This window comes from Mytilus trossulus, chromosome 6 (assembly GCF_036588685.1).
Source record: "Mytilus trossulus isolate FHL-02 chromosome 6, PNRI_Mtr1.1.1.hap1, whole genome shotgun sequence".
Lineage (NCBI taxonomy): Eukaryota > Metazoa > Mollusca > Bivalvia > Mytilida > Mytilidae > Mytilus > Mytilus trossulus.
In genome coordinates this window covers 9,665,558-9,728,252 of record NC_086378.1, presented here as the reverse complement: position 1 = coordinate 9,728,252, position 62,695 = coordinate 9,665,558, and the positions used below count along the sequence as shown (strand labels likewise).

Genomic DNA, 62,695 nt, shown 5'->3' with positions numbered 1-62,695 from the left:
TGAAATTTTGTTGTGATTTCTGAGGAGTTGTGAAGACAAGAACAGGACTGACGGGCCAAAAACCTTTACCCTGTGGGATATAACAAGTTAAAAGTTTGCAATGCAGAGATGCTTCAAGAACCCATTCAAAGAATTGGCAAAAAATGGCATGTACATTTTACTTAAAGATTGCAATTGAGATATGTTTTAGTCTACAAAGAAATATTGATGGGTTCCATCTTGCTCACACTTTAGTTTTCTATGTTGTGTTATGTTAACTGTTGGTTGTCTTGTGTTTTGTTTACTGTTGTTTGTCATGTTGTGTTTTGTATACTGGGTACTATTGTTTCTTTTTTAAGGCTGAGGCTATGTCAGTTTGTTTTTCAAAATAAAGAGTTCTGATGTATAGTATTTGTCGTTTGTTTATGTAATTTATACATGTTTCTTGTTTCTCGTTTTTTTTATATAGATTATACCGTTGATTTTCCCGTCTGAATGTTTTTAGACTAGTAATTTTGGGGCCCTTTATAGCTTGTTGTTCGGTGTGAGCCAAGGCTCTGTGTTGAAGGTTGTACATTAACCTATAATGGTTTACTTATTTTAAATTGTTATTTGGATGGAGAGTTGTCTCATTGGCACTCACACCACATCTTCCTATATCTATTTGGTTATTCTTTAGTATCTTTTGTCTAATTCCTTATCTTCATTCACTTTTTATGCCACCACAGCCACAAGAGTAAACTCAAGCCAAACAAGTATATCTTAGCATAAAAAACAACTGTACAATGTTTTCCTTTAAGGGCATACGATACAGTTTTGATCCTGTATTTACAAGTTCATGAAAATTTGCATATAGGCTATTTTTTACCTAATTAAATCAAATATGTAATAAAAAATATACCTTCATGTGGTACTTTTTGAGTAAAATGAGGTCGAAATTTTGTATATTTGCTCGAAATTCAGATTTGTGGCCGTAATTTCTTTTTCGAAAGAAAGACATAACTTTTTAGTAATAATAGATAAAAGCATATTGTTTTTTTGTTAAATAATCGGTAATTTCTATATTTTATAAATATCTTTAAAAAATATCAAATTTTTTTCAGAAATAACTCATATTTATCAAATGTTCATGAATTGAGGAACAAACGTATTTTTTTACTGCATGTTTATCACAATTAAAAAAAAAAACTCTATTTACAGTTTTATAAAATTTGGGTCACATAATCTCCCTGCAAAATGAAACCAAATGCCGTTTTGAAAAATAGGGGTCCATGAACTCGTTTTCGAATTAAATCAGTTTGAATGATAAAAATCAGTCGAAAAATGTATCTTTTCCCGATATGTCACAGTTTGACGTCGCGAAAATAACAAATTACGTTAGCAACGTCATTACCTTCCCTGTAACTGTATCATATGCCCTTAAGATACCGTAATACATTGTATATTTGTGTACTAGTATCAGAGTGTTTTGGTAAATAATAACAATATTTATTTCAATGCCCATTTTTAATGAAAACAATCCTGTAAAGAAGATATAGTATAAATATAATAATACATACATATTAATATAAACCAGAGTTTCAACACAAAAAAAAAAAATACTCAGAAAAGACAATAAGCACAAGGTATCAATCCAAAGTTGTGTACATTCATTTCTTTTTCACAAAACTGACAAAGTACTGTACTGTGAATATACAAGTAGAGATGACCCTCTTGCAAGAGAAGTTTAGCTTTGAAAAACTAAAGGCCCTAAATAGACTGTGTCGCTCACATTCATCTTCAACAATGGCCACTTTTACTTTTAGTAAAAATCATTAATAAAGGGAAATAACTCTATTAATAATTAAGTGACAACTTCAATCACGTTAGAACTAATCCTGCTGATAATTTATCTATTTATCAAGATAAAAGGCAAAAAATATATAAAAAATGAGTACATTTTCTTATTTCTATATTTCAGAAGAAATCTGGATGTCTAACATATCTAATTATGATACACTGGATTTCCCAAATCTGTATTTTCATATCATGCATATTTTTAAAAGGGTAAATGATTGATTTTTTTATGACTGGTAAAAAAATATTGACTAGTGGCCTCAAGTGGCGTGAGGAGACAAAATCTCTCACTTCCTGCAACTATTGCTTATGTACATATAGTAATGTATGTTCATTTTTGTTTGAAACTACATTGTAAATGGTGTACACATACATGTACATGTACTTTTAGCTTTATATCACATAAAAATGAACAATAATAATGTATACATGCATACACACTTAATAATATAATCATCATATTCATTTACCATACAGTTGAATACTACTGTCATGATTGTAGTAACTAAAAATGGTTTGTAAAAAACACCAAATAAAAAAGGATTTTGTTGGTGTTGTATTTTAATTTAAAAACTATGACACATAAACAATGTAAAACACAGTCTCTCAAAATCATTTATATAAATCTAGAAAAAAATAAGTAGAATATCAAACATGTTATCAATGGTAGATCAAACATGCCTGTTATAAAAATAAAAACATCTCAAACAGAAAATGTAAATCTTCAATAGAAAATATAATAACAACATAAAATGGTTTGGCACTAGCTACATGTATAGGTAATAAGGTAAAAACAAAAACAACTTAATCAGGGGATTTACAAAATTTGACTTCTATCAATGTCTATTGCAATTATTTCAATCGAAAACTGAATAAACAGTAACATAAGAAAAATAACAAACTGTACCATATTAGATCATATTATGCTTAATTATTCATTTTTCTTCAGATTATTAACCATGTTAACCGAAAAAGTATTTTATCTTACGATAATCATAAGGATATTTAAGATTTGCCAAATTTACATTTGTAAACATGGTATACATGTATAAGGGCTCTAGATTCACATCATTGTACTAATCTTTTCATGTAGAATTTCTCATAAAGTTGGGTTAAATAATAAAGCATAATATGGTTCTTTCAAACTTTATCAAACAAGTTTTGTAAATTTCAGCACACTGTCACCAGATTTCTTTATCACATCAAAGCTGCTGGGTACTAAGATTCTGTAGCTGATAAACCAACATCCAACTGCTATAAAAGCTGCTGTTACTTTCTGTGAAAGTGTATGAAATCTATATACAGTTGTTATCAATAACATAAATTCAAAAATCACAGTGCAAATGGCCAAGGATGTAAATATTGCCTTGACATATGGTGATAGTAAATTGTATGCTTCTAATGAATTCTCAACATCAGATTTCTTCAAGTTTCTTTTATCAACTATGTTATCTTCTGTTAAAATTTGTCCTAATTTCTTCCAATCTTTGAAGCATCGCACTTCCTCCGATATTGTTAGCAAACAATGAATTAATAGGAAAGTGTGCCCTGATATATCAAATCCTAACCATAACTTTCCAGATTTAATACAAGACATCTTGCTTCCTTTAGTTGGTTCTGAACATACACCTACAATTTCTTCAACTCTGCGGAATGCAGATGTGATGAAATACCACCAAAATGTTGCAACTGCCAAACGACACAAATGTTTAAGTACATTCTTCAAGTTTCCTAGTGTGTAAACATAGCTGGTCATAAATATGAACATTGAAAGTAGGATAAAAGTCCAACCCCATCCCATTCTGACGAAAAATCTGTTCAATATGTTGTGTTTCTCTGCTAAATAGAACTTTGGTAAAACTGAAAAGTCAGCAATAACCGATCCTATCAGAACTATTAACAAATACGTTCCAATTTTTACAGCTGTATCTATCAGCAAAACTTTTTTACACAGTGTAAGTATCAGAATTACTATGAATGAACTGATATTTGTTGGTGGAGGCAGAGATTTCTTCGAAGATTCCTTCTCATATTTCTTCGCTTGCGGTTTCTTGTTGTTGGCCATTTTGAACACGGTGTCATGTGACATTAATTACTGGCGTACTGAAGAAAAGAAAGATTGCATTATCATAAGGAATTAAAATTTTACTATGCGTACAGACAAACTGATATATCTAGGAAAGTTTTAAGGCATGGCAAGAACTAGATAGATAAAAGTTACATGCAATATACGTTTCAGAAAATTAAAAACTAAATACCTGGATTTTGATGTGCCCTTTTTTTCCAGTCAGCAGAAGATAGCAAAATAAATAAACACCTGAGTTTCCTTTGATACGGTCCACTCAGTTACACAGTTTTAATAACCTTTTGTTTGCTGATGTTTTTTGTCCATCTATAGTCCATTTAAATCAATACTACTCGCAACATGCATTACATGAGGGGAGATTATCAAATCTCTTTCCCAAGTTTGTTTACTGATTTTGACACCTTCTGCAGGAACGAAAAAAACTGAATAGCAAAATCTAGTAAAGTTTATAATTTTCTGAAACATAAAAAAATACATTTAAAATTTATATATCTAGTTCCGGCAATCCCTTAAAACTTACAGGTACATAGACTTGTCTGTACTTAGACCCTGTAAAATTTGTGGTGTAAATACGACCATATTAGCCAAAAGGTTATATAGTTCAGCATAGACCCTTATTAAAAGTATTTAGATAAAGAAGAATATGGACAGAAAAGAGCAACACGGCAACAAATTCAGGTTTTCAAAATCTAACTACCCTGAAAGACTATAAAGAAAGTAAAATTTCCAACACTGTCATATATCAAAGCATTGAGTTGGAACAAACACATTAACAACATCGCAAAGAAAGCTAACTTTACCAGAGTTTTGTTGTAAAGGAACATCATAAATTGTTCTAGTTATTTTGTCATATTTAATTTTTTTGTCCTTGTCTAACCACTTTTATTCTTTGGCCAAAACAAACAAGATATGAAAAATTCAAGACATGATAAATTGTATATTGTGAGTTTATCTCTACAAATAGTAAAGATCTATGAGTTATAAAAGCAAGAATACATAGCGTACAAGTAGGCTGCATGAAAGCAATCAGAACAATAGTCTAATAGACGTACACTTTTTTATATTTTCATATCCCAACTGTTCTACCAGATATGATTTCAGATATTCTAATCTTTTACAGACACCAAAAGTGAGAACAACATGGCATGGTAGACAATCTTTTATTGTTATTAGAGTCGAGATCTATGGAACTCTACCATCCTCCCATCCCCCGCAGAATCCGACAGTGCTCAAATTTTAAATCATTTTTTTTTAGTTTGCGGATATAAGTGCATTTATAGTTTTGTTTGCAAATTTTAAATAATGTGCTTGCTTTACTAAGTTATACTTCTTACGATAGGCTAATTCTTTTGATGTGGCAATTGTGTACGGTAAATTCAGTAGTAACCATTGTGTGCACTTAATGTTGCGATTTTTCAAGAATTGACAAAAATGCGATGATGCGAGTTTATGAATATTTCTGAATCTGCCACTGGTGTTTGACTGACAAGTATGCTTCAGATGATCGCAAACTTTTGACAAAATACGTTATCTAATTCAATCATAAAATTAAAAAAATTTAATAACACAATGTATTATATGTCTCTGATAACATCAATGAAGTAGTGCATGGTAAAAACGACCATGACATGACCAAGGAGCCGGTTTGATTTTGATCCTTTTGGAACTCTTTTTTAGGTTTGAATATTACAATTGGAACGGATAATTTTGTAAGGTCACTCGAAAGTGTGAATATGTTCTAAATTGGTTAGGCAATACTTCAGTGATCATGTTTTATGAAGATTTAAGCCCTCGGCTTCGCCTTGGGCTTACGTCTTCATAAAACATGACCAAGCATTGTCTGACCTATAAATATACCATAGAAATATCTGAATAAGTTTATTCAACTTCAATGCCCTGAAAATTATTATTTTTATACTGAGTAGGGCGAACGGACTCTGTGCGAACGAACTCAGAGCGAACGAACCTAGGGCGAACATGTCTTTAGGGCGAACATTCCCGATACCACTGTTAGATCTTAGATCCGGACATCCTGGCATTTAAATTTTGCAAGGGGTGATGCTAATAGGAGTCCTCTAGATTTTTCTTCTATTTGAAGGTGATTGATTACTGATTATTTATATTGCTGACTATTTTTTAACCAGAGGATATAGTATGAAGAAAATCAAAATGGAGATATTATATAGTGTCTTCAACAATAATAAAAGAGTAAAATTACTATATTCAACTGGTGTCGATATATTTCAATAAAATTAATTTCAGCATTGAAGTCTATGGAAAATCTAGAGAATTCCTATCCGCATCACCTCTCAGCATTGTTTACATATCACAAATGCTAATCATTGATTGGTAAGTTTCATGTTGTGATGTCACTGCAGATCTGAGAAGTTGAGTGGAAAACTAAAACAGGATAGAAACAATCTATTCCTCATTTTAAAGTCTTTCTTTTAATCAAACAAGTTATGTAGCCGCCATTTGCCAGCCGCTAACCTTGTCACCTAGCAGGAAAAAATTATGTTTAGGCCACAGATAAGACAAGACACGCTGAATATGTGAAAATCAATATTTATACAACAATAAAAACAGGTTATACACTTTGAATAAATATAATGGATTCGCCAACAAAATAGCTAGCTCAGTTAACCTCTTGTCAAAAACTCCGAAAGCATGTTTTCGGATCCTGTGGATGTAAACAAGCAGACGAATCATTATGTGTATTCTAAATCTAAAATTGAATGACTTTTCGTCGCTGATTTGTTTGAGGAAGAGTATGAGTAATTGTATCTTAGTCGTCCATAAAGCCGACATCGACAATACAACCACAGGCACTTGTTTCTATCCATTGGAAGAACCACTATCAACGTAAATATACGTTGATAGTGGTTCTTCCAATATATAGAAACAAGTGCCTGTGAATACAACCAGTTACCTCCTCAGTACTGAGTAGGGAGGTTAAATTCCCCCTTTTAATATTTAATTGTTTTAAAATATTTATTGCCAATATTGGTGATAATTGATATCTGAACAGAAGTTCTTTTGTACTCTGTGATTATCGAATCCATGACAAATCGCCCCACATTTTCACAAACTCACCCCACTTTATATAAAAAATGCCCCACTCTTGTTTGCCAACTCGCCCCACTTAAAAAAAAAGTGCAAAAAGGTCGAACAACATACCCCACTTATGAAAAGGGTTGAAATCCCGCTGAAATAAGGTTTGCCATTTAGCCTCACTCAGAACAAATAGATGAATCACAATGAATTTATCATTGTCAACTTGCCCCACTTATGAAAAAAGATGCAATCCCGTTGTATATCTATTTCACAGCCCCACTTCAATACCTATGACGTGCTATAACATCAAATTGCTATTAATTAAAATCCTTCAATTGTATGATTATGATACTATATTACAACAGGTTTCTTTTCAATTGTTATACAACTAAGCTTACAATTATAAAGTTATATATTCTCCAAAGAATGATACGAAAATGTATTTGCAATTACATTTTAGGTGTAATACCACCATTGTTTTTCCCTATTAGTCTTTGTTAAATTGACACTTTTAAAAAAATTGTACAGTATTTACCTTTATTTCAACCAAAGAAATACTTTGCATGTGTAAAGTTTAATCCCCTCCAGTGATACAGTGAAAATTTCACACTACATTTCATTGCATATAAGAAAATAATCATCACCGGAAGTAAACAACCCAATTTTTACACTTGTATTTACTGGTTACTTGCTTTGGTAACTATGTAACCTTAACGTTCCAGAATATTTTATAAGACGATCAAATAAAAAAAGAATGATGCATTCACACATCCAACATACATATTTACGACTCAGAAAAATTTAAGTGCATTGAAATGCAGGGTTAATTTTCTACAACTGTCAAATTCAAGGGAATATTTTTTTAGGCCTACTTTCGTATGCAACCGGATGTGGCGTACCATGATTTGGTGGTATTACACCTAAAGAACACCTAAATATCAAATAAACTTAATGTAATTTTTGTCCCTCCAATTGCAAGTTATTTCAAGCATAACTGTCAAGTTTTGTCTCAGTCAGAGCTATAGTTTCAGAGAAAATCACTTTAATGGAAGGCCATATCCTACGGCAATTTCAGTCTAATTTCTTCGAAAAATCCTCATTTCAGTGTATCATTATAAAATGCAGTGTTGACTACTATCTGATCATAAACTCATGATCTATGCATTCAAACAATTAAATAGAATACAAAAGACAACTTTAAGATGATAAACAATTTTATTGCACCTTTTAGAGTTCATTTGAAGGTCTGTTTTGGTCTGTTTTGGTCCATTTTTCTTCCTTCCTTCCTTTTTAATCAAAACTTGATATCTTTTGTCTAAAAAATAAAACAAATGTGATTATTTACCCACAAAAATTAAATAAATATAATGTTAAATCAATAATTAAAGTGTTTTAGCTGAAAGAACTGTTGTCGGTGATTTAGAGACAGTTTAACTTACGCGTCAAACGTTAACACTACTTTTAACGCCGTTTCCATTCACATTGTTAACGTCATCATTATCTTCTGTTAACGTTGTGCTATTGTTATGTATCATGTTGCTATATTGAGTTGAGATTATACGATCAAACGAACCAGACGTTGTTTTACTGCCTGTCTAGACTTTTAGTTAACCCATCCGTCAAATTGGTGCCGTGACCAGGATATAATGACGAAAAAGAAAGCCATTCGAGTGGGCCATCGAGGAGCCGCGAGGAGATTAATGTCAAAGATTGAAGAGGAATTAGAGAAAGAAACAACACAACGCGACGAAATAGAAAGCCTATGTGAAACCTTGAAGAAAAAGAGGGATATTCTTTCGGAACTTGATAGTGAAATTTTAGAGGAGATTGCAGAGGAAAACATGGAAGCAGAGATAGAAGACTCAGATCGGTATGTTTTAGATATAGAACGAATTTTGACAAAAGTACGCAATTCATCAATCAGAACTTAAATCCAAATGCAGCAGATTTTGTATTTATCAACTCCACATCTACATGTAATACTCCACATCCCATGCAGAATAATGATATGCAATACAGATCGTCAATGAGCGCAACAAATTCAAGCATCTACCACAAGCTACCAAAATTGAATCTTCCATATTTTAATGGCAATTTGTTAAACTGGCAACCTTTCTGGGATGCGTATCAATCAACAATACACGATAACCAAACATTAACAGACGTGCAGAAATTTACGTATTTGCAAAATCAGATTCAGGGAATAGCCGCGCAATGTATCGCCGGTTTACCACTCACAAGTGCAAATTACTATCAAGCCGTATCAATACTGAGAGAGAGGTTTGGTCAGAACCACAAAATCACGAACGCATATATTCAGAATTTAATTGATTTACCCGCACCGAGGTCAAACGCAGACAGTTTGAGAAACTTTTCCGACAGAATTGAGTGTAGCATACGCGGATTAGAATCGTTAGGAACAAACGAGAGTACATTTGGAGCCATTCTTACGCCTATTATATACAATAAATTGCCGTCCGATGTACGAAAAAACATAACCCGAGACCGCGGAAACGACGACTGGGACATCGAATCATTGAGAACAGCAATTAAGAGGGAAGTATGCGTACAGGGCGCAGGACAATCTACAGGTCCAAGTAATGAAGATTTAGAAATTTTACCGACCGCTTCGTTTATTGCCGAAACATTTCCAGGAAAGAACAGGAAACAGTCACGTAAGAAATGTTTATTTTGTGAAGAATCCCATCATCCAAATACATGCAAAAACGTGAAAGATGTAGAGAAACGAATAGAAATTGTGAAGCGAAAAAGGGTATGTTTTAACTGTTTCGGAAGTCATAGAGTAGCTGAATGTAAGTCAGAATTTAAATGCCGCCAGTGCGGAAAGAGACATCACACGAGTATACATGTACAAGTACATAACACAGAACCAAAGAGCTTGACCGAAAACCAGTATAGTACACAAAAGACCGTAGCACATACCGCCGTAGAGGAAACGCCACTGGAGCTAACCACATCATTGCATTCTACTGTTACTGCACATACAGATGTTTTACTGAAAACTGCCGTAACTCCAGTTTGGTCCGAAAATCGATCTATCATGACAAATATTCTACTTGACGAGGGAGCACAAAACTCATTCATAACTGAAGATTTAGCTAGAAAACTAGAAATTGAATCCACCGAAAAGATTGCACTGAAAATATCTGGATTTGGAGGAAACGAAGGACAAGTTCGTCATCTTGATAAAGCAAACATAGCTATTGAGACAGTTGATAATCAAAGAATAGAAATAGAAGTAATAATTGTACCGAAAATTGCCGCTCCTATTCAGACAAAATCACAAAAGGAAATCAAAGCACTGCCATACTTACGTGGTTTACGACTCGCACATCCGATATGCGCAGAAGACAAGTTCAACATATCTTTATTGATCGGCGCAGACTACTACTGGTCAATAGTTGAAGATGAAATAATAAGAGGAAATGGACCGACCGCAGTTAAGTCGAAAATTGGTTATCTCTTGTCGGGACCCGTACTTACTAAAAACGGAAGTAGTTCAAAACAATCAGCAATGTTGAATATTTTGACTGACCACAGAGCCGTTGTTTGCGACTTAGAACAGTTTTGGAACTTAGAATCGTTGGGGGTTTCAGGAAGCGATAATATTAAAAGTCAGTCTGAAGTTGTAAGAGAATACGGAGAAAAGTCTATAATACTAGAAAATGGAAAGTACACAGCTAAGTTACCATGGAAACCAGATTTCCTTCCGCTGCCGCATAACTTGGAATTGGTTAAACAGAGGACAGGAAGCGTTATTAGACGTCTAGCAAACAAACCTGATTTATTAAAAATATATGGAGATATCATAATGGAGCAGGAGAGAAGACATTTTATTGAAAAGGTTGAGGAAACAAAACTTCCTACCGATCGACCCGTGCACTATATCCCGCATCATCCTGTTTCAAAGGAATCATCTACTACGCCAATACGCATTGTTTATGATTGTAGCTGCAAAGATGGAAGAGATAATCCAAGTCTAAATGAATGCTTAGAATCAAACCCACCTGTTATGAATGATATTACGGGAATACTTATGAGATTTCGCGCTAAGAAATATGCTACAACATCAGATTTAGAAAAGGCATTTCTACAAATACAGCTCGACGAGAAAGACCGAGATGCAACGAGGTTCTTATGGCTTAGCGATCCAACAAACACATCAAGTCCGCTAATAACATATCGCTTTAAGTCCGTACTCTTCGGAGCTACATGTTCGCCATTCATTTTGAGCGCCACACTTCTCAAGCACTTTAAAGAAAATCCGGGAAAACTTTCAGATACACTTGAAAATGGGTTATATGTGGACAACATTTTAACTAGCTTTGATAACGAAAATGACGTTATAGATTATTACAGGAGATCGAGAGAATTACTTACGAAAGGCGGATTCAACCTACGCTCATGGAATTCAAACAGTCCAAAATTACAAGAAATCGCTAGCAAAGAAAAAACCTTAGACAAAGATGAGCTTACTAAAATTCTTGGTATGAAATGGAACGCTAAATCGGACAAGTTGTTTTATCAAAGTAACACGTTCGAGATGGACAAAAAAGGAAAACTGACTAAAAGATATATTTTACGGCAATCATCCAAGATTTTCGATCCTTTAGGACTATTAAGCCCAGTTACTGTAAAAGCGAAAATCTTTATGCAATCACTTTGGAAGCTAAACTTGGAGTGGGACGAAATATTACCGGAAGATATCCAATCAAAATGGATATTAATTTCACGAGATCTAGCATCGAGCTTAGAAACAGAGATTCATCGAAGTACTCAAACACAGAACGAGAATAACAGAAATTTACCAACTCTTCATGTATTTACCGATGCTTCAACTCATGCGTACGGCGCATGCGCGTACATCTTGTATGACAGAAAACCAACAATAGTAATGGCAAAGAATCGAGTTGCGCCTATCAAGACTATAACTTTACCAAAACTAGAGCTTATGGGGGCTGTAATTGGAGCAAGACTTGCTGATCATATCTGCAAAAACTTTCCAGAAACTTTCAGTGAAATACAATTTTGGAGTGATAGTCAAATCGTACTTAGTTGGCTTTCATCCGTAAAACCACAGAGACAATTTATCAAAAACAGAATTGAAGAAATTAAAAGTTTGTGTGGAGATAATGTATGGAGATACTGCCCTACGAAAGACAATCCCGCAGATCTACTTACACGTGGTATAACATCTGAAGAACTGCAACAGAATGAAATGTGGTTTAGTGGACCTAAATGGTTAAACAGTAAAGAAGATTGGCCGACATGGAACGGAAACAACGTAACGTCTAGTGTATGTACAACTATGTCGGAGAACGATGACAAAATTGAGTCTATGGAGAAAAATCAAAATGTATGTATTGGTATAGGAGAAATCATAAATATCGAACGGTACAATTCTTATAGAAAACTAACCCGCATTACCGCATATGTAATGAGATTCGCAACGAACTGCAGAGCAACGGAAACTGAACAAAAGAAAGATTTGTTACGTAGTGATGAAATTGAAAATGCAAAATTCCTATGGATAAGATATACACAAGGTAAAATATTTAGTGACGAAATAAATTGTATAGATAATTCTACAAAACGCAAAACACTTGTGCGACAATTAAAGCTCTTTCTAGACGAAAAGCAATTATTACGATGTGGTGGCCGCCGAATAGACAATGCGACAGTAGGAGAAACAGTCAAGTTTCCATATCTGTTACCGGCAAAGGACCGTCTCACACATTTGATAGTGTTAGAAGCACATGAGAATACACTACATTCAGGAATAAATATCACTCTAGCATACATACAACAAACATTTTGGATTCCGAAATTAAGACAGTGCGTCAAATCTATATTGATGAAATGTGTAACGTGCCGAAAAGTAATCGGAAAATCTTATCCCGCACCAGAAATTCCACCATTACCAAAAGAGAGAGTTCAAGATGCCACACCCTTTAGCATAACCGGTGTAGACTTCACAGGTGCGCTAACGACAAGAAACAGACACAACGAAGAATCGAAGGTTTACATTTGCCTATTTACATGTGCTGTCACTCGAGCCGTACATTTGGAATTAGTTTACGATCTCAGCGGAGAATCTTTTTTATTGTGTTTCCGGAGATTTGTAAGTCGACGATCAGTGCCGAAAATAATGATGTCAGATAACGCGCTAACATTTAAAGCTGCTTCAAACGAAATTTCACGACTTTGCAATTCTAGAAAAGTTAAAGAAAATATTCAGAATTATGGCATTGAATGGAAGTTCATCCCAAATAGAGCTCCATGGTTCGGAGGCATGTGGGAAAGAATGATTGGCTTAACAAAAATATCACTTAAGAAAGTATTAGGACGTGCACATGTCAACAATGAGACTCTAAGGACTGTATTAACAGAGATCGAAGCCACACTCAACGATCGACCAGTGACGTATATTTCAACAGATATCAGAGATCCGGAGCCGCTTACACCATCCCATCTTATACATGGACGAAGAATAACAACTTTACCGTATGTATCGTCAAATAGTGCTATTGACAATCTAAATGTTTGTGAATTAACACACACAAACTTGAACAATCAAGCGATACGACAGAGACAATTGATTGAGAACTTCTGGACAAGATGGAAAGGAGAATACCTTACTTCATTGCGAGAATATCACCAAAGAGCTGGAGTCGACGTTCGGAAGATCAAAGAAGGCGATGTCGTTCAGATACACGACGAATCAAAGCGCGTGCATTGGAAACTTGGAGTTGTGCAGGACACTATTAAAGGCAAGGACGGCTTAGTACGCGTCGCTATGGTGCGTACCAAATCAGGAATTACAAATCGACCCGTGACGAAACTCTACCCATTAGAAGTCAACAGCATGGACTGTTATCTGAGACGAAGTGAACGAAGAAACTACGTGTGTGAACAGACTTGTTAATTTTTCTTATTTGTGAAAAGACTGTAAATTCAAAGAGTTTTTTACGTAATTTAATAATTTAATCCTTTTTTCATTATTTGTGAGATCAATCTATTTTTGTTCTTTCCGCATGCCACTACATATCACAGCTAATGGACATTGCATCTGGTGGCCCCGAGTATGTCGGTGATTTAGAGACAGTTTAACTTACGCGTCAAACGTTAACACTACTTTTAACGCCGTTTCCATTCACATTGTTAACGTCATCATTATCTTCTGTTAACGTTGTGCTATTGTTATGTATCATGTTGCTATATTGAGTTGAGATTATACGATCAAACGAACCAGACGTTGTTTTACTGCCTGTCTAGACTTTTAGTTAACCCATCCGTCAAAACTGTCTCTATAAATGTTAACAGTCTACACGGAAAATTCTATAAGCCCTTATGTGTAACTCGAGTTTTTGGTCTGTTCGCCTAGTGTGACAAATAACGGTTCCCTTTCAGTCAATCATTTATTGTTACTGGTATCAATGTCTTTTTATTTACTCATAACAGTATATTTCTAATAGATTTATACAAAGAGTCAACTTTCTTGTATTTTACATTAAAAAATGGGGAAAAAGAGTAATAAAAAAATACCTCAAAATGTTTTAAAAAGAGTTATGTCCCTTGGAATGCTGGTACAAAAAATAATTGGTAAGAATTATAAAGTTTAAGTATGTGAGACTGGTATCTGATGTGTATAAATCCAGGGCAAATAAGTCTTTAGATGATTTATTGTCTGTGCAAAATGTAGACGGCACAATGGCAAATTGTAAACTTTTGCGGCCAAAAAAAACAACAAAAAACATGATGATAGTTGATACTTACTTTAATGCTGAAGTGTCATCTGCAGACCAATTCACATATAAGATTTTTCAACAGAATGCTCTTCAGAACATGGTTAACACTGAAATAATTAATTCACATGTTGTATAAACAAAACTGTAAGGGTAATTTAAAATTTAACACAGTAAACTAAATACAGCTTTGTCTGTCCACCCATTTGACTTAGAAAACACCCGTAAACCCCCATTTCAAGGCAATTTTACCTCAAACGTGCTTTCTGTGTCTAAATCCATTCCGAATTGTCCATGTTTACAATGTATGAACTGGTTTATTTATAACTTTTAAAAATGAAAGTACAAAAAGGTCACGAGTGCACATATGGTTTCCCTAAATAGGTGTAATACCACCATTGATTTTTCCCTATTAGTCTTTGTTAAATTGACACTTTTAAAAAAATTGTACAGTATTTACCTTTATTTCAACCAAAGAAATACTTTGCATGTGTAAAGTTTAATCCCCTCCAGTGATACAGTGAAAATTTCACACTACATTTCATTGCATATAAGAAAATAATCATCACCGGAAGTAAACAACCCAATTTTTACACTTGTATTTACTGGTCACTTGCTTTGGTAACTATGTAACCTTAACGTTCCAGAATATTTTATAAGACGATCAAATAAAAAAAGAATGATGCATTCACACATCCAACATACATATTTACGACTCAGAAAAATTTAAGTGCATTGAAATGCAGGGTTAATTTTCTACAACTGTCAAATTCAAGGGAATATTTTTTTAGGCCTACTTTCGTATGCTACCGGATGTGGCGTACCATGATTTGGTGGTATTACACCTTTAAGAATTTTAAACGTCATTCAAGTTAAAAGATAATGGTTTAATAAATTTCGTTAGTTTTCATTCAAGTGGGGAAGAGACATATATACACATGTATGTCTCTGAGTGGGGCTAGTTGAACTTGACCTGAAAATAAATATATTGAAGTAGAATTTACCTTTTTACAATAATTGGGGCGAGTTGACCGGTGGAAAATGAACGGGATTTTACCCTTTTCACAATTGAGGCTATTTATTTAAAAGTGGGGCGAGTTGGTAAACCCGTTTGGGGCTATTTTTTTAATAGTGGGGCGATTTGGTGTGGGATGTTTTGCCAGTGGACCAATTTGTCCTGCTTCCCGATTATCTATGGCCTATGCATTACCAAATAGTATGCAAACTACTTTTATTAAATGAGGGTAGTAATACACCTGATCGCTCATTCCAACTGACACGGCCACTTGAACTTTATACGTCATACACAATCACTTATCCAATGTGAGGTCAGATATTTTGTTTTATGACGTCAAAATTTTACAGGAAAATGACATTATGTGTAATATCCATTAATGGCGGACAAATACAGTCAGTTAACTCACCATGTGTAAATAGTTTTATCTTAATATTAAAAATGATAAATTAGAAATATGCACTACCTTAGTACCTCTATGTAAAAAAAATTGTTTATTATCATGATTATCACAAATTTGTTATATTTCACTGTATACATGTATATGTCTTCACAAAGCAATGCACAGTAAAAGTGACGTAAATTTCAACGTGTTTAAGGTGTTCATTTTATAGTAGCAGATAGTAGAATAAGAATAGCTGTAAGGTGTATGCCCATAAGTGGCTTTACAGTCGGGCGGCAAACTATCATTCGTGTACAGTACATGGTAGGCATTTAATAGACCGGTTCCTTGAATGACTGAATAACACTGTTAAAATCGAAATAACACTTTTAATGATCGAATAACACTTGAAATTTTAATATTAGCACATATTAGTTACTTATAAACATTGATTATTAAATATATTATAAAGGTTTTTATAACTTAAAAATGGTATATTTAAAAAAGAGGTAAGTTCATAAAGATCATTATAAATGTTGTGTTTACATCTAACATGGTGACCAAAGATAATGCATATATACCACATGACATGGTGACCAAAGATAATGCATATATACCACATGACATGGTGACCAAAGATAATGCATATATACCACATGACATGGTGACCAAAGATAATGCATATATACCACATGACATGGTGACCAAAGATAATGCATATATACCACATGACATGGTGACCAAAGATAATGCATATATACCACATGACATGGTGACCAAAGATAATGCATATATACCACATGACATGGTGACCAAAGATAATGCATATATACCACATGACATGGTGACCAAAGATAATGCATATATACCACATGACATGGTTGCCATGTTAGATGGACACTCTTATTGTATTTTTAAAACAACCTTTATTAAATTACCTGCTGCTGTAAATCATTTTTAAGTTTTCATATACACTGTATGATGGCTTGCTTTGAAGATGAGACATTTTCACATATACATGTACTTGAATGTGGTTGGTTAAATTTTCAGGATATGTAGTGTGATTTGTTTTACCGTAAATTAGCAAACCTGAAAATTGTTTCTTGATGCGGCTCTTTATGGTAAAAAATACCTTTTTCACACAAAAAGTTTTTTGAAATTTAATACTTTTAATACATTGATAACTCTATAGTTTTTGTCGAGCCTTCGACTTTAGTCGAAAAAGCGAGACATAGTGATCCTACATTCCGTCGGCGCCGTCGGCGGTGTCAACAAATATTCACTCTGTGGTTAAAGTTTTTGAAATTTTAATAACTTTCTTAAACTAAACTGGATTTCTACCAAACTTGGACAGAAGCTTGTTTATGTTCTTAAGATAGTATGCAGAAGGAAATTTTGGAAAAATAAAATTCTATTTTTTCCATATTTTACTTAAAATTGGACTTAGTTTTTCTGCCAGGAAACATAACATTCACTCTGTGGTTAAAGTTTTTGAAATTTTAATAGTTTTCTTAAACTATCCTGGGTTTGTACCAAACTTAGACAATAGCTTGTTTATGATCATAAGATAGTATCCAGAAGTCAATTTTGTAACAAATAAATCCATTTTTTTGTGCATTTTACTTTTAAATGGACTTTCTGCCAGGAAACAACGCATTCACTCTGTGGTTAAAGTTTTTAAATTCTAATAACTTTCTTATACTATTTTGGACCTGTACCAAACTTGGACAGAAGCTTGTTTATGATCAAAAGCTAGTATCTATAAGAACATTTTGTTAAAATTTTGTACCTGTGTATCTGTATTTTACTTATAAATGGTTATAAATCAACCAGTTTACATTACAGACAGTCTGCAGTTAAAGTTTTTAAAACATACTGTATTTTTACCAAACTTGGACAGAAGCTTCTTAGAATCATAAGATAGTATCAAGAGGAATATTTTTATTGATTTTATTCCTCTTTTGTTGAGCCTGCGATTAACAGCATCAGTAGGCGAGACACTAGGTTCCGTGGAACCCTTAAGAATTTTTACACATTTATTCTATGGTCCTCTGCTTTCCAAATCAACACAAAGTCACTGGTTTAAAATATGACCATGTTCAATTTCACTACAGAGATTTTTTGTTAACACAGAACCTTTTTGTTCCTCAATTGGAGGTGCATATAGAAGTTACAGATGAAAAAGTGACAAAAATAACTGTCCTGGTTCGATGTTTTAAAAAAATTTAAAACTTTATTTAGATCTGAAAAAATATTGATAACAAACATTATCGCTATTTTGTGCATTTTTCCTTTGATCTTTTTTTTGTGATAATGTTCATATCATGCTACTCGCTTGAGATGGAAAATTATCGTTAGAAACTAAGGAGGTATGTGGCGTTGCTAATGAAATTAACAATGTCATCATAGGTAAAATAGCGATAAACAGATTGGTCATCTCAACTGGAATGCTTTGATGTCCCGGCTTATGCAAGAAAATCAATTTCGTTGTGATGATCAATGATAATCTATAAGTATCTACATGTACCATTCATTGAAGCAAAATATCCAGAAAGCCTTTCGCCCAAATGACTTATATTTATTTTCTAAAGTTATCCCTTTCAAGAAAATATTATATTGCATTTAAACATATACAAGTAACAAATTTTGACAAAACATATCTAATATATGAACATACAAGAAACTGCAATTTCAAAACATCAGAAAAAGCTCTTCCAGTAACTCAATAATACCATTACAGTTAAAGTCTTCGAGCTGCTTTGCAAATAATTTCTTTTATTATAGATTTTTTTCTGATTTCAGATAGCATAAAACTATGCCAATGGATACCTTCATATGTGGAACATGTCAGGTGACATTCAATGAAATTGATTCTTTTATACTCCACAAAAAAGATTGCCAAGGGAATCAAGGCCAGCTTACAGATGTGATTGAGGCAAATTTACCTCAGGAGTTTCCAACTAGTAAGATATAATCTAATTTTAGATATAAATGTACTATTGAATCTTGCAATGACAACTTCAATCATACAATAATTAACTATGCCACAGTGGATTTTTAATTTGCCTTATATCCATCAATCCATACATAATTTATATTTATTTTTGTCTCTCTTATTTTGATACTAATGTCCTTTTATCTTTTTTCCTATTTAGGATAAGTTGAAATGAGAAAACAAACTTTTCTCCTAAAAAATGAAAAAGTTTGTTCATGGTGTACAGGCAAACTTGGCTATTTCAACCTTGGACTCGGCAAAATACCTTAAGCTGCATTTTAGAACAATAATTCACAGCTCTACATGTATATATACAATGTAGTTTGTGTATAAAATGAAAGAATGTACTTGCTGTCAAAAAACTATCTTGTCAATTATATGCTCAAACTGTCACTGAAACTAAATGCATCCATGTAAAAAATTCAGTTATATAAATGGACTACATAATGAATTACACATGAATTATAGCACTGTTCAAACCTAAAAAAAAAATCTTCTTCCTAAATATTTCTAGTTTTGTAACTGAATTAAATACAAATTCAAAACTTTGACACCAAGCATTATTTAATTACTATGAGAAAATGTTTGTATACATGTTCTTTTTTGATTGATCTTGATTAACTTAAAATTTCAATTCATATACACTATTGTTTCTTTTTTAGTAACTGAAGTAGAAAATGCAGCCACCCTTGTGAATGAATCCACAGGAGAACAAACAGTAATAATCATACAGCCTGGAACAGACCAAGATGAGATAACTCAGAGGTTAATGGATGGTACCTTCACACTGACAGATCTACAGAATGCTACTTTCTCAACATTTGATTCCAATTCTAATAATTCTGTATTAGAATTACCACCTGCTCAAGCAAAGCCTTACACAGGTATATATATGTTCCAGACCGTATGAGTATTTGGACCGACGCGTATGGTCCGGACCGTATGCATACTTTTTTTAAATACGCATACAGTCGGACCGTACGCGTACAGTCTGACTGATTTTAAGAAGTAGATCAAGTTCCTTCGATACGAATGTATATTACAGGTCAACATAACTGAAATCTCGAATTAATAAAAAATTTAGAATAGTAATTGGAATAAAAACATAATATTTTAGTTATTCAAAAATGTCGCGTTTATTTAATCCGTTAATCTCTTGTATTTAGCATGTCAGAAATACATGTACATGAAATTGAATATTACTCACTGAATTGAAGTTATTAGATTATTTAGAAGTAAACAAAATGTGGGAAGAAAAGTTTTTAGAATATTTAGGAAGCAATTCGCATTGATCAATGGTCCTGAATTTGGAATGGAAAACGAACCCTGCATTCCCACAAATGAGGTGAGGTTTAAGAATAATCTTTATTTAGTTTGTATTACATATAATCTTACCAACTTGTAAAGGAACATGCCTGACAAAGACATGCAAATGTAAGAAATCGGACATCCTTGTGGCAGTAAGTGTCACCCGGGCCGAGAGTGCCAAAACAGGATTTCGATAGACAATTAATTTCAGAACTATTCAATTCAATAAAATGTTCACTAGTTTACTTTATTTATCTAATTGTAATAAATTATTAAATGTTAATTTGTAAAACTCAATAAAAGTTTGTTGATAAATGTTTGTCTAAAATATACCCATACGGTCCAAATACCTGTATGGTCCAGCTCATACGAGACCGTAAGAGTATACGCATACGGTCCGGACCATACGCGTATGGTCCAAATACTCATACGGTCTGGAGCATATATACTAATTCTCTTATGGTTGTTACCTGTTATCTATAATTTGCATGAAGAGATATTTCTCATCAAGTGTGATACGAAAAAGAATTATGAAAATATGTGCTAATTTGATTGACTTATACAGCATCATAAGACAAAATGACAATGTTTTTATTGGCTGTTCATTTGGTCATTGATAACTTTCAAAGGTTATGATGATGTATATTTCATTTGTGGAAACGGACATATATGTGATTTCTTTAATAATATATACAAAACACTTGAACACATTTTTCACCTGAAAATCAACACTCTGTCAAAAGTTATTACATTTTGAAGTTAACAAAAAGTTCAAAAAATGTCTGATGTTATAGTTTGATATTGGAGCAGGACATATGACATCATACTGAATAGATCAATGATTCGTGGGATTTTTTAATTCAACACAATAAAAGTGTTGACCATAAGAGAAATAGGTTTAACAACTTGTGATAATTTGATATTGCTGGATATCAACTCTCATTTACTGATTGAAATAGTAATAATAAACTCTCACTTGTTATGAAACCTATTATTTTCTCAAATTGTTTAGATAGATTTATCCTATAAATTTGATTTTAGAATTAAAATATTGATTTTGCAGTTACTCAGCAAATTATCAATGGATCTTTATCTCTATTTTAAATAGGAAAGAAGCGAGGGAGACCAAAGAAATCAGAGACATCAAAACCTACAACAGACCTACCTGTAGAAAAAGAAAAATCAACTTCTCCAGAAAGAGGTTTGCTTATAGAGTACTTTTTTTTACTTATATCAATGGTTTATATCTGCTAGAATTTATTGAAGCATATAGAGAATAATGTATTTATTCATTACATTGTTGTGGATGTAAGAATTCTTCAAATTTATAAACAAGGCTAGGTCCATCCAAAGATTTCAAATGTATGTACCGGCTAGGTCAAATCAGATTTTAAATTGGTATTTGCTGATCAAAAACTGGTCTGCTCAGAATTAGAATAATTTGTCTCTGATTGTAACATGACTAATACATGTATGTAAGTATAACTTACCTCTGGACACTAAACGCCAATGTATTATCATTATAAAAACCATTAAAAGACAGATTCAAATTGGAAGGTTACAAAAACAACAAAACCATGCAGCTTGTTCTGTTCTGTTGAACTGTATCCATGGACTAATTGATTTAAATTAGTCACTCATAGTTTATCAGTCAATTTCCAGAAAACAAAACTAGAGCTACTTGGATTTGATTTACACGTTTAAATTTCCACAACAAATGCTTATGTTCACAACCAATTTCAGCAACAACTGTTCAGATTAAAATGTTTACATAGATTATTTGTATATTTCAGGTGCTGATGGTAGATTAACGTGTAGACGTTGTAAGAGAAAGTTCACTAAAGAGAGATTTTTTAACACACACAAATGTATGGGATCATCTGATTATGTGGACATTACAAAGAAACAAGCTATTGGGGATTCAGGTCAGCTGTACTTTTAACTTTCATTTTGGTTGATTACGTTGTACCAGCAGTATAAACGTGGCTTCATTTATTTTTTCATGGGATATTAGTTTTTGTGGATTAAAGAAAACTTGTATTATTGGCAGATATTTAATTTCCAAATCTTGCAAAAAGCTTGCTGACATTTCGATAGAAAATTAGTATTTTGTTGAAAATTTGAATTTGTGGTTCCACGAAAATTGGAATCCAACGAAAAATAATGAATCTACAGTATATAACATTGTGTTTTATAAAAAAAATCAAAAAAATCTGATATGTATTCTTTGTGCTGATGAAAACATTTCTGAAGATTTTTGTGTTGAAAAGATTTGTATCAAAACCTTTTTTCCAAGATATAATAAACATGTGTCAATGTCAAATTCCATGCTAAAGTATGCTATACTTAGACTGTTGAGTAGTCAGTCATTTAAACTCTTTCTGTCTTTACTGATGTATATTAGTATAATTACTGAGCATATTTTTAGCTCACCTGGCCCAAAGGGCCAAGTGAGCTTTTCCCATCACTTGGCGTCCGGCGTCGTCGTCGTTAACTTTTAGAAAAATCTTCTCCTCTGAAACTACTGGGCCAAATTAAACCAAACTTGGCCACAATCATCATTGGGGTATTTAGTTTAAAAAATGTGTGGCGTGACCCGGTCAACCATCCAAGATGGCCGCCACGGCTAAAAATAGAACATAGGGGTAAAATGCAGTTTTTGGCTTATAACTCAAAAACCAAAGCATTTAGAGCAAATCTGACATGGGGTAAAATTGTTTATAAGGTCAAGATCTATCTGCCCTGAAATTTTCAGACGAATCAAACAACCCGTTGTTGGGTTGCTGCCCCTGAATTTGTAATTTTAAGGAAATTTTGATGTTTTTGGTTATTATCTTGAATATTATTATAGATAGAGATAAACTGTAAACAGCAATAATGTTCAGCAAAGTAAGATTTACAAATAAGTCAACATGTCCAAAATGGTCAGTTGACCCCTTCAGGAGTTATTGCCCTTTATAGTCAATTTTTATCTATTTTTCGTAAATCTTAGTTATCTTTTACAAAAATCTTCTCCTCTGAAACTGCCGGGGCCAAATTAAACCAAACTTAACCACAATCATCATTGGGGTATCTAGTTAAAAAAATGTGTGGCATGACCCGGTCAACCAACCAAGATGGCTGCCACGGCTATAAATATAACATAGGGGTAAAATGCAGTTTTTGGCTTATAACTCAAAAACCAAAGCATTTAGAGCAACTCTGACATAGGTAAAATTGTTCATAAGGTGAAGATCTATCTGTCCTGAAATTTTCAGACGAATCGAACAACCCGTTGTTGGGTTGCTGCCCCTGAATTTGTAATTTTAAGGAAATTTTGATGTTTTTGGTTATTATCTTGAATATTATTATAGATAGAGATAAACTGTAAACAGCAATAATGTTCAGCAAAGTAAGATTTACAAATAAGTTGACATGACCGAAATGGTCAGTTGCCTCCTTCAGGAGTTATTGCCCTTTATAGTCAATTTTTAACCATTTTTCGTAAATCTTAGTTATCTTTTACAAAAATCTTCTCCTCTGAAATTATTTGGCCAAATTAATCTAAACTTGGCAACAATCATCTTTGGGGTATCTAGTTTTAAAAATGTGTGGGGTGACCCGTCAACCAACCAAGATGGCCGCCACGGCTAAAAATAGAACATAGGGGTAAAATGCAGTTTTTAGCTTATAAATCAAAAACCAAAGCATTTAGAGCAAATCTGACATGGATTTAATTGTTTATCAGATCAAGATCTATCTGCCCTGTAATTTTCAGACAAATCAGAAAACCTGTTGTTGGATTGCTGCCCCTGAATTGGTAATTTTAAGGAAATTTTGCTGTTTTTGGTTATTTTGAATATTATTATAGATAAGATAAACTGTAAACAGCAATAATGTTCAGCAAAGTAAGATTTACAAATAAGTCAACGTGACCCAAATGGTCAATTGACCCCCTAAGGAGTTATTGTCCTTTTTTAGTCAATATATAACAATTTTCATAAAATTTGTAAATTTTTATTATTATATTCCGCTGAAACTACTGGGCCAAGATCATTATAGACAGAGATAATTGTAAGCAGCAAGACTGTAAAGTAAAGTAAGATGTACAAACACATCACCATCACCAAAACACAATATTGTCATGAATCCATCTGCTTCCTTTGTTTAATATTCACATAGACCAAGGTGAGCGACACAGGCTCTTTTGAGCCTCTAGTTGTCCAAAGTTGATAAATTTCAATCATTTTAGAAGTTTTTTTGTTTTTTTTCAGGACCTGATGAATCAGATAATGATGATGATAGAGACGAGGATGTCAAAGCTACGGAGATGGCTATAGATATCAGTAGTGATTGTACAGAAGACGAAGATTTTGATGTTATGGTTGACCGCCAAAAACCAAGAAAAAAACGTAAATTAAACAGAACTACGAATATAGTTCAAGTTAAAACAGATCCAGATGTAGAAAATGTATATGCAGACAAACCAACTTCTGTTATTGAAGATATACCGGTCTTTAAAAATGACGATGATAAACGACAGTTTGAAGCAAATTTAAATGTTGATCTCAGCTGTGTTGACCATTTATTTGTAGAGACTAGGATAGAACAAGAACTGAATGAGAAAGTACCGATTCTATCCAGGATCAATTCTACCATGTTGTCATTGTATACTTGTACTGTGTGTAATAAGATCTTCAAGACATTGTCCCACATGAGATTACACTGTCTCATTCATACTGACCTCAAACCATTTGTATGTACCAAGTGTAATTATACAACAAATTCTAAAGGTAATTATATGTGTAACACAAAAATGTGTTGTATTTAAATTTAATTGGTTATCATGGTTATTGCTTTACTGTAGTTATGTAGGATGATGTTTTTTTTTTCGATATTTGATATTCTTTTACCCCATTATTGAAAGTTAAGGCTATATGCACAATTGCTATGCTGGTATTGGTTTCTGTTTAAATTCTACCTGGAAAATTGTGTTTGAATTTTTATGCCCCATAGAAGGAGCTATAATGTTTTTATACGACCGCAAAATTTGAAAAAAATTTCGTCGTATATTGCTATCACGTTGGCGTCGTCGTCGGCTGCGTCCGAATACTTTTAGTTTTCGCACTCTAACTTTAGTAAAAGTGAATAGAAAACTATGAAATTTTAACACAAGGTTTATGACCACAAAAGGAAGGTTGGTATTGATTTTGGGAGTTTTGGTCCCAATATTTTAGGAATCAGGGGCCAAAAAGGGCTCAAATAAGCATTTTCTTGGTTTTCGCACTATAACTTTAGTTTATGTTAATAGAAATCTATTAAATTTTGACACATGGTTTATGACCACAAAAGAAAGGTTGAGATTGATTTTGGGAGTTTTGGTTTCAACAGTTTAGGAATTAGGGGCCAAAAAAGGGCCCAAATAAGCATTATTTTTGGTTTTCGCACAATAACTTTATTTTAAGTAAATAGAAATCAATGAAATTTAAACACAATGTTTATGACCACAAAAGAAAGGTTGGTATTGATTTTGGGAGTTTATGTCCCAACAGTTTAGGAATTAGGGGCCAAAAGGGGACCCAAATAAGCATTTTCTTGGTTTTCGCACCATAACGTTAGTATAAATAAATAGAAATCTATGAAATTTAAACACAAGGTTTATGACCATAAAAGGAAGGTTGGTATTGATTTTGGGAGTTTTGGTCCCAACAGTTTAGGAATAAGGGGCCCAAAGGGTCCAAAATTAAACTTTGTTTGATTTCATCAAAATTTAATAATCGGGGTTCTTTGATATGTGGAATCTAACTGTGTATGTAGATTCTTAACTTTTGGTCCCATTTTCTTATTGGTCTACATTAAGGTCCAAGGGGTCCAAAATTAAACTAAGTTTGATTTTGACAAAAAATGAATTGGTTGGGTTCTTTGATATGCTGAATCTGAAAAATGTACTTAGATTCTTGATTATTGGCCCAGTTTTCAAGTTGGTCCAAATCAGGGTTCAAAATTAAACTTTGTTTGATTTCATCAAAAATTGAATAAATGGGGTTCTTTGATATGCCAAATCTAACTGTGTATGTAGATTCTTCATTTTTTGTCCTGTCTTTAAATTGGTCTACATTAAAGTCCAAAGGGTCCAAAATTAATCTTAGTTTGATTTTAACAAAAATTGAAATCTTGGGGTTCTTTGATATGCTGAATCCAAACATGTACTTAGATTTTTGATTATGGGCTCTAAAATCAGGATCTAAAATTATAATATCAAGTTTTGTGCAATAGGAAGTCTTTTCAATTGCAAAGTATTGCACAATGGCAAGAAATATCTAATTGCACAATATTGTGAAATAGCAATTTTTTTTTTAATTAGAGTTATCTTTCTTTGTCCAGAATAGTAAGCAAGAAATATCTAATTGCAAAATATTGTGCAATAGCAAGATTTTTTTTAATTGGAGTTATCTTTCTTTGTCCAGAATCAACTTAAATCTTTGTTATATATGTTCCGGACCATATGAGTATTTGGACCATACGCGTATGGTCATGACCATATGCGTATACTCATATGGTCCGACCATACGCGTATGGTCCGACCGTACGCGTATGGTCGGACCATATGAGTATTATACTTGTTTGGTTATTAACGGGCCGGACCATATGAGTATTTGGACCATATAGGTATTTTTTCAAATATACAATAGAAATAAAACAATCAACTTTATCTTAAAAACAAATGTGTTTACAAAAAAATGAATTAGTTTTACATTTCAAAAGCTACATAATCATTAAATATTGATGTCACAGTCAGTTGATCTTAGTTTTCATCGCTAATTGTATTCGTGTATACTTTTGTATATTTCGAATGACCTTCACACGGTACCATACATGTAGCTTTTCTGCGATTGCTTGTTTTGGCTGCGTGCAGTGATATCGATTGGGACAGTTCAGATGTGTCTACGGTGTTTTTAAGAAACTCTTGATCTCCAATATCGTAAAATAAATATTACAGATCAAATTAAATAAAAGCAGTGGCTATTTCATAGCTCTTAAATGCTATTTTACCGGTCTTATAATAAAGATTAAAATAGAAATATAGAATTAAAGAATAGAAAAAAAATTGAAACATACACTTTTAATATTTTACAAAAATGTCTTAAAAAATGTCATGATCTTTAAATAAATATCATGATCCTTGTCGGTGATGTAACCTACTTTAAACAATAAAATTCCTTTTAAAATATGTTCATTTGATTTTGACATCTTCTTATAATTGTACTTACAAATAGTAAGTAATATTAACTGTGTGAAACTGGTTTTTTTTAATAAGTTGTTTTAATATATAATAACATTACATTTTAGTAACGTTACAACCAGAAGGGTCACACCAAATGAAGAATTTAAAAGTATACGTGTTGATTACCCCGACCATACGCGTACGGTCCGACCATACGCGTATGGTCGGACCATATGAGTATATACCCATATGGTCATGACCATACTAGATGGTCCAGATACTCATATGGTCCGGAACATATACAATATACAATGTATGTTCACTTTTTACTACCAACTGATAAATTAAAATAATCTTTACCATTCAGTGATAACAAGCAGTTTTTTTACATCTTAATATTTTATGATGTATTTAAATGAGTAGTTATTGTTGCAAACTCCATTAGAAATTTTAATTGAGATTAGTTTTGGAATAAGGGAAAGGGGGATGTGATTAAAAAAATTGGGTTCAATTTTTCTCATTTGAAATTTCATAAATAAAAAGAAAATTTCTTCAAACATTTTTTTGAGAGGATTAATATTCAACAGCATAGTGAATTGCTCTAAGAGAAAATAAAAATTTTAATTTCATTAGAACACATTCATTCTGTGTCAGAAACCTATGCTGTGTCAACTATTTAATCACAATCCAAATTTAGAGCTGAATCCAGCTTGAATGTTGTGTCCATACTTGCCCCAACCGTTCAGAGTTCAACCTCTGCGGTCGTATAAAGCTACGCCCTGCGGAGCATCTGGTCTAATGTGTTTTAACTGTCCATTAGTCTGTCCTGTATCATGGGTACAGGTAAGGTAAAAATGTAGTTTCTTATGAAGTTACAAGTGTCTGTTGTGGTAGCATCAACCCTCCCACACTACGTACACATGCTTATGATGTATATTTTAAAAATATATTCCAAACTAGGCTTTGACTCAAAGCTTGCTGAACATTGAGTCATTGACATCTGATAGTATGTGGGGAGGTAGAGTTCTATTGACACACACTTGTTAAAGTTATAGTAAACTTCTCTACTTTATCCAGATGATAAAAAATGCTCATTTGTTGATATAAGAATAGCTATATGCATATATATATATCTTGATTCTCCATTGTAGGTAATCTCTATACTCACATGAGAAAACACACAGGACAGTTTTATAAATGTAGAAACTGTGATTTTAAATCTGTCAACAAGACTCATTTATTAGAGCATGAAGCAACACATTCCGGCCAGAAAGCTAAGTGTGATATATGTAAGAGGGATTACAATACAGTCAAATCTTTGATCAACCATGTCCGAAAGTATCATATAGGTACAACAAGAGGGAAGACTTACTTAGATAGTTTCTTATCAGGCAGGAAAAACACAGGAACGACCATCATTCACCAGTGCCATGTTTGTAATCGGAAATTTAAGAAAAAGATCGACAGAGATCGACATTTATTTATACACGACATTAAAGATCTGCCAAACATACAAAGTTGCCTTCTGTGTGATTACACTGCTAGTCGTAGAATATATCTTGAGAAACATTTCCTGAAACATAGAATTCTGTATAAATGTAGTGAATGCAGTGAAGTGTTTCTTAGTTCCGTCCGACTGAGTGACCACTTATCCAGCGTTCATGTAAAAGAGGAAGTCGAGGGTCTGAAGTGGGAGGAGTTGTTCGAAAAGAGTATTGAAAACAGCATGTATTTGCCAGAACCTGATGACTCGTATGGACCTGACGAAAAGGAATTTGTAAATCTTCCACCAGAGTTGTCAATAGTAGAGGTGGCAAAAAATACAGAATATCTATCTCCAGAATCCAGTAAAAGGTTGGAAGAAGAACAAGCTGCTGAAGTTATAGCAAATTTACAGGTTAATGCTTCAGGGGAGGTAACTGTTACAGATACTAAGTTACAAACGGAAACAACTGACGAGGGTATGAAAATAGTTCTAGACAAGACTTCTGGTTTACAGGAACATCCAACTAAAATACAGATAGAGACCAATAATCAGGTTATTAAATACGACGATTCTGTTGGATCTATTGAAAATGAATTTACACCTAATGGTACAGGTAAGACTTCTTTATTTATAATTTACTGAAAATTCAGAAACTAATATGTCATTAACAATAAAAAGATGTGACAGAGTTCAGATTGTTTTTTTTTTTTTTTTTTTTTTGTAGTTTTATTCTTATACTGCATATTTCAGTAAGAGATATCTGTCTGAGATAAATTTATGTGTTACATTTCAATTCCTATTTAAGGAGCAGCATTTATTTTCTGAATTTACAACTAATATATACGTTGATAGATAGTACAATGTACATGTGAAATGAGATTGAATACATGTATATTAGACAAAATCATATAATATGCACAACATGAATAAGGACTGATTTTGAAATTTCTATTCTTATTGTTCAATGACTAGTCGGCACTGAGACAAAATAATATAATATAATATAAAATTTGCTGCAGCCTTTCAGTCAAGTATATCACATGACCTGCTCCTGTCCTATTATTTGCATTTAATTTGACACTGGACATGTACATTATCCGTCCATTATCATCAATGACCAGGTATACGTTATTTAAGCCGAGACAAATCAAAGAGTTACTTTCAATTATTACCATCAGATTTTTCATTTTATAAATAAATATAATTATTCCATATTGATAGAACTTTAGTAGGTTTTCTTATATGAATTGTATACATATTGTAAATAAGTTTGGCTATTGTGAATTTATTTTTTTATAAAAAGACAATTAAACCACATATTTACCTCATCAAAAAGTAATTGTATAATATTGTATAATGTGATGTCTTGGTTAAACAAATCTTTTAATAAAAAATATTTAGATTTGTTAGCTGTAATGAAAGATTTAAAAAAAATCTCTATACAGGTATTTATATGTTTCTTTATTTCTTATTTCAGTAAAGGATGATAATATTGCGATAAATAATGATATAACAACAAAGACATGTGCTGCACCTGAAACCAATGTTCTGTCTGAAGGATTGATAGAAGGCAATCACCTTGGGCTGGATATCAGTTCTGATAAAGATCAAGATGAAAGTACCAGTAGTCCTAGTAAAGAGTTAAATTTAGATCTTGTCCTTGAAGTTTCATGTGAAGCCGATAAAACAGAAGGTGACAAAATCAATACTATTGACCCTAACCAAGGTAACAATATGGATGCTGAGGTTGATAATATAGATACCGACCAGGGGAATAATGAAGATGGCGAGGTTGATAATATTAGTATTGACCCTGATGAATTTGAATGTGAAGAGGAAGATGAGGTCAATAAAAACCTGAGTAAAACAGAAAAGCTTGAGAAATTAATAGATCGTTTGGGATACAGTTCAATGAACATGCAGATCTTCCATAAAATGAGAGAGACGTTTGGACATGAAGAATGTGAATTCTGTGGAAAGCTGTTTTATAATAAAAATGATTTTGATAACCACATGAGAACACATACAGGTTTGTTAAACTTTCTATAATGATTGCCACACGGGCCCTTTTTTCTCTAATTTTTGTGGTGGTATTTTCACATTTCTTGAGCGGTGTGAGAAAAATATTTCTCCTCACTAGTTTAGAATCTGTTCTCGGGAAAATGATTGGTTGAAATATAATTGTCATGTTAAATTTTCTTGTTTTTTTCTGAATTTTCTTACTGTGAAAGCATGAAAAAAGGCAACCATGCCTGATGACGTCACATCAAAAGTACACATCTTTCCTCAAATCTTTGTGGAATCTATATGTCTTGCATAGAAAACTACATTTTAGACAAAACTTGCATACATATATTAAATTTTTGTATTGAAAAAGAAAGGTACATGTTTTGCACCTGGTCTACTATATATGCCCACTGTATGAGTAGTAAATTTTTGTGATGGTATGCTGTCGAAAGAAAGACATGAATCATTTACAAAATAAAGTTCATTTGACTCCTCTTTATATAAACTAGGATCAAACAAAGAATTGTGTAGATATATACTTCACATCAACCGTTAACTCGGATTTTTGTGTTAAAAGTTTAGCAAAATTTTCTACAGTAAATTAATACTGTGAAAGTACTTTAATTCGTGGGTATCAATTTTCGTGGTTTGAGCAATATTTACATGTTCGTGGGTTTTTAAATTCGTGGATTTTAGTTTTCTTAAAAAAAAATTGAAAAAATTAAGGCCTTTAGACACGAAGTTTGCAAATTGTCTTGATTGAAGGAAATTGCAAAGTAAACATTGACCTGTTTAAATCAAAGTGACAACACTTATTAACCCAAGATAAAGTGAACAACAGATTAAAGACCATGAAAGGTGTTAATTAGGCCATAAACATGTCACCTTAAGGAAACAGTAACATAAACAAATGCTATAAACGTATTTTGAATTGTCAAATAATTCTTATCAAAATCAAGCCCAGCATGAAATTATTATTTCCCATGTGTAGGAGAACTATGGGGATATAAAATGAACACTTTATCATACTAGCATAAAAATACCGGAAATCTGACTTTCGTCGATCAAAAATATTTTTTATGAGAATTAAAAGATCAAAAGTTGTACAGTGTATGTTATTAAAGATAAAATGGGTATAATATTGCATGCAGTTGTAGTTCTGTGACTGCTATTGAGGTATTCTAAGATTTGGCAATATTCAAAACATGCTCTTGATTATATTAGTAGTCAAACATACATGGGGATTCTTCCATGTCTTGATTTGGACAATGGTTGTTTTATTTCGTTGGACACTTAAATTCGTGGATAAAGTCATCCAGGAAAACAACGAAAATTGGTACCCCACGAATAAAAGTACTTTCACAGTAATATAATTTCAAAATGGAACACACACAAACACCAATATCATACATGTAACTTTCTTTTAGGAGAGAAACCATTTGCCTGTATAACCTGTGGATTTAAAGCAGCTACAAAGGAAGAATTAAACAGTCACAAGGAACAAGAACATAGAGCTATTGTATATCCCTGTAAAGACTGTGAGTATGTGGCTGTTAGTAGGTCACAGCTCTGGAACCATAGCATACAACATAAAGGTCTAGGGGAGGCTATGGGCTTAGAATGTCCTCTCTGTCAACAGAAACTAGACAAGTAAGTAACATCAGTTATAAAATTGTTCATCCAGATGGTTTAAAATTATTTCCCGCTTACTACTAAAGAATTATTTGAGACACTGTGGATTTGGCAAAACCACAAAATTAAATATCAAAGGAAGTGTAAGTTTTCCTCAGTCTATGAAAATTTGAAACCATAAATTAAATGAATCCACAGTAGTTAGTGTTCATTGAATTATAATGCTCATGGTTTGTAGAGGTCTTTGGTTATTGAAGATATTTTTTACCTTTATGCACACAATTGACTCATTTGAAAATATGAATATCATTTGGGAATCATGTTTGAGATTAATCACCAAATCAAGAAAAATTGATACAACATTGATAAAAGCTCTTTAAAAGAAAAAGTTTTAATCAGACCACTTTCAAATAAAGAAAATTTCCCCCCAAAATATATATACAAATAAAATGTATTAACTAGCATCAGGTCATCCCTAGTTTATGAACATGAATATAAATCTTTTGCAATAGTGTCAGACAGGAACAATAAATGAAAAAGATAAAAAATAATGATTTAAGACCAAATAATTGTGCAAACATATAAATAAAAGATCAACGAAATATGTTTATGAATGAGTATTTGAAATGTTTCCAAAGAGGTAGTCATTAATTCTTTTAGAAAATTTTGGTTTTATATGAAAATTATCATCTTTTTTTAGCATGAGAAAATTTAAGTTACATGTAGCAGAAAAACATCCTGACATGACTGAAGAAGATAATTGTAAAATTACCAGTCTCAACAAGGTCAAGATGCACAAAGTTCAGGGAAAATTAGGTAAGTACAATACATTGTTATGTATGTAATAGGAATGAAGAAAGGTTACTTTCAAGATATGAGATTAAGAAAAACCCATGTTCAATTTAATGTCTATTGTCTTTCATTACTATTTGTTAAATACCATATTTTGTTGTAACCCTGGACATTTAATTTACAATAAACTATAATTTTTCAATAAAAAAAGTATGCAGACCTTGGCAGAACCATGAAATTATATATCCACACAAATGCAAGATTTCCCAATTTCATGAAAATTAATTAATCCAGTGTATTTTATGATAGAATATTAAGTTTGAATGGTATCATTTAAATAAGTAAAAGCTTAAATGATGAAATATATTTATGACACATGTGCAAGCAGAAGGATTTTTGAATTGAATGTTCATCCAATTTTTTAATAGAATTGTTGTAAGCATTTTATTGCTGTTAACTTCCAAATAATTAAGACTATAGTGATATTTTTTTTATTATTTTATGCAAACTGAATTATATCCATATATAAAAAGGAAAATATGGTATGATTGCCAATGAGACAATTCTTCAAAAGAGACCAAATGCACACAGAAATTATTATATGATTTTTTTTTAATTTTAGGGAGAAGATCCTATAAATGTCCTTACTGTGAAAAAGTTTTCTTCCGAGCAAACTCTGAGTTACAGAAACACATCTGGATCCATGAGGGCATTAAACCTTACAAGTGTCCACTCTGTCCCCATTCCTGTCGTAGTAAGAACAACCTACAGGCACACATGTTACGTCACACGGATGAAAAACCTTACACCTGTAACGAATGTGGTAAACCATACAAGTCCAAGACAGCTCTACGGTGGCATGTCAGATCTCATACAGATGGAAAAATGTTTAAATGCATGAAGTAAGTGCTGGAAAATTAATTTGGATTGTTTAATTTTTATAACATTTTGAAAAATATTTTATCCTTTGACAAAAATATAAAAATTTCTAGAAATTTGAGCCGCACGCTTTATTGGAAAAAATTCATTGGCTATATAGCAGTTTGATCATTGAGAAGCTTAATGTTTCTTTAACAATAAAATGTGATTTAAGTTTATGCTGATTTTTACTGAGTTATCTCGGGCAGAATCAATTTGCGCCAATTGCAGTTTTGAAAAGGTATTAATTGCGCCACTATCTTTTATTTTGATGGTATTAATTGCGCCAAAAAAAGAAATGAAATTGCGCCACATTTACCTATAAAATTTTTACTTATATCTTACATGTACATGTACTATTATTAAAATTTCCACTTTAGATTTAATTGAACACTCATCGAATTGAAGAAAATTCACCAAAAAATGTTTAGTAATAGAATATTTTTTCACGAGTCAAGAGTGTCTGATATACCATTCAAGAAAATAGAGTCTGATAGAGGAAAAACCGGTCATCATTGTTGAAGAACACAAAATTTAATCAGGCATTTGTACAGAAAACTGGAGAAATAAGGTGGAGATGTACGGTTAAGTCATGTTGTGCTAGGTTAATGAAGAATCGTGTACAATTATTTTGAATGGAGAACAAGATTATATGTCATGCTCTTCAAAATTGAAGAAGAAAATTAAGAAATGAAAGATTTAAAATATGTGCGTCAGTCAAGGTATATTGAAAGAATAAAACTGCATCCGGCTCAACCTAAAAGTCAAGCAGAATTTCACAGAATATTGTGTGATATTGGTGTTGTTACAAACAACGATGATGACTTTGTATTGTGTAACGAGACAGATAGCTGGATAATGTTATTAGGATGATTATTTTATTGGCGCAAATGATACCTATAGTTTTGAAAATTAGTTGGCGCAAAAGAAGTATTGGCGCAGTTAAGTTGTGGCGCAAATGAGTTACTTTTTGGCGCAAAACGATATCACCCGTTATCTCCCTGTATTATGTATTATATTATGTAACACCTTAAAACACAAAATCTTAATTTTGATTTTAGGTGCAATTATGAAGCCACACAAAGAAGTCACCTAAAAAGACATATGGAGACTCATGATGTTATTAAACGTTATGGATGTCAACATTGTGACTATTCTGCCAACACTATTGGTTACATGAAAATACATTATACCAGATCTCATAAAGGGGAACAGTTTGTGTTTAAAGAATCAGAATCACCAGCAAAGAGTGATTCACAATTATATAGGTGTCTCAGCTGCGATTATCTTTTTGGTAATTTGTCAGACCTTAAGAGACATTTGAAGATTCGTCATCATCTCCAATTCCAACAGATTCAGGGAATTGATCAAAATTCTTCAGAAGTTCAGGTAAGAGAATTGAGTCATTTTGAAGTTCAAATAAAAGTATTGAATTATTCAAAAATGCAATTTTTTTCTGTTTAATCAAAGTTATAGTCAGGGGTATAGTCATGGGTACTACTTGTACAAGTGTATTTTATTTACTTAAAGAAGTGAAAAAAAATATACACATATAAGTAAATAAATAATGTTTGAATAATCTCCCCTTAATTTTCTAAAAAATTTACTTGTATAAGTAAATTTTTCTTACAATCCAACAAAAATCCGCAAGTTTTAAGATGAAAAATCATGCCTTTAAAAAATTTTCCCAGGTTTGCTCAAATTTTTTCATTAAAGTTCAATGTTTCATCTCATTAATTCATCAAAGAAACTGATTGAGCAAAGATCTTGTATAGTTGCGCAAGGCCTTCAAAAATTGCTCCTTTGGGGCTTGTAAATGAGCAGTGTTAAGAAGATAACAAACAAACGGGACTTTCATTGTCCATGAAATTACACTTACATAATTAGTAAAGACATCTGTAAAGGGTACACAATTTAAAATTCTATTAGAGCAAAGAAATCTTAAGAATTCAAGAAAAGAAGAAAGGATGATTTTTTTACTTATACAAGTAAAAAATTCTGAATGCTTAAGGGACATAATTAAGCCAATGTTTTTCTTACCTATACAAGTAAATAAAATTCACTTGTTTAAGTATCCTACAAATTTACTTATATGTGTATATTTTTTTTCACTTCTTCAAGTAAATAAAATACACTTGTACAAGTAGTACCCCTGACTGACATATACTGCAAACGAGATTATTTTCGTGGAAACTTCATTTGTCATTATGTCTTTCTAGCCATCTTTGCTGCAATTTATTATCACAATTTCCTAATTTTCTTGAGGTATTAAAAAGAAGATTTGAGCTTTACAGATGATTTTAAATGACATTTCTTTACATCTCTTTAAAATGAATCACTCACTCACATGAATAAGTTGATTTACATACTGGTTGGACATTGATTTTGACAAAATATATCTCACTAAATTTATTATTCAGGGTAGTTTTTATTCCTAATGGGGAAAAATACACCAATATGTTTCAAACATTGCAACATACAATAGCATAAGCCGTATGTTTTAATGTAAACTGATCAAAACCAGTGTCAAAGTATTAAAGAAGTATAAAAGTTTGTTTTATGGGTCAGAAATAGCTTTGAACTGACCAATTAGTGCTGTTTAAAAAATGGCTACCAGTATTTCCAATTTTTGTATAGTTTGGTTAATAAATTTGTGTAAACAAGACATAGTGATCTTAGATTCTGGCAGTGGTGTCAACATTTAGTTTTTTGGGACATCAATAACTTTGTCAAACATACCTGGAATTATATGAAATTGGGGCAGAAGCTTTTTTATGATCAAAATACCATACAGTGTCCAGGGCAAAGTTTTGAAAATATTTTTTTTCTGTATTTTACTTTAAATAAATGAACTCAGATATTTTTACTGTTGCATGTAAGTTCTGATTTTGTCTGAGGTTGTTTTTTTCAGTCATCAATAACAGTAACTTTGTCAAACCTTCATGGAATTTAATGAAATTTGGAAAGCTTGTTCTAATAAATTATATATATAATTTCTTTCAATAGGTAATACAGTGTGAAGGTTCTAATGTTGAAGTTGAGGAAGCTATTTCAAATGATATAACACAACCTATAACTACTGGTAAGTCAGAGTCCATATCCATCAATTTGATAACATTTTGTTGCATTTTCTATTGTACAATGTATCACAATCTGAGCGTTCTCAAATTTTGTATCAAGCTTCATGTGAGCATGCCTGTTTGGTGCACTTTTATATGGTTTGTACGTTAAATACTTGATTACTGAATAAATATATATTCTTACACTCAATTGTCATATAAGAATATTTTTTCATTTAATTTTTCTTGGGTATTACTGATGAAAACTTGATGCTATACAGAGTAAGGGATTTTCACAACTATTGCTCATATACTTCCTAATTAATGAATACTAAAATATTCTTACACTTAATGTTCATAAAAATGAATGCAACTTTCCTCTGAAGCTACAAATCAGAGCAGAAATTTCAGTGTCAAAGTTCATGTGAGTATGGCTATATATACTGTGTAATAGACTATTTTCATATTACCGATTTTTGACAGGTTACCTAGGATGTCCTGGTACTAAGAAAAGTTAACCCAACATGAAGAAGTAACATCAAGCCTTTAATCTGTACAATTCTTGGGGAAAATATACTGCTTCATATTTTCTTTACACCACAAAGTCATTGGAAAAAAGTAAAATTTCTCCTCAAATTACACCCATTAAATGTTTGATTTTACTTATAATGACTGTTTTTAATTGACTGAGTACCAGGATGTCATAGGTAACCTGTCAAAAATAATATAAACCGGAGTCAAAAATCAGTAATAGGAAAAAACTTCCGAAACATGAAATCCATTATAAGCCAGGCCATAACAACCTTGTTTTGATTATTTCTTATTATCATTTGTTTTATTTTTAAGATACCCCAATAGATATGTTAGATGAGAAAACAGCATCAGCAGTAAATATACTACAACAAATTATCAGTATGCAAAACCAAGTAAGTTATTTTAAACAAAACAATATCAGCATGACTGATGTAGGTGTTTTCACCATGATTCAGGCTGCTGCAAGTGTTTTGAAGTATTTTGTCTCATGTCCAAATTTTGCAAAACAACATCCTTCTTCAGATTTAAAAAAACGAAACAGTCACTTAAATTTTGATGATTCATTATTGTCTGTATATATTCAGTAGCATTCTTTTTTTTAGGTTGCATATTTAGCATTTTCATTAAGTATTGTTTTTAATTGGTACCATTAAGAAAAAAAGATATTTTTTAGATGCATAAAAGAAAAAAATTATCCAATAAATGAAAGGAATAATGCTTTTTATGTTGTTCTTAATCTAATGCTTCTTGTAAGGTATTCTTTCCTGACCTATACACATCAAAGCATCCATACTTTTTTTTGTACTTTATAAGTTTTCACTAGTACATTATGGTAACTACTTTCAGAACACAACATTACAGCTGTATATTTAGTACTTGATATTTTTGCAAAATAGTACATTTGAAATGAATGCGTAATTTCTTATTTTTAGGGTGCTATAGCTCCCCAGCAGTTTACTGTCCAGTCAGATGATGGTCAGATTCTGTCTGTTAATCCTGGCTCCATTATAGTCCAGGATGGACAGGAAGTTGTGGTATCCAATGGCAACACAGATAGTAACCAACAGTATGTTATCCAGTATGTCACTCCTCAGGACGGTGTCATAGATGACACAAACATGGTAGAAGTACAAACTGTACAGAGTCATCCATTACAGGAAATAGAAATTGAACCTTCACCTTTGGACGTGGACGTTAATGCTCTTTGATGAATTATATAAAAATGTTTTGTTTAAGTAAATTTGTATTAAAAAATTGTTGCTGAGTACTCAAGTTCTTTTTGAACTCTTCAGCTTTGTATAGTATTTATTCTGTTGAATTATTTTAAGTACAAAAATAAATCTAAATCTAAATAGAGATTTGGAATTGTAAACTTACAGATACTTCTTTTTTTAAACACACCACAATGGACTCAGAAATTCACCAGAACCCAACTTGTACGTGTTACTATGCAGGATGAGTTTTGCTTCTTGACATACAGATATCTATAAAATTGAGAATGGAATTGGGGAATGTGTCAAAGAGACAACAACCTGACCATAGAGCAGACAACAACCATCTATAGTTTACTTGTACATCATTTGGTCCCTGGTAGAAAAATGACTCAACATCTTCTTATTTTGTTATTTAAGGAATGACAGTTATATTTTTTTCTGTCTATGAAGAAACAACATAAAAAAATTTGGTGAACACTGAATAACGTGTGTAGCGGGTTATCTAATAGTGTGCACCACCTTTTTTATGTTATTTTGAATAGACAGAAAAAACATTACAGTCATTCCTTATAATTTAATTCTAAATTCCATTTTAAACCGTAGAAAACCATTAAAAAATGTTGATGATGTCACGGTCACATTACTACATTATGTCTATGGGCTGATAACAAAATAATGTCAGCCAATCAGAAGACGTGTTACATCCAAAATTAAATTATAAGTATGTACAAAGAATCAAAGTGAGATGGGTTTTCAGATAATTAAAAGGTAAATCTGTCATGACAAATGACATATACTTCAAAGGTCTTGATAGCCCTTACACACATGACATATGCTTTAAAATTAGTTGGGATAGCCCTTACACACAAGAATTGCTTCAAAGATCAACCACATGGCATATGCTTCAAAGGTAAATCTTGATATCCCTTGCATACATGACATATGCTTCAAAAATCAATCTGGATAGCCCTTACATATGACATATGCTTCAAAGATAAATCCAGTATTTTTTACTAAATTTAATAATATCACAGCACTAAATTTAGTCTCTTTCACTTTTCAATGAGCTTCTCCAATTCAGAACAATTGTACAACCTACAAATAGAAATGACAAATTATTTAAGTATTAAGAAATAGAAACAAGTTTTGGCACTATGGTTAAGTTATTTTTTTTAATACATGAAATGGGTTTATAAAAAAGTTTTTGATATCAATATATAAGTGGATTGGGAAGCTACAAAAACCATCAAGAACGCACAATAATAAAATACATGTTAAGTCATAAGTATAGACAAGCATTTCAAAATCTAACACAGATAAAGCTTTTTATACTTTCAAAAAATAAGCAAGGAGCTTTGAATTTTTCATGCCATGTTTCACAGCTTTGTATTTAGGAGTGATAATTACAATCATAATATTTGAACAAAAAGGGACATGCGGAGTAAAAAACCCTGGTTTATTAGACAATGATAAAAAACCCTTCCAATTGGGTATTAGTGAGGTTAGCGGGGAATATTTTAAACTGCACTACATTGATAAAACAAGAGGATTTGTAACATCTGACAATAATTCAAGAACAAGATCAGCTAAAATCTTCAAATAAATTACAAGGATATCAGTCAAAGCAGCCAGAATATCTGAAGCATACCTAGCAAATTCAAATCCTCCACAACTCCTGAGAACATCAACAGCCTTGACCTCTGAGGTAACCAATGATGTAATAACACCAATAAGACAAAGGAGTGTGTCTTCATCAACATTTCTGCCTAAAAAATAAAAATATAATTATGTAGAATAAACAAGAATTAGCATGATGACAATTTTAACAGATATTGAACAATGCATACCAAACTATGCCATACAACCCCTAAATTGTTTTTATACCACTATGTTTCTATACAAATTTTGTTTATAAATTAGTTTACATATACTGTGAGTTATCTCCTCTTATATTGCTATACCTAAAGTTTGTTAATTCTAGAATACCCCGGTAAGTGAGTTTGAATGCAATAAATTTATAATTTATATCTGAAAAACTCAATTCCTTTCTATTATTCTTCTATCTCCTAAGTTTAAAATTTACTTTTGATTGTATTTCTTATAAAATAAATTATTGGTATTGTTCAAAATTCTAAAATAAAAGTCATCTCTAAAAAAAATAATGGAGAAAAGTGTTCAACAAACAAATTTATATACCACAATGTCTGAAACAAGTTAATGTATAAGTTCAACATGAGCATGAGTGGAAACCAGATTCATTTGTTACCCAAAATAGAAAGATTGTCTTGAGTTATCTGCCCTTACCATGTACTTTATTCAATAGTCTGATGATATGTGGCAAGAATCCTGTAGACATCATGGCATACACTAAGGTAGGATACATAGGCAGACATGATGTTGTGGCTGAAACATAAAATGATGCACAAGTGAATAAAGATTGCTGTTGAAAGAGCACGCTATATTGCCTCAATTCGCCGTTTCAGAATGTAATGCATTCTGGGTAATATTTTCAAAAGTGTACACCACAACGTTGTGATTGGTTCAAACCATTCTAAACAATGAAAATCCATCCAATAAAGTAACGTTATTTTCATTTTGATGTACGAACAATGAGATTACCCACAGTCCTTTTAGATTCTGAAAAAGCGAATTAAAATTGAAGAAACTTCATATTTAACAGAATAAACATATTTGAAGGATTGTAATAAGATAGTGTGATACGAAAATCTGTAGTAATTCTATTGGCTTATCCAGTATCATAACACAATATAGGTATATGGCATTTCTAGTGGCTATTGGTTAGGTTTACCATTATCGACGACAACGATGTACATTTTATCTGTGGCAACAGACTTATTTGATATATACATTTGTATTTTCAATAATATTCAAAACACTCATACTTTTCACATGACAATCTACTTTTTGTCAAATTTTTTTACATTCTGAAGTGTAGGAAAAAAATGTCAGATGTTAAAAGTTTGATCCAGGGAAGGACATATGATGTCATACTAGAATGTACAAAAAAAAAGATATTCAGAATTTTTAATTTAACCCAATGAGAGTGTTAACCATATGAGAAATAGGTGTAACACTTGTGAGAATGGAATATTGCTTGATATCAACTCTCAGTATTTAATTTAAATGGCATTAAACTTGCAAAAGGCCAGTTAATTACTATATTGAAATTAAATAAATTCTCTCTCATAATAAAAGCTATTATTTACGTACAACTTACCTTGAATACATAAATACCAGACACACACACAGGTATATATAACTTACCTTGAATACAAAGATACCAGAGTTGGTATATATTATCCCACACGGGTATATATAACTTACCTTGAATACAAAGATACCAGAGTTGGTATATACTATCCCACACAGGTATATATAACTTACCTTGAATACATAGATATCAGAGTTGGTATATACTATCCCACACAGGTATATATAACTTAACTTACCTTGAATATATAGATACCAGAGTTGGTATATACTATCCCACACAGGTATATATAACTTACCTTGAATACAAAGATACCAGAGTTGGTATATACTATCCCACACAGGTATATATAACTTACCTTGAATACATAGATACCAGAGTTGGTATATACTATCCCACACACTGATATAACTTACCTTGAATACATAGATACCATAGTTGGTATATACTATCCCACACAGGTATATATAACTTACCTTGAATACATAGATACCAGAGTTGGTATATACTGTCCCACACAGGTATATACAACTCTGCGACAGACAAAACTTCTGCACTATCTACTGTTAAACTTGTATATGGTGCTTTGATAAAGCTTACAACCATGGAAAAAAATTTGGTCAGATCATCTTTATCATCTAAAAGAGGAAAAAACAGTTTTAAAATGTATTAATCAATAAATAATTATAGGGTCATACCTGCTATAAAGAGCGTGTCAGTGATGCATTCATTGCTAATAATATTAATACGATATTGAGATTCTTTTTATGAATTAACTTATTGAATGGACCTCTGTATGAAGGGTATCTGTTCTTTGAAGACCAGGGTCTTCGCTCGATTTCTATGTAACAATGATCAGGAAAAGAAAACTTGTTACAATGAAAACTGTTCAAAAGCAAGAAAAGTGCTGAGTATGGTGATATATAGTTGTCTGCCTCCTTGTTCTGGTCTGATGGGGGAGTTATTGTCATATCACTTCTTACTTCCCTTGAGTATGGTGACCTATAGTTGTCTGCATCCTTGTTCTGGTCTGATGGGGGAGTTATTGTCATATCACTTCTTACTTCCCTTGAGTATGGTGACCTATAGTTGTCTGCATCCTTGTTCTGGTCTGATGGGGAGTTATTGTCATATCACTTCTTACTTCCCTGGAGTATGGTGACCTATAGTTGTCTGCATCCTTGTTCTGGTCTGATGGGGGAGTTATTGTCATATCACTTCTTACTTCCCTTGAGTATGGTGACCTATAGTTGTCTGCATCCTTGTTCTGGTCTGATGGGGAGTTATTGTCATATCACTTCTTACTTCCCTTGAGTATGGTGACCTATAGTTGTCTGCATCCTTGTTCTGGTCTGATGGGGAGTTATTGTCATATCACTTCTTACTTCCCTTGAGTATGGTGACCTATAGTTGTCTGCATCCTTGTTCTGGTCTGATGGGGGAGTTATTGTCATATCACTTCTTACTTCCCTTGAGTATGGTGACCTATAGTTGTCTGCATCCTTGTTCTGGTCTGATGGGGAGTTATTGTCATATCACTTCTTACCTCCCTTGAGTATGGTGACCTATAGTTGTCTGCATCCTTGTTCTGGTCTGATGGGGAGTTATTGTCATATCACTTCTTACTTCCCTTGAGTATGGTGACCTATAGTTGTCTGCATCCTTGTTCTGGTCTGATGGGGGAGTTATTGTCATATCACTTCTTACTTCCCTTGAGTATGGTGACCTATAGTTGTCTGCATCCTTGTTCTGGTCTGATGGGGAGTTATTGTCATATCACTTCTTACTTCCCTTGAGTATGGTGACCTATAGTTGTCTGCATCCTTGTTCTGGTCTGATGGGGGAGTTATTGTCATATCACTTCTTACTTCCCTTGAGTATGGTGACCTATAGTTGTCTGCATCCTTGTTCTGGTTTGATGGGGGAGTTATTGTCATATCACTACTTACTTCTAAATAGATAAAGTTTTAACAACTAACATTTCACACAATACTTACACTTCACATGTGCTTGCTGTCTAAGGAAGAATACACCAAGAGTTATGATATTGGCCCACAATGTCAAGGTATCTTCTTTATTACCTGCTCATAAATAAAACACAAAATATATATATGACAATAGACTGTAATGTGTGTACAAGCTTTTTTATACAAAACAATTATAGTAACTAATTGAAGTGTCTTAATATCATGTGAAAAATATAATCATCCATATGGTAACTTAGAATCAAAGAAAGATTTCCTACATTGGAAGTTCAAAATCAAACAACTTATGAATTCCTTTCATCTCATGAAAAGACAGCTATTCTGTTATCCAATTAAACAAACATAAAAAGATTTGCTGTATGATCTTGAGTACACCAGTATCAACTGTTCCTGTATGATCTTGAGTACACCAGTATCAACTGTTCCTGTATGATCTTGAGTACACCAGTATCAACTGTTTTTATTTATCTATGTTCTATGTCTTATCTTTTTATGGCCCTGCAGACTTTGTCATGCGCGTAGCTACGTTTACATCAAAACGCCCGGGCGTACACTTGAATTTTGAAAATAAAACAAATAATCGACATAGAATTAGAAAAACTGGTCAAAAGCACACCAGCCTTGTGCTTCTTTTTTCAATGGATTGTAATTTTGAATTAAAAGGGACTAAATTTACTCAAATAGATCATTTAATATATATCTGTTAGAATCTTTTGTAAAAGTCTAAATCTACTATGAATTCTACATACTTTTCTTGTATTTTTAAAAAGCATTTCACTGTCTGCTCAGATTCGATATGCTGTTTGTATATTTGTCGAGCCTGTGATTTATGTCCCAAAAACGAGAAAGGGGCGTCAATATTTAGGTTCCGAATGTGGATAAAGTCTTTTGAATGACTCCCCGTGAAATTTTACGAAAGATGGACAGAAACTGTTATGCAATTATATCTTTAATTTTCCCATATTTTAAGGACAAAATGTATTTCTTTCTGCAATTAATAAGTGGTCCCAGTTTTGGCTTACATTTTGTTATTTTCTCAATTACAGTTAACTACTTGTCGAACCTTCAACGAATTTTATGAAAATGCTGAATTTCTAAAGCTGAAATTTGGAAAGCATTTGTTTTCATTCATTTTTCTGTTCTTTTCTGATAGCCGGACTCTTCTTTATGCAATTAATTGTTTTACATGCTCAATTTATAAACCTTCATAGATTGTCGTGAAATATTCCAGATCAAGAAAAAAAAAACGTCAAACGAAAATTCTGGATTTTTTTTAAATCCTTTTAAAGGAAGATAAATTGATTCACTTTTTGTGTCAAGAAATCCTAGGTGTTTCAGAATTATTTTTTTTATGTTTCCCCTCTTAGATATTTCAGTTTTCGTGTTCATTAAAAGGTGCTTTTGTCGATTGTATGCTCACTCACAGCACCCTTTAAACTTATCTAAAAGTGATATTGGTTTGGACGCCGTTTTCTCTAAAACCAATGACCATTAGGCTACCTTACAAGTTAATACGATGAATATAAAGTTAACATATTACAAAATTTAACCAAAACAAATAAACCATTTAGATTCAAAAGTATGTTGCTATCAATGATTTTTTACTACCAGCAATCATTATGGTATCTCATTCTCGATAGCTTTCGGGGGCTTCGTCCTTTTCTTACACACTACCAGCAGGTGGTTTTTCATTGAGCAGTTGGCACCCCTCATGTCCCTCGCCAAGGTTCGGGCGTACACGTTAAATTAACCCAGCTACGCCACTGTTTGTGGTGTTACCCTTATCCAGCATTCTTTAACAAACAGTTATACAGGTTTCTTTTTCTAAACACCTTTAAATATTGAGCAGATTTTCAGAATGTGAGTCTACTTTGAGTTACAGATTGAGTTATTGTTTGATTCCACTCCACTGATTTTTTCTAAAATTTTCTTTTGTTTTTTGCCTTATTGTTCATTGGATACCAATTTTAGTGGAATTTTGGGTAAAGATAAACCTCAAATACGAATGTACAGCTAAATACACTTTTGTTTACAGCCTTCAATGCTATCAGACTTTGTAAAAAAAATTAACGAAATCAACAAAAATTAGTATCCATCAAAAGAAATGAATCCATAATTGATGTGAAACATTAGTTAGTACTTACAGATAAGTTTTGCACATTTGAAGATACTTTGTGTAACTTTATGTAATTCCTCATTCTCTGCTATCAATTCTGGTTCCAATACAACCAAGTTTAGGAAAACACCACATAGAGTTTCCATACTTCTCTGTAAGGATAGGGATCAAATTTAATCATGTAACTTGTCAAAATAAGAATGTTATATGGGAACTGACTAAAGCAATATAACAGACCAGGGGAAGATCCAGCCATTTTAAAAGGGGGAACACCCTTGGATCTGCCACTGCAGACAATAATTTAGCTTTAGAAGTTCAGGTTGCTATTCATTAAAGTACAAAAAATGATATGGTAATGATTTTTTTTTATTTATAAGTGGTTTAACTGGATGACTGTAGATATATCAATTTTCAAGGTATTTTATTAAATTAAATTTTTATATTTCAGTTTCTTGAATGTTTTTTTGCACTGTAATACTAATAAATTATCTTGATAATATATTACCACATAAATATTTCTTCTGAAGATACATTTTAAAAGTTTTTGCCAATAGACACCACCCAATCAAAAATCAATAACATAAAATATGTTTATTCCAAATGAATTAGAAATTTTTCACTTTTAGATATACAATAAAAAATTTATGCACATTGAAAAAAAAATATTGCCAAAATTATAAACTTACCAAAATATCCTCTTCAAATTTTTCTTCTAAACCATCAACACAATTTTTGAAGTAAAGCGATAAAACAGACTGTAAATCATTGTCTAATAAAATCTTTCTGGACAAATCCTCTGCTGTCATGTGACAAAATCCTGGTAGTAAAAATCCAATCAAATCTACATTACGGATATTAATATCTCCTGATACTGACGTACCACTACTGGTACTGTTTGAACACACAGATTGGTCACTTTTGTTTATTTCTAACTTTTCAATTTCATCACTATTTGAATGTGTGGAGTCACTGTTAGTGGAGTCTTGATTAACTACCGGTAAGCGTTTATGATCAGAATTGTCAGATTCAGAAACATGACAAGAACATGAGTCTTTGACATCTTCCGATGTAATATCACTATGACTTTCACTACTATCCTTGCCGAGGTCAACATTTTGTGGAATGGTATTATTTTCTATTTCTTCCTGAGTGATAGTACAAGACTCCAGTTTGGATGATAGAGTTGAATCAGTATGATCTTCTGTGTCACTTTTGAATTTTACAGATTTTTTCTTTAGAGAAGGTCTTTTAGTCTTTGTGCATTTCAGTTGACACTTACTTGAAAAATAATGAAAAGAGAAAAAATTAACATGTATACATATTAGTGAAGATGCTCCATATTTTTATAAGTAATTTCAGATTGTTACTTTTTTATCAATGTCATAATCTTTTATAATGTTTTAATGGCTTTACTTCAGAAAAAGATAAAATGAAATGATTTTACCTCGTCAAATGTCATGCACAGTATCGGTTTGTTACCTCTGACTAAAAATGTCAACTATCAAGGAAATGTGAAATGTACTTTTGAAGTCAGATTAGCTTGGCAGAATACATGTTCAGACTTATTAGTGATATTAAATCAAATATTAAATTAAAATAATGTGTTTGTAGGATTTCATTTTTGCTGCACATTTAAATACTAGTAACCAGAGCAATGAATCTCCAAAATAATTTGTCGGTGACCTACATGGTTTTTAAAACTAAACGTTTGCCCTTATTTCCAGCTGCAGTCAAAAATATCCCCCTTTTATTCATTTTTCTGATCTAACCATTGTTTTATTTTATACTGATGACAGGTAATTTTCCAAGAATATACTAAAATATTTGACCCAGCAAAAAAAGTAATTAAGCTATCACAAGGATGACTTTGTATTACTTTTTATTCCTGTGTGTGGGGCATTCAGGATTAATAACTGACATCTTACCATAATTTAAGAATAAAAGGTAGAATTTCTTGTACTCTGGCTTTGAGAGCTGAAGTCTCCTCCGCTACCCAAGATCCTAATACTCTAACTGAAGCTAGTACTATTTGACTAGGGTCAACGTTCTGTAAGCAAACACAATAATACTTTGTCAAACAGTGTTTAAAAATTGTCACATTTATGTTTTTAATACACAGTCAATTCCAATTATTTGCATAGCCCTTCTGTCTGCCAAAATTAAGTGGAATATGCTTATATCCAAAACTCAAAATAACAGATTGAAGTAACATCGATAGAAAAGATCAGTACGGGAAAATCTATAGAAAGAGTAACAGCCGTAATCCTCTTGCAACATATTAAAATATGATTTATGCTAATAAAACAACAGTAATAATGTCTATTTCAAACAAGGGTATCAACCAATACATAGCATTCAATTGTGTTTTCTTAATAAAAAGCATTGTGAATGTGATGATTATTCAACTAAATAAAATTGAACAGTTTAACCATCTTGATAATTCAGAACTTGATGCATGATCAGTAAAATGAATATATACTATGTTTACACACACTTGTCTTTTGCCCACTAATGGTTATAAGTATTGTAGGGTTGCTGATTAATTGACATATTACCTTACTATATGGTATGAGTTTTCTCATTGTTGAAGGTAGGATGGTTACCTATAATTGATAACATCCACTTCATTTGAACTTTGGTGGATAGTTGTCTGTTTGGCAATCATACCACATATTCATGTTTTTAAAGCATAATCTCTGTAATTCTCATGCCTATGAAATTTACCCCCCCCCCCCCTCCCCATACCTGTATGTCTTGGTCAAAATAAATGCCTACATACTTCTAGTCAAAATGAGTCTCAGAGAATACATTAAACAAACAACAGTGTGGATTTGCAGATCATTTTATTATTTAACTGTGCTAAAACAAGGTTAAAAATCCATCAGACAAGGCTGACCTTAGTGAATTTGACTGCTATTTTTAATTCAATTTGTTTTGATGCTCTGATTTTTTTTATATTTTGGCTATTTACTTTGTATCAGCATCATACATCATGTACATGATGAAGGTTATTCCAGGAAGATATGTTCTATGCATTTATATACTGTGGATCCATTATTTTTCTTTGGGTACAGATATTCATGGATTTTGTTGATGTAGATGAACCACAAATTTAAAGGTTCAATTAAGTTTAAACTTCTCATAGGGTTTTATGCAAACTTTGGCAAAACCAAAATTAATTTTATTCTATTCATGAAAATTGATATCCACAAAAATAAATGAATCCAAATTATTATGATTAATTCCAGCTGAAGGACGCCTCCGGGTGCAGGAATTTCTCGCTACATTGAAGACCTGTTGGTGACCTTCTGCTGTTGTTTTTTTATTTGGTCGGGTTGTTGTCTCTTTGACACATTCCCCATTTCCATTCTCAATTTTATTTACCTGTATTTCAAGTTCTGACTGCTCCCTTAGATAGAATATAACTGAATTGAATGCACCTTCCATGGCTGAGTGCAGCTGTAAAACCTGGTTTTCATCCAGTTTTAATGATGGAGCAGACGTCATGTGGCAGATGATTAATTCTAACAGGTTATAACAGGACACCAACGTATCTGCTTTCGATGTAATCTGTAAAAATACATTAACATTAAATAAAACTAGAACAAGCTAAGCAAAACATCAAATTACAGACATTCCTGTTTTTCCTTAAAGGATATTTTTTTAGAGTGGCAAAACAGAAAACTGCACACAAATTCAGCCTTTATATATTGTTCCACAACATTTCGTAAAATTCAAAAGATATGATACTTTGTATATTACCATGTGAAAAAAAGTTTTAACACAAACCCAACAACTATCTCAAAAGAATATAAATGTACAATATTCCAATGATGTATTTTAACAGCCACTGAATCTGGGTTTTTTTACCCGAGAAATGGTGTATTTTGGGATTTTCACCTGCATCACCATGATCACTGAGTTTGACAAGATTAAACAAAAATATCTGAAATTATATACAGTTACCCGGGTAAGTTGAATGCTATCATTGGTTCTTATCACTATTTGTCAACCATTACTGGATATCACAGATGTTCCCATAAAATTTCTATGTCACATGAGAAAATGCCTAACACCACCATGGAAAAGTGAATGTTGTATGACATCAATAATTCAAGTGTTTCAAATTTTTAGGTCAAGTGTCACAGATTCCCAAGTAGCGATAAGGTCTATTTTTGTTTAATTGTACCTGATCAGGGTTAAGATTCTCTAATGAGATTCTAACTTCTATGCAGCTCAGATGAATTATAACCAGTAACAGTTTACAATCATCCCTGTTAGGTGGTAATATACAATCTACACCTAGCTTGTCCAGGACACTTGATGCCAGTCTGAGGGCAGGGTCTCTCTGAGGCTGACCTGCAGTGAAAAAAGCAAAAAGATTATAACCAATAAAGAGCTCTGAACCTTAAAGTCATATGAAACAAGTGACTAGTGAAAATAATGTTTATCCAATTCTTGAACCAATGCATGTATATATCATAAACTTAGTCTTCTGTGCACGATTTTATCATTTTTTACGCATCCATATTGTACAATCTTAATATTATACTCTCTCTGTTATAATGTGAAAATATGGCAGCTAATTAATTGTCCTGTTTTTAAACAGTAGTTTACGCATTGTTACCTAAGTTAGTAAACAATCAGCAAAGAAGCATGGATATTGAGAACATGCATAATTACAATGACAGATCCATGCATAAATTTGGACAAATTATAGAATTTTCTTGTCAGAGAAAAAAGTATGTGCATATAAGTTTTATAATAAAAACAAGCCATTTAGTTTGAAGTTTCATATGACTTTAAGTGCTGCTTTTCATGATATTATATGATGAAATATTTAAAATTTGCATAATAAAATATGCATTAACTGAACATTAATACTTTAATACAATGCAGTTGTCATAAAAATCATGTGGTGTTTTGTCTTTTCAAAATGAAAACAATGATATAAACTAACCTAATTTACTAGTAAACATATCTGCAATTGCATGCACCAAAGATTTAAACCATGTTCTCTGTAGTGACTTATTAGCCTGTAAATAAATCATTTCTAATATTTAATAATATCATATATTGTCTCAAAATGTTTTTTATGCAGTTTGTTTAAACATTTATGTCTTATTTATATATCACACATTTGATAAAATTTACATCAAAAGATCTACATGGAATTTATATGTATCTAATAATATTAGAAACTATATTATATTATTCCAACTAATTTTTTTACGCAATACCTAATATGAGGACTAACAATTTCTTCAATAATATGGGCCACAACTTGTCAGTTTTCACACCAGCATACATTTGGAGAAATTTTTCATAAACTTCCCTGAAAGAGTTGCATAAATATGGTATATATGTTTTTTTCTACATAAGGATATAATGGGGATCAAATTGTATTTCAATTAAATGTAGATTTTGATGTCAGATGAACAGAATTTTTAGAAATTAAATTTCTGCAGAATTTTATTTGAACATTTGAATAATTATAAAATCAATGTGCAGAATCTTATTATAATTAAATCTTTTCTAAAATAATCAGCAGCCTCAGACTTGTGAATGGGGGTAAGATCAATAACAATAAATTGTATGTACTGAGTACGGAAAGTGTTATCTTCTATGTATGATAAAGAAGCTATTCTTCAACTCTGTACCCAATGTTTCTACATTCTATATTTATTACTATATATATATGTGAATTCTTATTATAAGGCAATAGAAGTATCTATATACTGGTAACAAAATTTATTTCAAAATATTGCTTTTAGAAACTTCAAAATAACTATATTTTACTCAGCTACATTGAGTGAAATCACAGAAATGAAATAGCTTCCTAAATCTATTTCACATTTTTTTCAAGTTTAAATTTTATACTAATTTATTTGATAATTTACAAATTGAACAAACATTTCTGAATACAGAGTGTAGCATTTTCTTTTCATAATATGTAAGCAAAAAATTTTCCATTTCTTTAGAACTTAATTGGTAGGCTCAGAGTGGTAGATGCTATAGGTTTATGATATAGAAATAAGTACTAACCACATCTTTAGGCAAAGATGACACTATTCCAGACACAACAGCACATAGCTCAAACTTTCTTTCATCCTAAAATATAAAGATTATTTGAAAAACATATATATAATGTGTTATAGTGCTGAACATTATTTTTTAAAACAGATTTTTAAGGTCTGATCAAAAATCTGGTCTTCTTTCAATGTTATTAAAAATAAACAAATGCATTCTCTACAATCTAAAAGTCTTTTTATTCAACCAAAAAAGTTAACAAGTCAAAGGCCTTTAATATGCTTATGAATGTGCATCATGAATAGACTATATTGTATTATCAATAAACGCCTAAATTCATTTAATAAAAAATGTTTCAGAAGGTGCAACAGTGTTCTATATGTGCAGAAATGCATAAGGGGCATGAGATGCTTTTTTTAAGACCCAATCAATTTGAGTGCCTTTTGTAAAATATATTAAAAACCATGTACAAGGAAGACAGGTAGCATCCTCTTTTAACATCTCCTGTAGCAATCTGATCAGTTTCAAACAAGAATGCGTCCCAAGTACACAGATGCCCCACTCGCACTATCATTTTTATGTTCAGTGGACGATGAAATTGGGGAAAAAACTCTGATTTAGCATAAAAATTAGAAAGATCATATCATATGGAACATGTGTACTAAGTTTCAAGTTGATTGGAATTCAACTTCATCAAAAACTAACTTGACCAAAAAATTTAACCTGAAGCCAGACGAACACAGACGAACCGACGGACCCACAGACCAGAAAACATAATGCCCCTCTACTATCATAGGTGGGGCATAAAAATCAATACACTGTCAGTGTTCTCCCAAGAATAGCACCATGGAAATTAACATAGCACTGGTTTTCCCAAAAATATAGAACCATGACCACTATATAATATCATCCAAGATATCAACATGGTAAAAACAATATCACAAAGGTACAATGGTGCTTTAATGCTCTGGGTAGAACACTTAACATATCATGTTGTTATTTAGCTAGTAAATGCATACCTGAAAAGTTTCAAGTTGTTTACAGAAATGTTCTAATACGACCTGCATTGATGGAGTATCTTTCTTCCAGGCATAATCTCCACACAGTTGTAGAACTGATTGTAAGATAACTTGTCCTTTTTCACACCCTGTTTAAAATAAACTTTTAAATGCAAAAAGACATCCTCAGGCTTTTACAGGGATGAATATATTCATGAATAAAAGAAAATGTAGGGTATTCGTCAAAAAAACAACAACCAATTGACACAGAAAAGGTAGAAACACTTAGAGGGCAAGCTCGTGGTCTTCAACAAGACAAGTGTCTATACAACACTGTGCACCTAGAAAAGTTGTGTCAGAAAAGATTCCACAAATTATTCAGAGAGCACTCACCCCCTCTTCTACCCTTCAATCATGTTCTGGTCATTGTTTTGATAACTGTAATTTGGAAGTTTTGTAAAATGTTTTACTTGTACACCCAACTTTCAAGATGTAAGTTTTGTAAAATGTTTTACTTGTACACCCAACTTTCAAGATGCAAGTTTTGTAAAATGTTTTACTTGCTCACAAAACTTTCAAGATGCAAGTTTTGTAAAATGTTTTACTTGCTCACAAAACTTTCAAGATGCAAGTTTTGTATAATGTTTTACTTGCTCACAAAACTTTCAAGATGTAAGTTTGTAAAATGTTTTACTTGTACACCCAACTTTCAAGATGTAAGTTTGTAAAATGTTTTACTTGTACACCCAACTTTCATGATGCAAGTTTTGTAAAATGTTTTACTTGCTCACAAAACTTTCAAGATGTAAGTTTGTAAAATGTTTTACTTGTACACCCAACTTTCAAGATGCAAGTTTTGTAAAATGTTTTACTTGTACACCTAACTTTCATGATGCAAGTTTTGTAAAATGTTTTATTTGTACACCCAACTTTCAAGATGCAAGTTTTGTAAAATGTTTTACTTGTACACCTAACTTTCATGATGCAAGTTTTGTAAAATGTTTTATTTGTACACCTAACTTTCAAGATGCAAGTTTGTAAAATGTTTTACTTGCTCACAAAACTTTCAAGATGTAAGTTTGTAAAATGTTTTACTTGTACACCCAATTTTCAAGATGCAAGTTTTGTAAAATGTTTTACTTGCTCACAAAACTTTCAAGATGCAAGTTTTGTAAAATGTTTTACTTGCTCACAAAACTTTCAAGATGTAAGTTTGTAAAATGTTTTACTTGTACACCCAACTTTCAAGATGTAAGTTTGTAAAATGTTTTACTTGTACACCCAACTTTCATGATGCAAGTTTTGTAAAATGTTTTACTTGCTCACAAAACTTTCAAGATGTAAGTTTGTAAAATGTTTTACTTGTACACCCAACTTTCAAGATGCAAGTTTTGTAAAATGTTTTACTTGCTCACAAAACTTTCAAGATGCAAGTTTTGTAAAATGTTTTACTTGTACATCTAACTTTCATGATGTAAGTTTGTAAAATGTTTTACTTGCTCACAAAACTTTCAAGATGTAAGTTTGTAAAATGTTTTACTTGCTCACAAAACTTTCATGATGCAAGTTTGTAAAATGTTTTACTTGTACACCTAACTTTCATGATGCAAGTTTTGTAAAATGTTTTTACTTTCAAGTTTTGTAAAATGTTTTACTTGTTCATATAACTTTCAAGACACTGTTATTTTCTGCTAGACATAAAGCAACCAACAATCAATCAAGAAACTGTTTACACAGATTATTATTTTACAGTAAATATTATTCGAAAAATTTCTATGGGATAGGTATTGCAAAAAATTTAAAATAAAATAGCATTCGAAATTTGTTAGCAGTATTTTCTTAAATCACAATAATAAATGTCCATTGTTTGACAATTACATTCAACAATTTCTCAGTTTACAGTATTAAATTACAAGAATATATGGAATTTGGATGTTTTAATCAGTCCCTCTATGAATATTTGAAGTTACTCAAGCAAAAATTTCATTACAACTTATTTATTGCATAATTGATTCATGTGTTTCAATAATGATTCTATTCAAGAATGATCTGATAAAGACCTACCAGGTAAATGTTTTGTAATAACTTCAGACAAGGCAGTCACTGTCCCATAATCCACCAGTTTTATAGAACCTTCCTCTGTTTGAGCAAATGCTGACAGCAAATCATAACAATCTATTATCATATCTTCCTGACTGATAAAAAAACAACAAAATATAATTCTGTTTGTTAATATAATATTTTTAAAATAAAACTTCAAATTATGCAACAAAAAAAAACATTTATTCACCATGTTTCCTTAAAGTTCATAAAATGCAACTTGTAATTGTTGTCTTTTTTCACCAATCAGTTGTTGGTTCCTTTGTAGGTAGGGTTTAACACTTGAAAACATAAAATAGTTTATTGCCTGCCTATCAAACATTTTTGGGAAGAGGTGTTAAATTTGTCCCATCAAATACAACTGAAAATAAAACATCTCGAAAATATGTTTTTCGGAAGAAACTATCATAAACCAACTAATTTTCAAAAATACTGCGAAAATTGTTAAACTTGAATTTTCCTTATTTTTCTAAACCGATCTTTTGAAAATTGCAAATAAAATCACTGTAAAATGGATACATGTAAGAAGAACTAAACGGGGCATAAAGTGTATGTGAAAATAAGTTGGCTTACAGCATATTTTTAAAGTTATATATTACCTGTCACTGTCTGTTATAATGTCATTTATACTTCTAAGATTTTTATAAACTTCAAATTCTAATACCTGAAACACAATCAAATATGATCATGATGATAATTGAAAGGAAAAAGGACCAGTATATTTTTTTTCATACATATTTTTTTTCATGCATTATTTTAAATATGTTTGACAAACAGAGACAGAAAATAGAACCTGTTGTAACAATGAGATTAAAAATAATTGGTTCGTCTTTAAATTGGCTTGATTTTTAGTTTATCAGAACAAGTTTAAAGTTATTTTTCTGGTTGATATGAATATAATCTTAGTTTTGCTTCTATATTTTCATTCATCCACAAATGTGTTGGATGAGATCTGTGGTGTAGTGGTTAGTGGGTCAGACTACTAACACAAAGGTTCCTGGTTCAATTCCTGTTCCAGGGAGAAAATTTCAGGGACTTAATTTTCAGCTTTCCCTTGACACCATTTTGTGAGTATGGTCTTGAGGAAACCATGATAGTCAGTCGGAAGGTGACAATAAAATGGCTGACCGTGTTAAAAGAGAGCCATATCTCTTGCACATTAAAGACACCCTTGTAGATTTTTAAAAAGTGCAGGCCAAATCTGCTACAAGGCAGCACTAGCACCTGCAAAGTTGAGAGGGATAAAAATAAGTTTCAATAACTTGTTTTCCAATCCACTATAAATATATATGTTTAAACTAAATGTGTTGGTAATACAAACCAGCTGATTATCCCCACATAATCCTGATAGAATTTTCAATGCTAAACTTCTGTAAACATCTACTTCACAATCTTCTGGAATGTTTTCTGCAAATAAAATAACCGTTAGGGCCAAATAAAATAGTATGTGTGGTTCTAGTTACATCTTAAAAAATATTAGGGTAGGTAGGTAGGGATTTCTTTTATTTGATGTTCTATTTTCACATTGACTCTATGGGAGCAATATTCTGACTTAAACAGTGCTTAATGAAAAATAGCAAAAAATTCTTAAGGGTAGGCTATTTTAGAGAATAAGAAGTAGGGTAAAAATGTAACTGGAACCACACATATGTTTTTATTTGGCATTATCAGGAAAATCAAAAGGCAATCAATTTTTCTATTAATCAGCCACTATCTATACATTTATTAAAAATTAAACATTAAATTTCTTGTGAATATTTTATATATTTTTTCTCTTGTTCACTGAAAAGACAAATTCAAGCTCATTTGATTAAACGATACCTTGAACAAAATGATAACCGTCAGCTTTCAATTTTTTTTAATTAAATTTATTGGCAAAAAAATTATAATATCAGCTGAAAATTACAAGCTTACTTGATTTCAATAATCTATTGAAAAACGCAACTCCAATGGCATCAAGTGCTCTTTTTCTGTCTTCCAATGACAACTCTTTGGCATTGGTCGTCTTTGCAAACTACAAATATCAAAAGAATATGAAAATGATTAGTTTGTTTAGAAACTCCAGCTACAAACATCCATGCAGTGCAGGCTCCATGTAGTGCAGGCACGGTTTCTAAAAGTAGTTACTGATGTCAACTAATACATGTAACTAAGACAACTGATCAGCTTAAACGGTCTTAGTTTAATTACTGGTACATGGAGTAGAATTCTTATAATGACAAACCTCGGTAGAGATCCTAGACATACTGCACAATTTACACAAGAATACTGTAAACCCAACTTATTTACACGGATACTTGATTTAATTTATGTACACTTCTAAGCTATCTAATTTAGCATTTTTCTAATTCACTTGATGTAATTCAATCAGGAAAGATTGAAGTTTTACATATTTGCGACAATTTATATTTGTGATATTTTTCAACTAGCAAAAGTCCCGAAATAAGTTGGTTAACAGTATACATTTTAAACGCTCAAAGATTAATATGAAGTAATGGCAATACATGTACAAACGCAGTAGCTAATAAATGTAATACATTTGGCACTGTGAGATACAAGTATATAAAATGTATGAAAAATCTTACCAGAAGCAAGGCTGCAAATTTTTCATTATCTGTCTTAGAATTTTCAAGTACAGTAAATGTTTTTCTTATGTTTTTATCTTCTGATGTTGCCATGGTTATGAATATTATCCTGTAAAAAAAGATGTGATAAGAAGTTTATAATTTATATCTTCCTTCATACAATTGCCTGTTTTTCAGACTTAGTAATGCCAACTATAGAGGAATCCCATATTGCTATTTGGTGTGTCATTGTACTTTTAAAATGTGACTAAGCAAATGCTGTCTGAATGTTTGTCAAATTTGCAGCATTAGTGTTGTCTCGACAAAAAAAATTGTCTCTTCATACCCTTGTTAATTATGTGAAGAAATGTCTAGTGCTTCTAGACCAAAAGAGACAGTTGCATCATCTTTATTGAATTTATTTTCATAGAATAAATCAAGTTTTTTTCAGACATTTTGCAATGTGTCAACATTTTCCACCCAGGACTGAGGATTAACTCTACTTTTGTTTACTTTAACTTAAACTGATTTTGTGCAGAGGGTGCTCCATCAAGAAACTGAAAATGTTTGGGAAATACAAAAATCTCATCCCTCAACTTTTTGTTAATAAACACCAGTCATGCCAGTTTTCATTTGTGGAGAAATTTTGAGTGACAAAAATAAAAAAAAATGTTTGCAGGCATAGCCAGAAATTAGTAGTGGTTTTGCTAATTAATATTCATAATATGTAAATGAGAATTGTACCATGTGATAGTAGTTTGAAGTGGACTGGCTTGATATCATTAAAATCTTTAAAACTATTATAAGTTGCCCGTCACAGAGTCCATATTTACAATCACTTTGATATTTCTGTAAAGTTGTCCGGCGGTCAAAATCAAAACAATGAACGGGAATTTAGTGAATTTTTCGTGTTTTCATGAGTTTATTCTTCATTGTTCTTCTCGAAATAGTGACATTTTAACTTTACATGGGAACCTAGAGTTCAACCACTACACATACAAGGTTTGGACTTGCTTATTCTTTGGAAATTCAAGTTTCAAATTTCACCCCGTCAACCTGTTTTTCTAATGACCTTGTAAGCCAATTTTCAACACGAAGTTTGCAAATTTGACGTTTCAGCCATTTTAGCCTGTATTTTACACTGCAATGTTATAAGCATCTCGCTTCCATTTCTATAATAGCTCAGGAACCTTTAATTTGCAACAACAGTCATTGTGTTTCATTTAAACGGTGTATATGGTTGTGTATATTTATTTTCTGCCCCGGCAACCTGTCTATCACTTAAATTAAAATTAAAACAGAATTTTTTTCAAAATTCCCTATCATTTTCATGTAATTTCCGTGACTCGTATCCGATTTCTTTAATATAATATTCAAATAAGCAAAGTGGTGTTGATTTCTGGATATGGGAAAACTTACAATTATGGTTAACATCTAACACCTTGAGACATACAGGGATAGACCTCACCACTCCAGTGTTAACTTGCTAATGATGCAGCAGTTTAAATTCTTTGACTAATCAGACGCTGAGGCCACTCAAAAACATTGTGAAAAAAATTACTGTTGAAAGTGAAAGAAGTATAAATCATTCCCAAAGTGAAACTGAAAGTTTTTATTTTTTATTTTATTTTATTTATTTTTTTCTGCAGTGCCACATTATAAATACAAATGTACCAATGAGTTTTATACAAAAGTGACGTAAATTTACCAGTGTGATTCAAATTACAGAGAGATTATAGTGTCAAGTTGACACTTCTAAAGACTAAAGACATGGTAGAAATCAAAATTCGGCATATATTAAAAACTTAAATTATATTCTCTGGGTATTTAGGAGGCCACAGTTCTGAACAGAGAAATCAATAATGCGTTTTGATAGGACATGCATAAAAAGATAATGGGCTTTTCATTATTTCATGACATGAAACAATGAAGATCCCAGAAATTCTTGAACACAAAGTTGATTTATTTTATGGAGGGTCACGACAAATTAAAGATTTTACACATGCTATAGACTGTAAACATTCACGAAAAAATGCATCAACCTGATAATGTATTTTACCTGCAGAGAAATGTTATAAACTGACGAAAATATATAATTCTTAAAAGTCGTCTTCTGTTCGAATTCAAACGGAAGTTCCATGCGGTATGATAAATTTTGAAACGAGGACGGTACGATCCAGATATATATCCGAAAATTTTGTTTAGTGCTGAATACTTCAAGTTTGGTTTTATTATGACTATTATATGTCTTATATACTTGTTATTTTTATGTAACTAGGTACCAAACCAAAAATTCATTATGATTATAAAGCAAAATAAGAGTGGAAAAGGAAATAGACTGAAAAAGTTTAAGAAGATAAACTGAAAAGATGTTCAGTCGATAATCTGCAGAAAAACTTGCTCATACTTTAACTCTTAGGCAGCAACCATTTGATTTTCTGGGTGGGAGGGGGGGGCTATGTTTTTTTTTGGAAAAAAAGTTTGTTTCCAGTTTTTGGAGAAAAAAATAATTTGTTTTTGATTCTGAGGGGAAAAAAATTGTTTGTTTCACCCTCAGCTGCCACTATATGTAATGCTAAAATTGAAAAAAAAATTGTCCAGAAAAAAGCCCCCCCCCCCCCCCCCCCCCGAAAATCAAATGGTTGCTGCCTTACATTTAAAATATGTTAAGTGTCTGTGATGACAACACTACTAACCACAAACGACCATTGAGTCTTCAGTAAGGTAAAAGATAAACTTAGTGAACTGTCAGAGATTGTAGGTATACCTATGGGCACTAAGTGTTCCCCTTTAATAACAGACTTCATCCTTTAGTGCTATGAATCACAGTCAAGTTATGGATAACTGAGACTACCATAACACTATAACTATTGTGTTATAGTAGTCTCATTAAATATTCCATTTAATTTATAAATTCATTAATTCTTACCGTTATCTTGATGATATTTGTTCTTTAAATAATCAAGAATAATCAAGAATTCTCACACTATACGGCTGAAATTTATCAAAAGGACCTAGTTTATATAAATACAATATCAACAGCAAAAACTGTCCTTTCCTAGATTAAGACATTTCAGTAAATACACCAGATACTAAACTACAAAATTCACGACAAAAGGGGTAATGTTTCGGCTCTCACTGTTGTTAAATAATTTTCCAATTTTTGGACGGCGATGTTTCTTTGGCCAACCTTACTGTGTTTATATACTCTTTATATAAGCTCTTTAGATAAACTTATTCTAAATGGTTACATATACAACACTGCAATTAAATCTTTGAATATCGTTTTTATTGGTTATCAAAGAAACAAAACCATACTAAATATTTTACATATGCACCTTTGCAATACTTCAACCTGTCGATACTTATAGTTTGGCATTCTTTCTCAATGACGCCGTTTTTAGTTTGGCATTCTTTCTCCGTACACCGTACACCTATCCATTGATACATGATTTTCCCGTTTGTTGTCATTGGCTTCGAACTAGCTGTCAGTAACTACGACTTACTCACAAATCTGTACTTAGTGTCATTGTGTTTTTGGGATGCACAAGTACCCAGCCACCTCTACAGTAATGTATTTTTGTTAGATTTGTGTTTAGTTGTATCCGTCTGAAGAGTAAAGTCATTTTCAACTGATTTTTATACGACCGGAAAATGTTTTTAGGGTTCGTATAGTGCTATGAAATCGTCGTCGTCTGTGTCATCGAAGTCATCTTCCGAAGACACATTTGGTTCTGGACAATAACTTTAGTCTAAGTGAATGGATCACTGAGATTTTACTATAAGGTTGGAATAAATTTTGGGAGTTATAGTAAACAGTTGAGGAATTTAAGGCTAAAACAAGCATTTTTATAGTGTTCAGACAATAACTTGTGTTTAAGTGTATAGAACTCTCTAAAATTGCATTTCAAGAATCTCCAAGGTTACTGGTTCCATACTACGAATGGAAGGCTGGGACTGAGTTAAGGGGTAATTGCTTCAAAAAGAGGAGGGGTCAACATGTTTGGGCGGGTTTTTTTTCGTTTTTTTTTTTTAAGGGTTTAATAATTTTTTTTAAAGTTTCAAGAAGAAATCTTCAATTGTACAGTATTACCAAATAGATTTTTTTATGATCTTTAACCACAGTTATATTTTGTTTCAGGAACCTATATTATAGCAGATATTTGATCACAATCAAAATTCAGACAGTATCAAGGCTGAATATACTGTGTCCTAGTTCAGGTTTTGACCTCTGTAGTCGTACCAGACTGCGTCAGCGAAGCATTTTATTATAGTTTTTCTCATGTTACAAATACTGTTACGCCACTGTCCCAGTTTAGGTGAAGGGTTAAACGCTCACACTTATGTTTCATCCCACCTCATTCTGTATATGCCTCTCCCAAGTCAGAAGTCTGTAGTCCAGT

General features: G+C 32.1%; 4 protein-coding genes across 8 annotated transcripts; 2 read left to right on the top strand and 2 right to left on the bottom strand.

The window, feature by feature from the left end:
• Positions 1 to 1,483: 1,483 nt before the first annotated feature.
• LOC134720748 (acyl-coenzyme A diphosphatase FITM2-like) lies at positions 1,484 to 3,936 on the bottom strand. Its single transcript, XM_063583233.1, has one exon. The coding sequence runs from the start codon at positions 3,902 to 3,904 to the stop codon at positions 2,966 to 2,968; it is 939 nt and encodes a 312-aa protein (XP_063439303.1). The 5' UTR covers positions 3,905 to 3,936; the 3' UTR covers positions 1,484 to 2,965.
• A 2,429-nt stretch (positions 3,937 to 6,365) lies between these two features.
• On the top strand, positions 6,366 to 39,409 carry LOC134720737 (zinc finger protein ZFAT-like). Of its 4 annotated transcripts, none has more exons than XM_063583201.1 (15): positions 6,366 to 6,487; positions 18,921 to 19,081; positions 19,776 to 19,997; positions 21,530 to 21,622; positions 22,215 to 22,346; positions 24,675 to 25,193; positions 28,777 to 29,724; positions 30,589 to 31,140; positions 32,546 to 32,768; positions 33,451 to 33,566; positions 34,165 to 34,444; positions 35,522 to 35,849; positions 37,467 to 37,542; positions 38,366 to 38,445; positions 38,986 to 39,409. In XM_063583201.1, exons 2-15 carry the CDS (start codon positions 18,934 to 18,936, stop codon positions 39,259 to 39,261), a joined length of 3,993 nt encoding a protein of 1,330 aa, XP_063439271.1. In that variant the 5' UTR covers positions 6,366 to 6,487; positions 18,921 to 18,933; the 3' UTR covers positions 39,262 to 39,409. The 4 variants fall into 4 exon arrangements, with proteins under 4 accessions (XP_063439271.1, XP_063439270.1, XP_063439272.1 ...); XM_063583200.1 differs by lacking the exon at positions 6,366 to 6,487 and adding an exon at positions 6,534 to 6,669; XM_063583202.1 differs by lacking the exon at positions 6,366 to 6,487 and adding an exon at positions 6,555 to 6,675.
• Positions 8,982 to 13,901, top strand: LOC134722311 (uncharacterized). The gene has a single exon (XM_063585920.1). It carries the CDS (start codon positions 8,982 to 8,984, stop codon positions 13,899 to 13,901), a length of 4,920 nt encoding a protein of 1,639 aa, XP_063441990.1.
• A 349-nt stretch (positions 39,410 to 39,758) lies between the features above and the next one.
• On the bottom strand, positions 39,759 to 61,240 carry LOC134720745 (neurochondrin-like). Of its 2 annotated transcripts, none has more exons than XM_063583224.1 (19): positions 61,222 to 61,240; positions 58,314 to 58,422; positions 57,643 to 57,742; positions 57,050 to 57,135; positions 56,328 to 56,392; positions 55,693 to 55,823; positions 53,650 to 53,777; positions 52,646 to 52,711; positions 51,561 to 51,636; positions 50,790 to 50,959; positions 49,985 to 50,170; positions 48,526 to 48,647; positions 47,287 to 47,878; positions 46,629 to 46,752; positions 44,497 to 44,580; positions 42,976 to 43,137; positions 41,572 to 41,670; positions 40,916 to 41,033; positions 39,759 to 40,362 (listed from the first exon to the last, which is right to left on the bottom strand). In XM_063583224.1, exons 2-19 carry the CDS (start codon positions 58,404 to 58,406, stop codon positions 40,320 to 40,322), a joined length of 2,445 nt encoding a protein of 814 aa, XP_063439294.1. In that variant the 5' UTR covers positions 58,407 to 58,422; positions 61,222 to 61,240; the 3' UTR covers positions 39,759 to 40,319. The 2 variants fall into 2 exon arrangements, with proteins under 2 accessions (XP_063439294.1, XP_063439293.1); XM_063583223.1 differs by lacking the exon at positions 61,222 to 61,240 and adding an exon at positions 60,352 to 60,451.
• Between the last annotated feature and the right edge of the window lie 1,455 nt (positions 61,241 to 62,695).

Coding starts and splice junctions, on each gene's coding strand:
- LOC134722311 (XM_063585920.1), top strand. CDS start 8,982: ATGAGCGCAACAAATTCAAGCATCTACCACAAGCTACCAAAATTGAAT.
- LOC134720748 (XM_063583233.1), bottom strand. CDS start 3,904: ATGTCACATGACACCGTGTTCAAAATGGCCAACAACAAGAAACCGCAA.
- LOC134720737 (XM_063583201.1), top strand. CDS start 18,934: ATGCCAATGGATACCTTCATATGTGGAACATGTCAGGTGACATTCAAT. Junction 34,445..35,521: donor AAAATGTTTAAATGCATGAA/GTAAGTGCTGGA, acceptor TTTTGATTTTAG/GTGCAATTATGAAGCCACAC. Junction 38,446..38,985: donor TTATCAGTATGCAAAACCAA/GTAAGTTATTTT, acceptor TCTTATTTTTAG/GGTGCTATAGCTCCCCAGCA.
- LOC134720745 (XM_063583224.1), bottom strand. CDS start 58,406: ATGGCAACATCAGAAGATAAAAACATAAGAAAAACATTTACTGTACTT. Junction 56,393..57,049: donor TATGTGGGGATAATCAGCTG/GTTTGTATTACC, acceptor ATTGTGTTTCAG/GTATTAGAATTTGAAGTTTA. Junction 43,138..44,496: donor ACAGCAAGCACATGTGAAGT/GTAAGTATTGTG, acceptor TTCCTCTTTTAG/ATGATAAAGATGATCTGACC.